A 72,089-nucleotide genomic window follows, 5' to 3' on the forward strand; every position below is an offset into this window, starting at 1 on the left:
TTGCCTTTGTAGGGGAGAATTTTTCCTGAAGATGTGTATGTGTTGTTTTTTGTGTAAGATAATGTGTCTTTAATTTTAGGTGCCTATAGTAGTCTGATCTTTTTATGACTTCTTTGGCAGCCCACCGAACCAGTGGTATCTGTGATTTGTTTGTGTGTGTGTGACATAGTGTACAGTTAGTTTGGGTTCTGGTGAAGTTTTGTTGGGGACTTGGATGCCAACTGAGCTTGTCTTTGGGCCATCTTGGTGGCAGAAGTGGGCTGAGTGGACCTGTTCTTAGGCCCCAGAGAAGCTTACACCGACTCTGGTGTTAGTGGGTCCTGAAAGGCCTATTTTGAGGTCCCCACATGGTTAGCCTAGAAGTGTCTTGTGGGAGCAGTGGGACAGGTGTGTGGGAGAGTTCTCAGGCTCTGGTATGGACGTTGACAGTAGCAATGGTGGAGCAACTCACTGGGACCCAAGCAGTCTTTCTTGCTATTGTTGGTAGCTGTTGATGGGTTGGGTGGGCTAATCCATCTAGGCATGGACTCCTACCCAGCATCCCCACAGAACCAGGGAATCTACTCACCATTCAGGCGGGCAGTACTTGGAACTTTTGCAGGAGCTTCAGAAAACCTTAGCTTAAGGTGTCATCTAGTGCTGAAAAAGATATAGTGATCTAGGGCTAAGGGAATGAAGAGGCAAACTGTATAGGAAGTCTAAGCACACTTGTGCTCGGAAGACCAACCCAACCTAGACAGCAAAGGCTGGAATAAATAATATTTCAATGTGAAGACATAGAAGTACATCTGTAAGAAACAACAGCAATCGAGAAACCATGAACTCTCTGAATGCACAAAGCAAGAAGCCAGTGACTGACTTAAATGAAATGGAGCTATGTGAGCTCTAAGATCAAGAGTTCAAAATTGTATTTCTTTTTACAAAACCCATTGAACTGCAAGATAACACAAAAAAGCAATTCAGAAAATTGACAGAGGAATTTAACAAAGAGATGGTGATTTTTAAAAAATCCAGCGGATATCCTGGAACTGAGAAATACATTAGCTGAACTAAAAAAAAATGCATCAGAGGTTCTCAATAATAGAATTGATCAAGCAGAAAAAAAATAGTGAGCTTGAAGACAGGCTATTTGAAAATACATAGCCAGAGAAGAAAAAAGTTAAAAGAATTAAAAGGAAATAAGAGTTCTATGAGATCTAGAAAATAACCTCAAAAGAGGAAATATAAGAGTCATTGGCCTGTAAGAAAGAGTTGAGAAAAAGCAAGACATAGAAAGCTTACTCAAAGTATTAATAACAAAAAACATTTGAAACCTAGAGAAAGATATGAATATCCAGGTACAGAAAGGTCAAAGTTCACCAAACAGATTTGACCCAAATAAAACTATCCCAAGGCAGAGAATGATTGAAGTCTCAAAATTCAAGGACAAAGAGATGACTCTAAAAGCAGCAAGAGGAAAGAAGCACATCACATGTGAAGAAGGATTGATTAACCCAGCAAACATCTCTGAGGAAACTGTACAGACCAGGAGAAAGTGCAATAACATATTTAAAGTACTGAATAAAAAGGGAAACCCTGTTAACTGAGAATACTGTACCCAGCAAAACTTTCCCTCAAACATAAAGGAGAGAGAAAGATTTTTCCAGACACAGAAAATCTGAGGGGATTATTCATCACCAGAACTGTCTTACAAGAAATGCTAAAGGATTTTGTCAATCTGAAAGAAAGACATTAAAGTGTAACAAGAAAATAACCTGAAGGTATAAAATTTACTGGTAAAAGTAAATTCACAGATAAATTCAGAATACTCAAAAACCGTAATTGTGCTGTGTAAGCCACTCATATCTCTCATATGAAGATAATAGACAAATCTATTAGTCTGTTCTCATGTGACTATAAAGAACTACCTGGGACTGGGTAATTTATGAAGAAAATGAGTTTACTTCACTCACAGTCCTGCATGTCTGGGGAGGCCTCAGTAAACTTGCAATAATGGTGGAAGGTGAAAGGGAAGCAGGCACATCTTCACATGGACAGCAGGAGAGAGAGTGTGAAAAGGGGGAAGTGCTACACACTTTCAAATAATAAGATCTTGTGAGAACTCTATTACAAGAACAGCAAGGGGGAAGTGTGCCCCCATGATTTGATCACTTCCCACCAAGTCCCTCCTCCAACATTGGAGATTGCAGTTCAACATGAGATTTGTTTGGGGACAAAACATATTATTCCTCCCCTGACCTTTCTCAAATCTCATGTCCTTCTCACTTTACAAAACACAATAATGCCTTCCCAACAGTCCCTCAAAGTCTTAACTCATTCCAGCATGAACTCAAAAGTCCAAGTCCAAAGCCTCATCAGAGACAAGGTAAGTTGCCTCCTATGATCCTGTAAAATAAAAAACAAGTTGGTTACTTCCAAGATACAATGGGGTCAGGCACTGGGTAAATGTTCCCATTCAAAAAGGGAGAAATTGGGCAAAACAAAGGGGCTACAGGCCCCATGCAAGTCCAGAATTCAGTAGTGCAGTCATTAAATCTCAAAGCTCCAGAATAATCTTTTTTGACTGCACATCTCACATCTAGGTCACACTGATGCAAGTGGTGGGCTCTCATGGCCTTGGGCAGCATCATCATGTGGCTTTGCAGGGTACAGTCCACACAGCTGCCTCCATGAGCTGGCATTGAGTACCTGCAGGTTTTACAGGTGCACGGTGCAAGCTGTCAGTGGATCTACTGTTCTGGGATCTGGAGGATGGTGGCCCTCTTCTCACAGCTCCACTAGGCAGTGCCACAGTGGAGACTCTCTGTGGGGGCTCCAACCTCACATTTCCCTTTCACACTGTTCTAGTATAGGTTCTCTACAACAGCTCTCCCCCTGCAGTAGACTTGTGTCTGGACATCCAGGCATTTTCATACATCCTCTGAAACCTAGGTGGACTCTTCTAGGCCCCAACTCTTGCCCTCTGCACACCCACAGGCTTAACACCACATGGAAGCCATCAAGGCTTGGGACTTGCACTCTCTGAAGCAGTGGCCTGAGATGTATATGGGGCCCTTTTACTTGTGGTTGGAGCTGGAACAGCTATGACAAAGGGCACCATGTCCTAAAGGCTGCACAGAGCAGCAGGTCCCTGGGCTTGGACCATGAAACCATTTTTTCCTCCTATGCTCCCAGGGCTGTGATGGGAAGGGCTACTACAAAGGTCTCTGAAATGCCTAGGAGGCATTTTCCCCATTGTCTTGACTACTAACATTAGGCTCCTCTTTACTTATGCAAACGTCTGCAGCAGGCTGGAATTCCTCCCCAGAAAATGAGTTTTTATTTCCTACCACATGGCCAGGCTGTGAATTTTATGAATTTCTATGCACTGCTTTCCTTTTAAATATAAGTTCCAGTTTCAGATAACTCTTTTTTCATGCCTATGAGTATAGGCAGGTAGAAACAGCCAGGCCACCTCTTGAATGCTTTGCTGCTTAGAAACTTCTTCTGCCAGGTACCCTAAATTATCTTTCTCAAGTTCAAAGTTCTATAGATCTCTAGCCCATGGGCACAATGCCACCAGTCTGTTTGCTAAAGCATAGCAATAGTGACCTTTAGTTCAGGTCCCAATAAGTTTTTCATCTCCATCTGAGACCACCTCAGCCTGCACTTCATTTTCCATATCACTATTAGCATTTTGGTCACAACCATTTAACAAGTCTCTAGAAATTTTCAAACTTTTCCTCATCTTCCTTTCTTCTTCTGAGCCCTCCAAACTCTTCTGCCTATTACCCAGTTCCAATGCTGCTTCCACATTTTCATGTGTCTTTATAGCAATGCCCCAACTCCTGGTGCTAATTTTCTGTATTAGCCTATTTTCACACTGCTATAAAGATATAAATCAGACTGGGTAATTTATGAAGAAAAGAGATTTAATTGACTCACCGTTCCACAGGCTGTACAGGTAACATGGCTGGGGAGGTCTTAGGAAACTTACAGTCATGTCAGAAGGTGAAGGGGAAGCAGGCACATCTTCACATGCCTGGAAGGAGAGAGAGAGAGAGAGAGAAAATGGGGAAGTGCTACACACTTTCAAACAACCAGATCTCATGAAAACTCACTCATTATCATGAGAACACAGCAAGGGGGAAATTTGTCCCCATGACTCGATTACCTACCACCAGGCCTCTTCCCCAGCATTGAGGATTACAATTCAACATGAGATTAGGGTGGGGACATGGAGCCAAACCATATAAACAAATATACCACAACAATAACCACAACAATTTGTTATGAAATACACAATATTAGAAGAGGTAAATTGAGACAAGAAAGAGTGAAAATGTAAGGGCATGTAGTTAAAGTGTAAATATTTTTAGGTTTTTCTTTCTTCTTTTTTTGTATTCATTTTTTGTGATCAAAGTTAAGTTGTCTTTCATTCCAAGTAACTCGTTATACCTGTAAGACTTTTTTAAGCCTCATTGCAACCACAGAGCAAAAACTTGTAATAGATACATTAAAATAAAAAGCAAGGGATAAAAATATACTACCAGAGAAAATCACATAGTTGCATAATGGAGTAGGTAAATGGATAAGAAAAAACAAGACCCAACTATATGTGGTCTACAAGAAACTCACTTCACCTGCAAAGACATGCATAGACTAAGTGAAAAAATGAAAAAGATGTTTCATGCAAATGGAAACCAAAAAAGAGCAGGATTAGCTATATTTACATCAGATAAAACAGATTTCAAGTCCAAAACTGTAAAAAGAGACAAAGAATGTCATTATATAATGATAAAGGATAAATTCAGCAAGAGGATATAACAATTATAAATAAATGTACCCCCATTACTGGTGCAAACAAAATATATAAAGAAAATATTAATAGACCTAAAGGAAGAGATTGACTCCAATACAATAATAATAGTAGATTTCAACATACCACTTTCAGTAATGGACAGGGCATCCATACAGAAAATTAACAAAGAAACATTAGAGTTAAACTATGTCGTAGACCAAATGGATCTAAATCACATTTAAACACATGTTATTCAACATCTCTACAATATACATTTTTCTCATCAGCACATGAAATGTGCTAGGACAGATCATATATTAGGTCACAAAACAAGTCTGAGCAATTTCAAAAAATTTAAAATTATATGTAAGTATCTTTCTTGACTACAATGGAATAAAACTAGAAATCAACCAGAGTTAGTTTGGAAACTGTACATGGAAATTAAGCCACATGCTCCTAATGATCATTGTGTCAATGAAAAAATTTTAAAATGTGTTAATATAAAAATGAAAACACAACATATGAAAACTTTTGGGATACAGAAGAAACAGTACTAAGAGGGAAGTTTATGGCCATAAACACCTACATTAAAAAAGTAGAAAGACTTCAAATAAACAACCTAACGATGCACCCCAAGGAGCTAGAAAAGCAAGAACAAATAAAACCCAAAATTAGTAGAAGGAAAGAAATAATAAAAATCAGAGCAGAAATAAATAACATTGAGACTACAAAGCAACACAATAGAACAAAAAAAATGAAAAGTTGATGTTTTGAAAAGATAAACAAAATTGACAAACCTGTAACTAGACTAAGGAAAAAGAGAAGACTCAAACAAAAGCAGGAACAAAAAGGAGACATTACAACTGACACTACAGAAATAGAAAGTATTACCAGAGATGATTATGAACAATTACATAGAAACAAATTGGAACACCTAGAAGAAATGTATAAGTTATTGGAAGCATATAACCTTCAAAGATTGAACTATGAAGAAATAGAAAGCCTGAACAGACTAACAACAAGTAAAAATATCAAAGTAGTGATAAAAAAAGGTCTCCCATCAATGGAAAGTCCAGAACCAAATGGCTTCACAGCTGAATTCTACCTTAGCCAAAAGGCTAAGAAGCAATTCCACTGCTGAATTTTATCAAACATTTAGAGAATTAATGCCAATCCTACTCAAACTATTTCAAAAAATTGAAGAGAAGAAAATAGTTCCAAAATTGTTCTATGACACCAGCATTACGCTGATACCAAAGCCAGGCAAGGACAAACACAAAAAAGAAAAAAGAAAACACAAAAAAGAAAACTACAGGCCAAAATCCTTGACAAACATAGATACAGAAATCCTCAACAAAATACTAGCAAACAGAATTCAACAACACATTAAAAATATCATTCATCATGACCAAGTGGGATTCATCCCAGGAATGCAATGATGGTGGAAAATATGCAAATTCAGTTAATGTGATACATCACATTAACATAATCAAGGACAAAACCATAAAACCAATTTAATAGATGCTGAAAAACATCCAATAAAATTCAATATTCTTTCATGATAAAAACTCTGAACAAATCAGGTATAGAAGGAACATACATCAACATGATAAAGACCATATATGACAAGCCCACAACTAATAATATACTGAATGAGGAAAAATTTAAAACCTTTTCTCTAAGATCAAGAATAAGACAAGGATGCCCACTTTCACCATTTGTATTCGACATAGTACTGGAAGTCCTAGTCAGAACAATTAAGCAACAGAAAGAAATAAAGAGCATCCAAATTGAAAAGGAAGGAGTCAAATTATTCTTGTTTGCAGACAACATAATTTTATATTTTAAAAAACCTAAAGCCTCCACTAAAAATTGTTATAACTGATAAACAAATTCAGTAAAGTTGAAGGATGCAAAATGAAAATACAAAAATCAGTGTGATTTGTATATGCCAACAGCTAACAATAGAAAAACTCAAAAAGGCAATCACATTTACAATAGCTACAAATATTTAAATACCTAGGAATTAATTTAACCACAGGAGTGAACAATCTCTACAAATAAAATTATAAAACACTCATGAAAAAAGTCAAGTAGGACATTAAAAAAGGTCCTATGCTCATGGACTAGAAGAATTAATATTATTAACATATCTATACTACCCAAGGCAATCTATAGATTCAGTGCAATCTCTGTGAAAGTACAAATGACATTCTTTACAGAAATAGAAAAAACAATCTTAAAAATTGTATGGAGCTACAAAAGCCCCAAATAGCCAAAGCAATCCTGAGCAAAAGGAATTAAACTGGAAGCACTGTACTACATGCCTTCAAAATATACCCTGAAGCCATAATGACCAATACTTCGTAGTGCTGGCTTAAAAACAGATATATAGACCAATGGAAAAGAATAGATAACTTAAAAATAAATCCACACATTTACCACCAACTCATTTTTGACAAAGGCACCAAGAAAATGCATTGGGGGAAAACAGTCTTTTCTTCAGTCATTTGAATAGCGTTAGAAAAGCTGGATAACCATATGCAGGAGAATGAAACTAGACCCCTAAACTAGATCTCTCACCATATTCAAAAGTCAAGTCAAATTAATGTGGGTTAAAGACTTAAATCTAAGATCTAAAACTATAAAACCACTAGAAAAAACATTGGGGAAATGCTTCAGGATGTTAGTCTGGACAAATATTTTTGGAGTAAGACCTCTAAAGCACTGGAACAAAAACAAAAATAGAGAAATGAGATTACATCAAGCAAAAAAGCTTCTGCACAGCAAAGGAAACAATCAATAGACTGAAGACAACTAACAGCATGGAAGAAAATATTTGCAAGCCATTCATCTGCCAAGGGATTAATAATCAGGATACACAGGTAACTCAAACAACTGAACACCAAAAATTAAATAACCCGATTAAAAGCTAGAAATAATCTGAATAGAAATTTCTCAAGAGAAAACATACAAATGGCCAATAAAGGCTGGCTGTGGTGACTCACACCTGTAATCCCAGCACTTTGGGAGGCTGAGGCAGAAGGATAGCATGAAGCCAGGAGTTTGAGAGTAGCCTGGGCAACATAGCAAGACCTCATCTCTACAAAAAAATTTAAAACATTAGCTGGATGTGGTGGCATGCACCTGTAGTCCTAGCTTCTCAGGAGGCTGAGACAGGAAGAGCCCCTGAACTTAGGAGATGGAGACTGCAGTGAGCTATGATTGTGCCACTGCACTTCAACCCGAAGAGCAAGACCCTGTCTCAAAACAAAACAAAACAAAAGAAACAAACAAAAACAAACCAAACAAAAAAATGACCCATAGGTATATGAAAGAATGGTCACTAATCAGGGAAATGCAAATCAAAATCAGCAAGGATATGGCGAAAGGGGAAATCTTATACACTGTTGGAGGGAATGTAAATTGGTACAACTATTGTTAGTTGAAGTATAGAGGTTCCTCAAAAAACTAAAAACAGAACTACCATATGATCCAGCAGTGTAACTGCTTGATATATATCCAAAAGAAAGGAAATCAGCATATTTGAAGCAATATCTACACTCTCATGTATATTGCAGCATTATTCACAATAGTCAAGACATAGAATCAACCTAAGTGTCCATCAGTGGATAAATGAATAAAGAAAATGTGGTGTATGTATGCAATGAAATGTTATTCAGTGATTAAAAAAAATGAAATTTCGCTATTTAAAGCAAGACTGATGGAACTGGAAGGTATTATGTTAAATGAAATTAGCCAGTCACAGAAAGACACATATTACATGTTTTTACTCATATGTGGGAGCTTTTTTAGCTTTTTTAGCTCCCACATAATAGTAAAAAAAGTTGAAAAGTTGAAAAAAAGTTGATCTCATGGAGGTAGAGAGTAGAATGATGGTTACCAGTGGCTGGGAAAGTTAGGAGGAGTGCAGGGGTGAAGAAAAGTTGGTTAATGGGTATAAAAACAGTCAGTTCGAAGTCATTTCTAGTGTTCAATAGCATAGTAGAGTGACTATAGTTAACAATAATTTATTGTATATTTCAAAGTAGCTAGAAGAGTTGGAATATTCCCAAGACAAAGTAATTTCAATGTTTGAGGTGATGGATACCCCAATTATTCTGATTTGATAATTATTTTATGCATGTATCAAAATGTCACATGAAATCCAGAAATAATATGTACAATCATTATGTATCAATAAAAACATATATTTATTGGATGAGTAAATGAGTTAACTAATACAATCTTTAATTCATTTATTTATTCACATTAAATTAATCTCCAAAACCCACGGTTAGATGCAGTAACCAATTTAATTCTTATTTCTTTATAAAGCGTGTACTACAGTGTGCCTATTTTACAGTTTTGAAAATTGAGATGTACAGAAGTTAAGTAACTTGTCCAAAGTCATCCCTCTAACAAACAGTGAGATCAGAATATAAGGAAAGCATTCTGCAGCTTGCAATCTGTGACCACAGCTTTATTGTGGGACTGTGGGGGTTGGGGGAGCCTGGACAGGAGAGTAGGAGGCACCAGGAGGATGGCTAGAAAGCAAAGTCCTAATTCTTTCCTTTACAGGGCCTCTGACCTTTCCCTACCTTATTGTCCTCACTTGTCCATGTGGACAACATTCTCCCTATTTGCTGGGTTATAGTGAGGATTGGATTTAAAAGTCAAATAGAAATCTCTAAAGTCCTATGCAAAACATATGTGAAATTAGTATTTAGAGGAAGGTGATTATAAATTGGCCAAGAAGAAAGTATTTTTGAAATGCTGGGTAAATGCAGATGCAGAGGTTTGGGATGGAGAGGTTACCTTCTCTCAGAGTAAATAGAACTGAGGAACCCAAGGGCTTCAGGGAGCTTCAGATTTCTCTGGAAATCTTGGTCAGAGTCAGGGGAACTGGAAGTAAGATGTGGGAGGAAGAGCAATTACAAAAAAAACAGATGGAATGGCATTTGCAAAATGTATATATGTACATAGAGATCATAAATGTTAATTCGCCTTAGGAGCATTTGATCAATGCTATTTTGTATTTTTCTAATAAGCTTTAAAGTACATATTAGTAATTTAAATACTTATTGGAGGATGTTTATAGTTACAGAACAATATTTTCTGTTTGCTATTCCTTTTGCCCTGTCTCTTGAATATATCTCAGTGTTCCTTTCAAATATAAGATAAAGTTAAAAGGTTTTTTTAATCATCTAATTAAGGATGAAAGATTAGCTAACTGAATTATAAAGGGGCTGATCTCTCTCCATTCCCCACCCCATCCTCCTGCTTCTTTTATAAGTGAATTAACATGCAATTTAAATTGAATGAATTATAGCCTATCAGAAGATATAATTTAATAGCTCCTGGAACAAAAACCAGTAGGGAAATAAGCTTAACTGAAGTTAAAGTTGCCTTAAAATGTAGTTTGAAATTGGATTTTGAATTACTTAATATATAAATTCCAGAGTTCTGAAGCATGATATATTTTGGTTCTGATTGTTTTTATGTTCTTTGTGTGAAAATTTGACACATTTCTAAACTATATAATTTGATTGTAACAATAACTGTATTGATTTTAATAGTTTATAATTAACCATCTATAGGTATAAAATGCTAGAGCTGAGGGAGCTTTCAGCATAGTATTTCTGAGAGTTCTTCAGAAGCCTAGTCTTGTAAGATGCACTGAAAATCAAAATTATTCTTCAGGTAATCAAGTTGAAAAATACTGCACACAGTGACCCACTCTCAGAAACTTGCAATGGGCATGAACTTATTAAAGACTCTGATAAGTTTTCAACAACAAAAACCTATCAGTTTTTGTTCAACTGTTGTTCCAATATACTTCACCACAGAGCCCTTCTGGACAAACAGCTATTAGTGACTTTGTAATATTTAGTCCCAGGTCAAGTGACTTGCCCAGGGATACAGAAATGCAAAAATCCTGATTCTACAGCTAGCTAATGTTCTCACCCCAAAGAAAAAATATATATCATTATTATAGCCTATTTTCAGAGAACACATGCTTACTACTAGTGATTGTCTTAAAAATGTTCATAATCATCTGTTTAATAACCTGTTCTAAATGTTGCTGGTTATTAATATCAAGTTCTTCAATCTGTAGTTACTACTTTTTTTTTCTCTTCTAAATCAGATTTTATTAATATTTCTGATCCACTATGACATCTATGTAGTTACTACTTTTTGAAACCAAAGACATTTGCCAATCTTTAATTCAAAAAAATTTGTCTTGGTTTCCCAAATATATTGATAATCGTTTTATAAACATGTATTCAAGTTTCATATGATATAATTGTTCTGATTTGGTTATTTGAAATTCTTGAAAGCAACAAGTTATTCTCTTACAATTACCTTATATATCTTAAGTTTACTTTTCCCTTTAACCATTATTTTGACTTTTCAATTCTTCTCCTTCTTAAAGTAAAATAAATGGAATATTACTTTAATTTTTGCTTATGGCCAGCTCTATACAACAACATTAGTGGTATGTAATTTAATCCAATATGTAATACTTATATATTGGCTTTTGGAGCTTTAGATTTAAAACATTAAATCTAGGAAAACTTTAGGAAATTTTGCTCATCATATGCCCATAATTTAAATTTAATCCTGGAGTATTTCTAGAATTTCTCTGAAAATTAACTCATGTATTTGGATTAATTTCTGATTAATTCAAACATTACTGCCTGTACCCACCGACAAAGAGGAAAACTGATATAATACTGAATGTCATCACCTGGTTTAAAAACGGGAACTATCTTTTATATAAGCAGTAGTTGGTCCATATCCATGATACTCATGAAATTCTTAAGATAAAACTTCCCTAAAGGCACACCAGAGTGTAGTCTACAGGCCTGGCAATATAAAATAAGAGAGTTTGAAGGAAACAGCCTCAAATGACATTTATTAGGGTGAATTTATGAACGGAGGGAAATTCAATGGAGGGAAATACAATGTAAAATTCTGCAGCTTTGAGGGGGCACAGTATGTATAACAGATTCAGAATGTTCCCCCTGTGTTGGGAATAGCATAGGAACAGTTAGTATACTATTTATTGATTGATGGTTAATCAATGGGCAAACTTTTCCTACAGAAAAGTTAAGAGCTTGACATCATGGAGGGCTCCATTCTGTGTGAAGTGATGAGGCAAGAAAGTGAGGGAGACTGGTAAACCCACAAAAGAAGCTGGTGGAAGAGTGGGGAAGACAATGGGTGTAGGATGTAGACTCAGCTTTCAACTAGCAATTGCTTGAGATCTATGGACTCTGAGGTGTGATGGAAGGCACGACACTAACTCCAGGTAGCATAACTACACTGATAAATAACATTTCCTGAGATTCTGCTATGTCCGGGTATTTTCAATTAGAATTTAGTTTGATCATCAGTACAGCCACAATCAATATTATAATTACTGTCTTGTATAAATGTGAAAACTAAGGCTTAAGGAGTTAAGAAATTTGTTGAAGTTCCTGGAAAGTGTCAGGGCCAGACTTTACGTCTGAGTCTGTTGAGTTATGAGTTCAGGACCTTGGCCAGGTCCTGGCTATACTGTCTACCAATAGAAGTGTCCAGGCAAGCAGTTGATGCTGATGTCCAGGATATCTGAATAGAAAATTAGTACATCAGAATAAACATTTGGGAGAACACTTACTCAGCCCCACGTTCTGACCTTTAAGGTTTGGTGTGAAGAGCCATGGCTGTAATGAATTAAATATAATCCTTGTTTTAGGGAGGTCTCAGTCTAGTGTGTTTAAGACAAGTCCTTCCAAAGCATTTTGACAGCTGCAGAGAGGACATGAAGCACTGGAATTTGAATGCTTGCTGCCAGGTGTGTACTTCTCAGATCCCCACATCCTTCACTGCTTCCTACTGTTATTTGATTCACCCATTTTCAATATGTGCTGGACCCCTAAGACATTTCAGTTGATAACTTTAGTTCAGAATTTGTTGCACAGGGGAGAGAGGGGGCAGTGTTCAAGTAGTTGCACTTTTAGTGAGGCGATGAGTACATAAGTAAAAAAAAAAGTAACATCATTTATAAATTTGGTATTTAGAAATATTTTCTTTCTACCTAATTAAGTATAATCTTCCTCCCTGTTTTAGTAAAACTCAGGCATTCTTTCATTTATTTAAATTATGACCATGTGATAGTATAGTGTCTTATTTATATATTTGCTTTTGGCTAAAAAGTTTGTAATTGTATCTTTATTGAAAAAGTGTTTCATACTTACAAAATAAGAAAAGGAAAAAAATTACCCTTAACCCTATTGTTACGGGGAAACACTGTTCCTGTTAACTTCTGGGGTTTTATGTACAAGTATACACATTTCTACATTTTTTTCCCAAAGTGAGACATTCTATATATGCTATTTGTAACTTATTTTTTTCCACTTAGCAGTATGTCATAAATGTTTTTTGTATCATTAAGCATATTAATTTTTGACTTACATAGACTTTGTTGAAAGGATATGTCATATTTATTTAATTAAATTTCCATTGAAGAACATTTATTGACCTTATATTAATAATTTTTATTTACTTTTAAATTGAAATTTACAAGGAAATACCCAATGTTCATTTTCTGATTGTTAAGAATGAGTTAAGTTTCTCCATGTTTCTTAATGTTGTCAGTGCTGATGACTTGAACAGAGCCACTTACAACTTCCTGTTAATGTTTCTGAGATGAGAGACACTGAAGAAGATCCATTTTAACTAACCCTTGACAGAGGATGCAAAGTAAATGAAGAAATGATTCATGTGACTCTAAACCTGAGACCTGACTTGCTTCTCTTGCTTGGCACTAGGTGGCACTTTAGCTGTTGAAAAGAAATGTCAGATAATCTTTAGAAATGGAAGTTATTTAGGCTTGATTTCTGCCTAACCTTTCCAGTGATAATTACTTAGGTTCTTTCTGCTTTTTAAAATGTTTCTCCTGTATGATTACCCTTTTGCAGTACCATTTGGCAGGTTTCATCAGACAGAAACAGTTCTGCCTTATTTTGTCCACTTTTAAACCTTCAAAATATTAGTTTTCCTCTCCCTCCTACTGGTTAGTCTCAAGTAAAATGCAAAACCAAAACCCAAAATAAACAAATGGAAGCTAACCAACTAACTAACCAAACAAACAATCTGGATTAAAAGTGCGATAGAATCTTAACTTTGAGGAGTCTCAATTCAGATATAGCACCCAGCATAAATAAATAAAATTTTTAGTTTTTCATGAAATAATGGCACATTAACTTTCAAAAACCATGCTTATAACTTACTCAAGTGTTGATGATGTGTGGGAAAGTGTTGAATCCTGGCTGAATTTTTTTCTGCCATCTTGTTAAGTGCCATACTCCCAGAATATGTTTGCATATACAAAGAAGAAAGCTTATTTTAGGAACACAATAAAAAGGCACATCCTACATTAAATTCATTTGATTGCCACAAGCGATTAATTTCTTGAATTATTAGATGATTAGAATTATGATGTTGAGTTTTCTTTTCAAAAGAGCAGATTATTGGAAGTTCACCCATGCATTAATAGGTTAATTTTGACTTTGATAGACACAACAATTCCCCAAACAGCCTGCTTGCTTCTCTTGTTAACACAACTAAATTCATTCTATTTTTTTAGGAAAATGAGTGTCTTTGTACTTAGTTTTATCATTTTTTCAAATTCAGCATATTTTCCAAGGATAAAGCCCCATAAATGAAATTACCAGCTCAAAAGGCATGCACATTTTAAAAGATATTAGTACATATCACCAAATTGATTTTGAAACAGGTCAACAGGCTGTTAATATGGAAGGGCCACAAATTTGTTCTCCCATGATAAATTCTTACTTTAATTATGTTTTAGTTACTCACAACATCACCATTTTAGAGATGCCTGAAGAGTTTTCTCTTTTAATACTGATTTATGAGATAGACTCCTTTCTTTCAAAGAAAATTAAACCTCTTTACTTTGTGCAACTTGTAACTTTTAATGTGACTGTTGGAAATAAATTACAAGGATTTGCTAGCCCCAGTTGCTAGTTTTCTTGCTCTCTTGGGATATATGCCACATGGACCCACTGATTTTAAAGTTGTATGATATTTTGCAAACATCCATGAAGACTTTTTTTGCAAGTATTTTCTTAATGTTGCCTCCTATGAGTTAAATAGCAGACTTGGAATAATATTGAGATCAGTTCTTTAAGTTGATTTAGTCTGTTTTTATTTCTTATTTAATTTGAGAACTTGAGAGTCAGACATTATTCTTGGTTTTCCAATAATCTTTCTGGATGAGCTCTGAAGTTGGCATCTATGATACCTAATAAAAAATCTGGGTTATTCTTTTGATGCTTTTGAAGCATTTCTAAAGAATATCCTAACAGGATGCTACATACTGAAAATAAGAAAAGATGCAGCAGGCTAGTTAGAATATTTATTTATTTATTTAGTGAGACGAAGTTTCACTCACATCACCCAGGGTAGAGTGCAATGGTGTAATCTTGGCTCACTACAACCTTCACAATTCTCCTGTCTCAGCCTCCCGAGTAGCTGGGATGACAGAGACCTGCCATCACGTCCGTCTAATTTTCGTATTTTTAGTAGAGATGGGGTTTCACCATGTTGGCCAGGCTAGCTTTGAACTCCTGACCTCAGGTGATCTGCCTGCCTCAGCCTCCCAGAGTGCTGGAATTACAGTCATGAGCCACCGTGCCCAGCCTAGAAAACTTTAATAGTGCTACTCTAACCAGAACTTAGATCTGCCTATATAATTATTTTAAGAATAGCTATTCTTATTCAATTACTGAAACAATATATATTTATAATAAAATGTTGGAAAATGAAAAAAGTACAAAAAGGTGTTTTAGTCAGGAATCTTTTGTTATTAGGTGATTAAAACCCATCCCAACTAACATGAACCAAGGAATAATTTGTTTGCTTACCTAAATAGAAAGTCAAGAGATTAATGAAGTTCTAGGCAAATCTGGATCTAATGGTTTTAGGGTTAGAGAGGGAAACCCTTCTCCTCTGTCCTCTGAAGGTTTGATGAAAATGAATTGACAAAATCAGATTAGTAGGAAAAAATGGCATACAAAATTCAAGAGAATTGTAGAAGAATGATTACCTAATAACCAGTGAGGTTCAGATGTTTATATATCCTTCTTCAAAGGAGAAGAAAAGATGGGGTTGTGGGAGTAAATAATTCAGGGGAAAAGACTGAGCCCAAAGAACAATGGCCTGGGACAAAATTCCTGTAAGCTCTGGGGAAGGTGGTAGGAAGGTGAGGGGAGGAACTTCACTGTGAACAAAAGTTGTCTTGTTATGCAGATAAAGCCTCTTAGGTAATCTGTCAGAGCGGCCCTCAGAAGAATAAATGAAAACTGTGTCTGGGTGTGGTGATGACTTCCAGTCTCTTCTCTTCTCTGGTGGTTCATCTTTTGTGGTTAATTGATGAGATTCTTAGGGAGGAGGTCTTAAGAAAATTACATTTCTCTTGGAAAGTTTTCTTAGAGAAGGGGATTCCAAAGACAGTTCATCAGATGCTTTGGGTGCTGGGGGGAAGGGGGGCAGGAAAGAGGATTAGAGAGACAGAGGGATAGGGGAAGGTCAGAGAAATAACTTCGTTCTGAGGTTGATTTCTGAGACTTTTCAACTTTCTTTAATTCAAAGCACTCAGCATGCCAAATTGTCATTTTTAAGAGTATCATTTTCTTTGCCCCAACATGGCAATGCTATATCTAATGATAATCTTATCTCTAGAGAGAATATTGATGAGAAAATCTCTCCTTCCACCTCCATTTAATTTCTGCTTTCTTGTCTCTTGGCTTTGTGTCAAAGGGCTGTCTCAATGAGGTGGCAAAACAACAATAATGAGTCACACTGGAAGCCCCAAGTTAAGAATGGCTTATCAGCTGATATGATCCATGCAGGGGAGTGAAAAAACTTTTTTCCCTGTATCTTTCTAGGTTCTCTAGCTGGGGCCCTAATTTATAGACTGACAAAGTTATTAGTGCAAGAAACACAAACAGAATTCTATTAACATATAAATAATACATACAGATGTAAGTGCTCAGTGATAAGTAATTCAAAGTAGTGCCTTTGGCCTTTATAGTGTCTAAGCAAAAGAACAATACATTTTGAGAGAAGTGACAAGACAAAGGAAAAAGACTTTGAGTTTCTAGGACAGCAAGTTGTGGAAATATATGGAGGAACAAATGGAAGATAAGGGTTAGTTAGTAAGGTTTGTTATACAGATGCCTCTGGTGCCATCTCCAGGCTGGTAAATGTTTACAGTTGTCTCTGATGATTAACTGAGCTACTTTCTGTTGGGGTCAGGGGACATCTTTCCAAATTTATTTCCTGCTTTTAGGCAAATAGGGGGAGAGCAGAAAGCTTTTACTGTATCTGTTTCTTCTCAATTGGCTTCAGCTCAAAATAATCAATACGTCAAAGTGGCATATTTTGGAGTGGCATATTCTGCTATCCTTAATCCTTAGACCTTATTTTTGCTGTTTCCAGGGCATATGCTAATGGGCCAAACTCCAGTCCTGAACGAATTACTGTGGCCAGAAGTTTACCAGAGCCTTCTGGCTGGGCCTAGGTCACATGCCCTTCTCATCACTCAGTGTTCAGAGGCGTCCAACTATCCAAAGCTCAGAGTGGGTTACCCATAAAGAAAAGGTGCTGTGTTACACAGAAAAGTAGAAAAAGGATTGTGCTCTGAGTAGAGAGAACAATAGTTACTTCATTTATCTACAGAAAAAAAGAAAATCTCCTAGAATGATACTGCTCAGAGATAATCACCAGTCACATTTTTAGGTGTAACCTTCCAATCCTAAAATAAATACCTTAAAAAAATTAAGCTCATCCTGTATTGTATGTGATGGTTTCCTATGTTTTCTTTTTAACAACTTATTATCAACTTTGTTAGCATCATGTACTTGTACCTTTCAAATGCTGTTGACACCAGCTAATTCATCCAAGAATACATTTTACATCTTAAAGTGAAGATGTCGTTTTATCCCGTCCAAATTTTAATACTCAATATAGCTATCTGTTCTGGGCTTCAAAACTTATCTTTCTCATACTTGTTTAAATCAGAGTTCTCCAACATCGTCTCCTGTTTTCTCTGCACCACATTATAATCATCTGCCTCGTGTGTTCATTGGTGGAGTCATTTCTCAGAACTCTCTGGTTTCTTGACCAGTCCCAGACACCTCCCTCTCCCTCCCAGATGAGGTCCAGGGCAGGACTGGGGTGAGGTTAGAGAGGGTCTTGTCTTGGCCACCAAATCTAAAAGGGATGCCAAAAAACCTCAGTAGTAAAAAGGTATAATATTTTAATGAAATAGTTTAAAAATCCAAACTAATGGCCAGGTGTGGTGACTCATACCTGTAATCCCAGCACTTTGGGAGGCCGAGGTGGGTGGATCACAAGGTCAGGAGATCGAGACCATCCTGGCCAACATGGTGAAACCCTGTCTCTACCAATAATACAAAAATTAGCTGGGCGTGGTGGCATACACCTGTAGTCCCAGCTACTTGGGAGGCTGAGGCAGGAGAATCACTTGAAGCAGGGAGACGGAGGTTGCAGTGAACTGAGATCGTGCCACTGCACTCCAGCCTGGTACAGAGTGAGACTCTGCCTCAAAAAAAAAAAAAAAATCCAAATGAATGCAAAATAAAAATTCATGATGAATTTTCAAGACTCTCTCCTTTGACCAAAACTTAAGTCAGGCTCCTCCGAGTCCTTTTTGACTATGTTCAACCTTCGGCTTCCATTTCTATCCTTGTAGAATCCAGTTTGAGCAAGAGTCTTGCTAAGCCAGTTTTGTGAAAAGCCCCCACCCTTGGTAATGACCACCTTAGATGGCTTTTCTGACTAGCATACCTTCAGTAATAATGCTGCCAAGCCAGTTTAGCCAGAAACTCTGTGATTCTTGATGTTTCCTCTTAGTAATTTTTTATCTCCCCACCCTGCTCCTTTGTTATAAATCCCCACTTATCTTTGTTGGAGTTGAAAGGAGCCCAGTCTCTGTCCCCGACTGCAAGACCTCACTGCAATGGTTCCTATACCTATCACCATGACCCCCTTGGATAAAGTCTGCCTTACATTCTTTAGCAAGTGATCATTAAATAATTTTTTCTTTAACATAAATAAAATAGCAAAATTTTATTTTATTTAAGGACAGGGTCTCACTGTGTTCCGGATCAGTATTACTGATTTGCCTTTTGCATCCAATATGGCTCAGCACAAAGCTGATCTTGACCATCATTGCTGCCAAGGCACCACCCAATCCATCCTCCCCACACCTAAGTATTGCAGTGTGGAGGTTCCTCTCCTTTGTTGACTAAACTGAGGGAAGACGGTCTCCTATGACACCCATGATTAATTTTTGTGCACATAATCAATGTTTATGATATAATAATTAGAAAATACAAAGAAAAAATGTAAAAGAAACTCACATTTGATTCTGAGACAGGAATAATACAGGGTGGTCCCAGAAGAATACAAATTCCAGGCAGTAGTTTCATATGACTAGAGTCTATCGGCTGGTAAGACCCTGAAAACCAGGATATGGGCCAAGCTGGCTAAGACTGACTGGACCCAACATGGCACTGGATTTGATCTAGGTTTCACCTAGGGCCTCATTATATGCTCATTAACACACTGAATCACACACCCACCAGAGCTGTGGCAGTTCTGTGACCACCCATATTTGGTATAGAAATAGGTGACACCACAGTTCTGAGAAATCTCCACATTTTTTCAGGACTTTTTTATGAATATTCCACCCCCTGATTAAAGAAACCCATAAAGGTAGAAACCCCAAGCTCCACCAAGTGACTCTCTCCAGTATGCCTTACTCCCCTTCCTTGAGTGTGTGCTTTTCCCTTTGCAATAAATCTCTGTACTTTCACTATTTTCTGACTCATCCTTGAATTGTCTCTCACAATGATGTCATGGTCCCACCAGCATTTGGGGACCTGGAGTCAAGGTCCCACAGGCATTTGAGGACCTCCTCCAACCCACCAGTATCAATTCTACTATCAGAAATCACCATGTCTAATAAGTCAGAAGGAGTGCAGGAAATTTTATTCCTGAAGGAGCACAGGAAATTTCACCCCAAAATATGGCTCCCTGGTATAATGGATATTTTGAACTAAAGACCCTTAGAGATCAACAGTCCCTGGAAGAGACTTTCTCCCATCTACGTAAGGATAGGAAGTACCTACCAAGGAGGACAATTGTTCCATTCCCTTCCCATGTCATTATTCATTGCAGAAAAGAAGACAAAGAATGTAATCATACATGAACAGATCCTTTCACAAGATTATGTTTGTCTACAAGGATCATTCAACTTGCAAATAGAACTATTTACAAGCTAATCTCTGTTCCTCCATCCAACCATTTTCCATTTATTGCCCTTCAACAGAATTCCTCTTCTCCCCCTCCCTTAATCTGTTTTGCCAGAATCCAAGCCCCCAGTCTTTCTGTAACCTCAAGATGGTATATAAGCTTCTGAACCCCATTGGGATATTAGGCAGTCACTCTGTGATTCCCCTCATGTGCAGGGTAGGAATAAATTTGTAAACCCTTTTCTCGTATTAATCTGTCTTTTTGTGAGTTGATTTTTCAGTGAACCTTCCTAGGGTGAAGGAAAAGCTCCTTCACCCATGCAGTTCACATGTTGGAATACTCTTTCAGACTTTTCCCTATTTACATAGAATATGTATATATGTATACATATACATAAACACACACACAGGATTATACTATACATATGCCGTATGTACCAATACACAATTTTCTCCCTTATGAATGTGTAGTAAACACCTTTTCATGTTAATAAATATATATTAATACCTATGTCCTCATTTTTAATTCTCCCTGATTCTTATAACCCTGCCTTTATGACCGCCTTCTGCCGACGTGGTTGTTTTCTGTGATAGGGATGTGTTAGTCCGTTGTCACATTTCTATAAAGAACTACATGAGACTGGGTAACTTATAAAGAAAAGAAGTTCAATTGGCTCATGGTTCCACAGGCTCTACAGGATGCATGGCTGGGGAGGCCTCAGAACACTTACAATCATGGCAGAAGGTGGAGAAGAAGGAGGCACATCTTACATGGCTGAAGCAGGAGGAAGAAAGATAAGGGGGAGGTGCTGCACACTTTTAATCAGCCATATCTCATGAGAACTCACTCACTATCACAAGAACAGCAAGAGGGAAATCTGCCCCCATGATCCAGTCACCTCCCACCAGGCCCCTCCTCCAACACTGGGGATTGCAATCTGACATGAGATTTGGGCGGGGACACAAATCCAAACTATATTAATAGTTTATCTTAATCTCAATTGTAGAAAAGATCAGTTGTTTCTGGGTGGAGTGGAAAGCGTCTGAGATGAGGTAGTAACATTTTTGCAAAGGCAGAGAGTGCCTTGACTTCAAAGGCCTAGGACCTGTCTTGATCACAGGTCATAAAACAGGAAATAGGGAGGAAATGATTCTTTAGATTTGAGCCATCCCCCCTATCCTGCCCATCCTCACCCATTTTATAGGTCCTTGAATGAAGTCTCTATTTTCATTCTTGGACATATTGTAGATTCCACCTTTCAGCCAATTTGTGGTTAGGTGAAGCCATAGGACATGTTTTGGCCATGGAAATATGGTTGGATGTTGTGGCTGTCACTTCTGGGATAAGGCAGTGTAAGTTCCTGCACAATCCTCCAATCTCTTCCCGAATAGGGAAAAAAAGTTCTGTTGAAAGAACAAAGTCACAAAAGTGGTGTAGTCTGGAGGACAGCTTCAGATTTTACATGTGTGAGAAATACACCTTTAACAGGTTAAATCACTAAGATTTGGAGAGTTATTTTCATCACAGCAGTCTATTCTATCCTGAACGAACTCACTCCCCTTGATGGTATCACCTTGAATTATATCAGTTCTTGATCCTGACAAAGATAAGCAAAGCTGGACACTAGTTAAAGTGGTAAGGACAGATTTTAATCAGTGATAACTATTTCAATAGGGAAAAGAGTCCAGTGTGAACAAAATTCAACTTTGATTTGTACAGAAGTGACTGGGCATTTTAAGGATAAAAGAAGGAATTAGGGAGAGGGGAAAGTAGGGGCTCAGTTAGGAAAGTGAAAAATTCCCAAAAGTGGTAAAGTGGAGTTGGTCCATGGGAAACCATGTGGGTTTTTTGACTGGCGCTTATCCAAGCTAGGTTCCCGCCTTCCCACAGAGACTAGGAGACAGGGACCTTATCTTCAGGTGATGGCTGGAAAAAACAGCAGATTCATTTGGCAGTCTTGAGTTTTCTCAGGCCAGCACTTTAAGGCTAGTGAAGAACACCTTTGGGATGTGGGGTTGAGCTGTTGGAAACTATGTTAGTGTTAAGTCTTTATAGACCACAGTTGAGATCTAGTTGAGAAGAGGGCTCAGAGGAGCCTGGATAGAGTCTAGTGAAGGGTAAAATCTTCATCAGACCCAACGGGAAATCATCTTGAAAGCTGACTTTTTGGAAATTTACTAGTCCGGGAGCTTAGAGAGGCTTCAAGTAGATCTGTAAGTTTTTCCAGGTATAAGCCGGCCTGAAAACCTTCTTGAGAATATTTTACAATTCTGAAGCTAATGGGAAAGAAAAAGGAGGAGTCTAGAAATACTGGTTTCGTGGGCAAGTTCTGTAGGTGGTGAAGAAAGGAGCTTGCTGAAGAAGAGACATCTGAACATGAGAACACAGTATTTTACATGTGCACCTGGAACACGTGAATAGGGAAGCTGGTGCAAGTGGTTGCCTTTGACCCTTAGGTCTCAGACACACTTATTGGAAACAGGGATGGGGTCACCAACAAATGTGTGCTCTTCTTTCTACCTCCAAACCATTAATCTTCCTTACCTCTAAAAGACCAATACTCTGATTTTAGGGAAGAAAAACTAAAAGTTCTGGATTTTGAAAAACCTTAAGCCTAAATTGCAGAGTATAACTGGGTCTAGACAAAAGATATCGAAGTATCATTAACTGAGGAAAAAAAATCTCAATCAATCAAGTTTTATTAAGCCAGCTTTAGGGCTTGTCTGGGCAAAACACATTCCACAGATGCGTCTATGGCCATTTTTCTGAAGAAGTTTTAGGGAGGTTTAGTATTTATACATTTCCTTAAAGAAGGGAAAGGCATGTAGGAAGAGGGGCAGGTAGATTGCAAGGCAAATTGTTACATTCCTGTGAGACTTTAGTTCCTGACCAGTACCTCTACATTTTACATAACATAAGGTGTGTGTTTGAAGAGAAAAAGAGAGTAAAGGAAGAGTCAATTATGCAGACTTCTCTGGTAGATGGAGGAATGACTGATCACCTCTTGTCTTTATTCTGCACTTGAGAAGATAAGCTTGTAATTGACATTATCAGTGTGGAACCCAACAGACTTTAGTTTTAGGGGCTAGACTTACATTTGCAGAGCTACAGTTACAACTGCTATGAATGAGTCATGGGACAGCCCTTCCTACATGCCTGATGCCTTTCAACATTTCCCGGGAATCTGGCTAATGCATAATGCTCCTAACAGCCGTGCATTTGGAAGAAGATGTTGCCTGACAGCTTCCAGGCTTAACCTTCCCTTTTGCATGAGGATTTCGGGGGTCCTGAGATTTTTTATTTTCCTTTATTGACATGAACAAGTGAAGGAAAATACTAGATTGTGCCAATCAACATTATAGATATTTGAGAGTAGGCCCTTTTCTCATGGTCAGGCTGTAAGTTTCTTCAGGACCGGGATCTCTATGTCTTGTTCATCAATGTCTTTACGTAGAACTTGACAATGCCTGGCATGTTGTAGGTGCAGTTTAAAAAATTGAATGAATTTAAATAATTCTTGCTGGATACCTACTGCTGGAGGATACGAAATGTCAACCATTTCTCAAAGATTAATGACCCATAAACATTCATGCTGTTTCAGCAAGGAAACAACTTCCTACCTTGTGAGATCTTGGCCTTTCCTGTACAGAGAGCACTAGGGGCAAGGATGCTACAGAAACAGAAAGCCAAGTGTCATTTTCTCCCCCTCCCAGCTGCTGGAGTTTAACCTCTGTGAGTGGGTTGATAATCTGGGAACTTCTGCTCTGGACTTAGTAATGGATCCTCTGCTAGTGCATCTTTTTTTTTTCTTTTTTTTTTGGTGGTGTTTGTGAGCAGGAGAAGATTTAAGAGTTAAGGTGAGAGAGGCTATTGGTTGGGGTACAGGAGATGAAGGGAGGGAAGACTGAAAGAAAAAATCAGGGGAACAAGGAAGGAAAAGAGAAATCTTGTGCATTATAGATGTAGGTATTAGCTTATTTGTATGTCAGTAGAAATGTGGTCAAATGGTATGTTCAACTATTCCTATAATTTTCATCTGGTCATTATTTCAATGACCCACTTTTGGTGGGGATGGGAGAATACTTAAAATAATAGTGACTACAAAATTCACTCTATATTGAAATTCTTATTGTTGTGACAGGAGCAATTGTTTGCAAAAAATGGTCCCTCTCCAGCCCAGACTTAAAAGCATAAGTGTGTTCTGCTTGGTGAAATTTGTGCTTAATTAGTCACAAAAGTCAGGCTGAGTCACCATTTAAAAAAAAAAGGCTCTTCTTTTGGAGCCCTGTGTGGTTGTTTGTGTTTAAGCTTGTGATGATTTTAAAATTGTTTAAACTTTAAGGCAAGGAACTAATTCTCAAGAGTTGAATTTCTGCTTGCACAAAAAGATAATTTTTACTTGGGTACTCTTGTATTAATATTATTATTTTGCAAGACTGAAAATCTCATTATAGGCTGATCTGTGAGCTACTAGGCTGGGTATAGCTGCTGTGGATATTAATGTTTTGAATAGTGATAAGCACATGGGAATTATATGATATATACAACAGTTCTTATGCTTACAATCTACTGTAGCAGCTACTTACCTCCAAGTGACTTTGGTTTATGAACACTACATTATTGGTTTGTAAAACACCATAGGCAAGCTCATGTGGGACTCTATATCACTTCAGGGATTTCTGAGAGTCCCCAGATGATGTCCATATCCTCACCAACAAGACAGGTGAATCACCCCAGGAGACTCCTGCTAGCAACCTGCTATGTGCACCAGGCATCGCTGCTTCTGTTGGGCATTGTAGCTGCCATTGAGTCTATTTCAGTAGCTCTTTAGTAGCATCCAGCCAAATTCTGAATCTAGATTGATAAGAATTAAAATGTAGGATCTGTTTTTGTAGATACCAGGTTTTAAAAGAACTACCCAGTGCTGAATTCTAGACCTTGGACTTCCTCATTTCTTCCTCATTTTGGGCAGCAACACATCTCTGTTCCATTGCAAAATATACCCTTAGAGCTTGGCCACAAGAGGAGTGAATGAGGCCTTACATTCTGTAAAGAAAACCCCCTGTTGATGCTCCTAATTCTGCCCTGCCCAGGTTAATTCTGTGAAGGCTTTTTTTCTTAATCTTTTAGTTTTATGAAATTATGCCATTTTAAAGCCCTTCTAGTCATTTTTCTTTTTATTGAATTAATCTCTTTATCAATCAAGTTTGTCCAGAGGAAACACAGGACCAACATGACAGAAAGAGAGATTTGTTTTAAGCAATTTGCTAATGTGATTCTCCAAAGTCTGTAGAGCAGGCTAGAAAGTCAGGCAGGATTTATTTAATTTATTTAGTTTTAGATGGAAACTTCCTATGTTGCCCAGGCTGATCTCGAGTTTCTGGCACCAAGCGATCCAAACACCTTGGCCTTCCAAGTGCTGAGATTGCAGCCATGAGCCACCACACCTGGCCCTCAGGCAGAATTCCATGTTACAGTCTTGAGGTAGAATTCTTTCTTCTTCAGGAAACCTTGGTCTCTGCTCTTAAGGCCTTTAGCTGATTAGATGAGGCCCAACCACATTATTAAGGATAAACTCCTTTACTTAAATTTGATTGATTATAGATGTTAGTCATATCTACAAGATGCCTCCACAGCAACATCTAGACTGCTATTTGACCCAACAACTGAGCACCATGCCCTAGCCAAGTTGACAGATAAATTGGTCAACACGTAAATTGGTCAACACAATGTCCTGCTGGTATCTCTTTCCTCAGCAGGTTGCCTGCCATAAAGTTCTCTCAAGTATAAGTTTATTTATTTCACTCAGATATTATCCTTATTGTTTTGCCAAGCAATACCCAGGCTGTCATAAAATTAGCAGTCTCAAGTGCACATTTTAATTAACTCATTTCATATAAATTGTGGTCTTCCATGGAAAGAAGAAATGCTAGAACATATTAGTGAAGAAGTAATTTTTTCTTCAGAAGTATAAATAAAAAGGATGGACTTAAATTTGGAGGCAATCTATAGACATCTCAACTGGTTCATCTTACACAATGCTGAGTAAAAAATTAAAGTTGGCAAAGTTTCCTCTTGATGGGTGCCAAAACTGTTTAGCCCAGATCAGCTGGGAAACAAGGGCAGAGGTTTCAATGGAAATTTTAAACAAATGAATCAAGATCCTGAAGGATTTATTTGAAAAGTTGTAATAGATGATGGAACACAGCTTTACTAGTACAATCCTGAAGACAAAACACAATAAAAATAATGGCTACCAAGAGGTGAAAGTGGTCTTAGTCAAAACGAAAGTGGACCAGTCAAAAGCAAAGGTCATGGTAACATTATTTGGGGATGCTGAAGGCATTTTGCTTGTTCACTTTCTGGAGGACCAAAGAGTGATAACATCTTATTACGAGAGTGTTTTGAGAAAGTCAGCCAAAGCTTTAGCTGAAAAACCCCCAGGAAAGTTTCACCAGACAGTCTTTCTCCACCACCACAATGTTCCTGCTCATTCCTCCCATCAAACAAGGGCACTTTTGTGAGAGTTTCAATGAAAAAATCATTAGGCATCCACTTCACAATCCTAATTTGCTTCCTTATGAATTCTTTTTGTTTTCTAATCTTAAAAAAAATTTAAAGGGCATCCATTTTTCTTAGGTTAATAATGTAAAAAAACAAAACACTGCATTGACAAGGTTAAATTCCCAGGGCCATCAGTTCTTTCATGGATGGACTACATGGTTGTTATCATTGCTTACAAAAATGTCTTGGCATTGATGAAACTTACATTGAAAAAGTTTATGTATTGTATTTCTATCTTTTAATTTTATTTTTCTGTGAATTTTTTGAAGTCCTTTTTTTTATCCCACACCTCCCGTCCTCAGTATATTCCTGAAAATGAGATTATGGATTTACAGGATATTAGGAAAGAAACGTTCACCCAACAAGATGTCATTAGTGGTGGCACCCAAAATGTGGACAGGTGCTATGACAGATGGGCCCAGGCAGCAGGGATGGAACCTCTAGGGTCCACAGTGAAGCACTGAGGGACTGCACCTCTTGCCAACATCTCATTTTCAAAATCGTCTTCTCTCCTTGAATAAGCACACAGCTCTTTTAAGAAAATAAAATATAATGAACAAAGAGAGGTAAAGTACTTTTACCTAAGCCATTCTTATACCTCCAGGTTTTCATTTAGACTATGACCCAAGGAGATACAGATTTCAGTAAAATATTTTTAAATAAAATTAACTATACCCCTAGGATAGGATTTAAAATAAATTCTTCTTTGATAGCACACCAAAGTTCATTCAGTTTGGAACCTGGAATCTGGGAAGTCCACATTCATTCTACATTTTACTTTTTCTTGCCCCCTTAACTTTTTGTTCATTCTCTTGTCCTGTTTCCTATACATGCTTCTCGTTTCATTCCAGATACAAGTCCTTTTGAGGATAGGATTGAAATGTATTTGTTTCATTCAAAACAGTTTATAGGTTGTTGTTGTTTTTCTGTTTCCTTTTTTTTTTTTTCAGTTTTTTGAGATGGAGTCCTGCTCCGTTGCCCAGGCTGGAGTGCAATGGCACAACCTGGGCTCACTGAAACCTCCACCTCCCGGGTTCAAGCAATTCTCCTACAGCTGCCTCCTGAGTAGCTTGGATTACAGGTATATGTCACCATGCCTGGCTAATTTTTGTATTTTTAGTAGAGATGGGGTTTCACCATGTTGACCAGGCTGGTCTCAAACTCATGACCTCAGGTAATCCATCTGCCTTGGCCTCCCAAAGCAGTGGGATTACAGGCATGAGCCACCGTGCCCAGCCTGTTGTTTTCTTAATAAATATTAAATACATATTTTGAAATAGACCTTCAAGTAGAAGGAAAATATCTATAAATGACAAGTTGAACTTGTTAACTGTCTTTTCAACAATCATCCCTCTCATTTTCCTTTCTGACAACACAACAGTTATTTTAAGAGTAGGACAGTAATAGGCTCAGGAAAGATAGGTTCATCTCTGGGGATACATTATGATTGGTTTAAACCAGTATTGGTGATCTCTTTCTTCTTTACCAGTGACTGGTTTAAGAGTGGCATGTGGCCCAGTCCTAAGCCAATGAAACATGATGGAAACACAGCTGGAATTTCTGGAAGGCTCTTTCTTTTTTTCAAAAAGTGAAGCAAGCCAGATATGGTGGTACATGTCTAGAATCCTAGCTACTCAGGAAGTTGAGGTGGGAGAATTGCTTGAGCCCAGGAGTTTAAGACCTGCCTGTGAAATATAGCAGGACCTTTTCTCAAAAGAAAAAAAAAAAGTCAAGCAGATGAGGAGAAATCCTTTTTCCTCCTTGCCTTTAGACCTCCTTCTGTGAGGATGTGATGCTTGAAGCTACAGGATTTATTTTGTGACCATGAGGAGAAAGTAATTTCAGAGAAGCATATTCAGAACCCTGACATCACGAGCTGCTGAACTAACCAACAGTGGAAATTCCCACTACTGAATTTCTTTGTATGTAAGATAAATGTCACCATTGTTTAGGTCACTTTCAGTCTGGATTCCATAACTTGCATCCAAAATAATTCCAACTGATATAGAAAAACATTCAAGTACATTTTGTGATATAAACATAAATATCTTCTAGAAAGATGTTCCTGTGGGGAGCATTCCAAATCCCCCATGGGGAGTTCCAAGAAAATTTTGCCTAGAAACATCGTATCATTACCACTTGTTTACTTGGTAATATTGCCTCACTATATTGTAACCTTCAGGAGAAAGCTTCCTATCTTGATAAGACGCGAAGAACTCACAAGTTAGAATAAGCAAAAATCTGAATAGCACCAGATACTTTTAGAGGCTGGGCGCAGTGGCTCTTGTTTTTCTGTAACCCCACACTTTGACAGGCTGAGGTTGGTGGATAACTTGGGCTCAGGAGTTCAAGACCAGCCTGGGTAACATGGTGAAACCCTGTCTCTACCAAAAATACAAAATTAGCCAGGCATGGTATCATGTGCCTGTGATCTCAGCTACTTGGGAGGCTGACGTGGGAGGACTGCTGGAGTTTGGGAGGTTGAGGGTGCAGTGAGCTTGATTGTGCTACTGCAAGCCAACCTGGGTGACAGAGCAAAACCTTGTCTCAATGAATAAATAAATAAATAAATAAAAATTAAAAAAAAAATAGAATCCAGATACTTTCAGAACCCCCTTGTGTCCAGAATTTATTCCTTCCGGTGGGTTCTTGGTCTCACTGACTTCAAGAATGAAGACACAGACCTTTGCAGTGTTACAGTTCTTAAAGATGATGTGTCTGGAGTTTGTTCTTTCAGATGTTCAGATGTGTCCGGAGTTTCTTCCTTCTGGTGGGTTCATGGTCTCGCTGACCTCAGGAATGAAGACTCAGACCTTCGCAGTGAGTCTTACAGCTCTTAAAGGTGGCACGTCCAGAGTTGTTTGTTCCTCCCAGTGGGTTTGTGGTCTCGCTGACTTCAGGAATGAAGCCACAGACCCTCGCAGTGAGTGTTACGCTCATAAAGGTAGTGTGGACCCAAGGAGTGAGCAGCAGCAAGATTTATTGTGAAGAACAAAAGAACAAAGCTTCCACAGCATGGAAGGGGAGCCAAGCGGGTTACAGCTACTGGCTGGAGTGGCCATCTTTTATTCCTTTTGGCCCCACCCACATCCTGCTGGTTGTTCCATTTTACAGAGAGCTGATTGGTCCATTTTACAGAGTGCTGATTGGTGCGTTTTTACAGAGTGCTGATTGGTGTGTTTACAATCCTTTAGCTAGACACAGAGTGCTGATTGGTGAGTTTTTACAGAGTGCAGATTGGTGCATTTACAATTCTTTAGCTAGACAGAAAAGTTCTCCAAGTTCCCACCCGACCCAGAAGCCCAGCTGGCTTCACCTCTCAATTTCCCCTCTAAACGGGACACCCCAACTGCTGTTGGGAATTGGGTGATGACTGTTCTAGCTACTTCCTGCTGCATAGGGGTGAAGAAGAGGCCCTGCAGTTGTAGTGTCCTCCAGAGGGGAACTCTTTAGGCCAGTGAAAGGGCCAGCTGGTCAGTCCAGGGGTCCTTGGTATAAGTTGTTAGTTGAACTCATTTTGGGTTCCATTTGTAAGACCATCTGTAGCTTGATGGCCTTGATGCTAGAGGAAACAAATTTGACAAGGAGGTTAAAAATACAGGGCCCAAAGGGGTGATAGCAAGATGGCTGTCACAGGACCTAGAAAGGGGAGAAGCCATGTCACCCAACTCCAGAGGTTGGTATAAGAGTTTGAAAGGTGTTGTCTGATTTCAGAAGCCTTTTCCTGTAAATGCCGGGTGGCACCTTGTACTATCCCTGACTGGTTAGTGTAAAAACAACATTCTTCCCCTAAGAAGGTGCAGAATCCTCCTTTCTCAGCAGTGAGGACGTCTAGGCCTCAGTGGTTTTGGAGAGTCACTGCTGCCAAAGAGTCTATTTGGGATTGTAGAGTAAGGATAGATTTTGTTATTTCTTGCAAACTGTCTGAGAAATCCTTTGAGAATGTGTGGTATTAGGATAATACATGTTACACTGTTAACTTTTAGCAAACTTTACTTTTGTTGAAAACTTTGTAAGTTTGGGATTTCAATTATTCATTGCTATTAATAAGACCTCATTCAGTCCATATTAACTTAGAATTCATATAGATGGCTTCTTTCTGATTCTGTAAGTACTTTAAGGTTTGGCTGAGTGCAAAGAGCTCGCACATTTGAGCAGACCAATTATTAGGCAATTTTCCTAACTCTGCTTCTACAAGAGTTTCCTTACCATTTACTGAATACTCACTGTGTTTTTTTCCCTTAATCTCCTTGGAGGAAACATCTGTCCTCCTGTCCTGAAGGGAGTTCCTCCTTGGTCTGGTCAGACCTTTGTATGGTAATTAATTAAGATTTAGATCCCCTGTTAGGAAACCTGCTGGGTTAAGGATTTTTGATAGGAAGGCTATGGGTTGTCAGTGGCCTCAGTGCTTTCAGGCTATGCCCTTGTTTACACTGACAACAAGGTGGTATTGGAGTGTTATGGGGTCATGGAGAAGACCTTCAATTATCAATTATAGGTTTTAATTACCCTGGCTTTTAAAGGAATAGGGTACACTGTTTTTTTTCTTTACTACTTCAATCTCTCTTTCTTTCTCTTTGACTTCTTCTTTGTCTCTCTCTTTCTGACTCCCTCTTTGTCTCTTCCTCTCTCTCTTCTTTGACTCCTTCTTTCTCTCTTTCTGTCTCTTTCTCTTTCCTTTCTGCTGGTCTTTCCCTGACTCTGCCAGCTGCTTATGTTGCTGTTCTCCCCTCTTCTTCCCCTTTTGATGGCTTCAGCAGCATAAGACTGCCACCTCCTTGGGTTTTCACACTGTGTGCAATAACTCCATGGTTTTCTTGTGATATTTAATGGGGGTTCTCTCAGAGGTTAGGAACTCCTTTTTTTCCATATTGCAGCATGGGCATATACTGCATATTAGATGGGCATATACTGCATATTAAGTATGCATATTAGATACGCATACTTACTATATGTAGCAAAGTCTCCCAATTACAACTGAGGAGGTGGGAGAAATACCTGCTTACAGGCTGTCCCAGGATTCTTTGGATGGTAACGGACCTTGAGGACAGCTGTCCAGGACAGGAGATTAACCCTGAGAAAGCCAGGCAAGTGTCCAGGAGGAAGTCAATTTCCTGGCCCTCAATGGTCAAAAGTACATGGGGCTCAGTGAGGGTGATGACATGTGCTGGCGCTTGCCCCGGACACCCTCAATACTGTTGTTGGATCATTTGGTTGGGGGCTTTTGGCCCAGAGAACCTTTGCCCTCTGGGGCAGTGTGCCTTCCAGTGATTGCTTTGGCATAGTGGACATGGACGAGGGGGCGGCTTGTTTCTCATTGGACAATCCTTTTTAAAGTGTCCTTGTAAACCACACTGATAACAAGCCCTACTGGTTGATTGGCCCGCTCCATTTTCTGTCCTCTCTGAACCACCAAGGTTTGTTTGTCTGAGTGCCATGACTAAGGCTGTGGCCTTTCTCTGATCTTGCTTTCCTTTTGGACCTGTTTGTGTTGGTCCCTATTATAGAACACTGAGGTTGCCAGGTTTTAATAATGTCTCCAGATTTTGTTCAGGGCCCAGAGCTCACTTTTGGAGCTTTCTCCTGATAGCTGTGGCTGACTGGGTAATAAACTTATCTTTTAGAATCAATTAACCCTCGTGTGAGTCGGGTGACAGGGGAGTATATTTTCTCAAGGCATCTCATAGCTGATCAAGGAAGGCAGAAGGATTTTCTTCCTTTCCCTGAGTTATGGTGGACATCATTGAATAATTCATGGGCTTTTTCCTAATTCTCCTTAGTCCTTCTAGAACACAGGTCAACAGATGTTTGCAACGCCAGTCCCCATGATCTGAGTCAAGGTACCAGTGGGGATCCATACTGGGGACAGCTTGCTGACCAGAAAGGAATTTGTCCCTTTCTTCAGTAGTCATTCTATCACTTACTTAACTAAGATACCAGGTATCTTCAAACTCTCGGGCTGCAGCTAAAGCCACATTCTTTTCATTAAAGGCCAGGATTTGATCTAACAATAGCATGGCATCTCTCCAAGTGAGATTGAAGGTTTGCCCTAGACCCTGTAGGACATCTATGTACCTATCAGGATCATCTGAAAACTTCCCCAGGTCTGCCTTGATCTGCTTTAAATCAGAGAGGGAGAAAGGGACATTTACCTGGGTTGGGCCAAATTCCCCTCCCCCTACAGCTTGAAGGGGACATAACTGATAGCCCGGGGGTTTTTGTGATCCTTTGGAGATTTCTTTGCTTGTTTCCTTCTGGGTGGGGGAGATTAGGGGAGGCTTATCATTAATAGGAAGGGGAGCTATGGGGAGTCTAGGATATGGAGGTAAGCAGAGAGGTCCTCTTGTGGGAAGTAAATTGCAAGCTTTGCATAGTTGTGGATTCTCCTTGAATGAAAAGAAAGCTTAGACATAAGGTACTTCGCTCCATTTGCCTTCCCCCTTACAGAAAAGGTCAAGCTGCAGGATAGTATTGTAATTTATACTTCCCTCAGGTGGCCATTTTTCCCCATCAGAGAGAGAATATTGGGGCCAAGCCACAGTGCAGAAAAAAATGAGCCATCTCTTTTTCAGGGTTTGTGGGCCAAATTGGTCCCAACGGCTTAGGATGCATTTCAAGGGTGAGCCTGTTGGTGCCTGAGTGTTTCCCATCTGAAAGACAAAACTGCCCATGGTTTTGATTTGTTTCTACCCCTGCCCAAGAACCTGCAAATGGTCCCTGGACCCTGCTGATTGGAATAGTTGTGCTCACTGATGCAGCAGTAGAAACACTTCTTGCCCAAGAACCTGCAACAGTCCCTGGACCCTGTTGATCGGAATAGTTGCGCTCACCGACGCAGCAGCAGAAACACTAGTTTTCCTCCTAGACCACAAGGAGGACTGAGGAAGGTCAGATTTAGTGGCCGCTTACTGATGCATTCTCGAAAACCTGCACCCTTGCCTGTCCTCCTAGACCACAAAGAGGACCAAGAAAAATTGGATTTAGTGGCCCTTACCGACACATTATAAAAATCCTGTTAGAGTCCTAAGCATTCTCCTGTTAGTATTGGGACTTTACCCCACCCTATAAAGATGTTATGCCCCAAAAATGAAGTGGATGGCCATACCCTGAGCGGGGGAAGGGATCTCTAGGGTTGGAGGAGTGATGACTTTTGTCCTCACTTGAATAGGAAGGATATCATTTCTGAAGCTCCCCATATCCTAGCTTCAGGAATAGCTTTTGTTAGGTCTGCTAGTCTGAGGAGGGATCCTAAAAGGATAGTTGGTCTTCCCCTTTGATGGGGCTTTGGGCAAAAATTATGTCTTTCTGATTCGTGAGCCTGGGTGCCTAAAGAAGGGAATAGAGTCCTGGAGTTTATACTAGAAATCATTCTTACAGGAGAAACTAGAAAAGCACCAGAGACAGGGAGTAGTTTTTAGAAGCGGAACTAGCCTCAGAGAAGAGAGGCGAGAGGAAGTTTGTCTGACAGGCATTAGGACCCAGGGGGCATGGGTCAGGATAGATAGGATAGATGAGCGAGTCTTGCTTGGGCAACGTGACTTTGAGAGTTCTGCTTATGGCCTCAGGTCAACCAACTTGTTGTCAGGGACCCCGGAGCTGAATGGCTTTCCTCTCTGTTGACCCTCGGCTCAGCCCAGAAGTATAGGAAAAGCGGAAGCTGGTCCCAGGAAAACCAACGCTCCCAACTCCGAAGAATCGGGGGCTGTTAGAGAGCCCTTTCCGAGAAAGTCTGACACCAGTGTCTTTAGTCCCATGGCTGCACTAGTCACTTTTAACTGGCCGACAGGTGCCCAGTATTTAGCCCCCAAATTCTAAGGAAAAATAGGACAGAATAGTAATGAAAGGGGTCCAATGGTACTCACTGCTTGGCGATAGGCAATAGTCCCATCTGGGTCACCAAAATGTGTCCCATTTGGGTCACCAAAATGTGTCTGGAATGTATTCCTTCTGGCAGGTTCTTGGTCTCACTGACTTCAAGAATGAAGCTGCAGACCTTCGCGGTGAGTGCTACAGTTCTTAAAGATGGTGTGTCTGGAGTTTGTTCCTTCAGATGTTCAGATGTGTCCAGAGTTCCTTCCTTCTGGTGGGTTCATGGTCTCGCTGACTTCAGGAGTGAAGCCACAGACCCTTGCAGTGAGTGTTACAGCTCTTAAAGGTGGAGTGTCCGGAGTTGTTTATTCCTCCCAGTGGGTTCATGGTCTGGCGGACTTCAGGAATGAAGCCACAGACCCTCATGGTGAGTGTTACAGCTCATAAAGGTAGTGCAGACCCAAAGAGTGAGCAGCAGCAAGACTTATTGTGAAGAGTGAAAGAACAAAGCTTCCACAGTGTGGAAGGGGACCCAAGTGGGTTGCCGCTGTTGGCTGGAGTGGCCAGCTTTTATTCCTTATTTGGCCCAGCCCACATCCTGCTGATTGGTTCATTTTACAGAGAGCCAATTGGTCCATTTTACAGAGTGCTGTTTGGTGCGTTTTTACACAGTGCTGATTGGTGCATTTATAATCCTTTAGCTAGACAGAAAAGTTCTCCAAGTCCCCACCCAACCCAGAAGCCCAGCTGGCTTCCCCCTCTCACCTTAACATTTTCTCAGGTGCAAAGATAATTTCCGATGTCTTCCTGTTAATATATATTCTAGTTATTCCTTAATAGGTGGCTAGGAAGAGGATGTCTAGTAAAAACATCTCTTTACAAACAGTATCATTTTACTCTACAACAATATTCAGTGTTTAATTTGGAAAACTCATCCTCCAGATTTGGCTTCTTCATGTTTTGTTGGTTTTTTTGTTGTTGTTGTTTGTTTTTTGAGGAACCTGGTGATTTGAAGAGTTACATGTCAAATGGGTTTGGGAAATAGAAAAATTGAATAGCTGAAAACAGGGTCTACACTTGTATCTCTTTAGTCTGCTTTTAACTTTGACACTTCCCTACCACTTAAGTGAAGCAACTCCAACTGATTCGTTCAATGATTTCTTACCCCTTTTCTGTTCAATGTAATGAATCTTTTGCTCCATTAGGCTTTGTGCTTTCCATTATGCACTTGCTGAAGCCCCCAGTTCTTTGATATTCTGAATTTCTGCATGTCTTAGGCACACTGTTCTCCCCAATTGTCACACTGATTTCTACCTGCAGTTCTAATCCAACCCCAAGTCGGTTCCAGAATAGATGATATGCACATAAGGCATTTCAGGGCACATTTTCTGCACCAGATTATCTTTCTTTAAAGCAACCTTGAAAGTGTCTTTTTTTCTTTCCTTTCTTTTTTGAGACAAGATCTTGCTCCATTACCTAGCATGGAGTGCAGTGACATAATCACAACCCACTGCAGCCTCAGCCTCATACACTCAAGCAATCCTCCTGTTCAGCTTCCCAAGTAGCTGGAACCACAGGTAGGTGCCACCATGTCTGGCTATTTTTTTTTAATTTATTGTAGAAATGGGGGTCTTGCTATGTTGCCCAGGCTGTTCTCAAATCCCTGGGCTCAAGTGGTCCTCCCACCTCAGCTTCCCAGAGTACTGGGATTACAGGTGTGAGCCACCATGCCCAGGCTTTTCCTTTTCTGTTGGTAAAAGCTAATGAACTGAATGCCTTGGACCACTACAAATGATTTTCAAGCTTTCTTTCATAGCTAGAAAGAAGCAAATCATGGATTACCAATCATGAGAACTCTAATGCTAGGTTTTCTAACTGTATGTTTATTGATAAATCATGGAATCTTGTGCCTCAGTTTCTTGATCTATGGTCATAGGGAGAAGTTTTTTCTATGGTTTCATTCTCTGCATCGATAGGCTTAATTTCTTGTCAATGATGCTATTGACACTGACAAGAAATTAAGGTTATTATTTGCCCTGACCATGAGTAAAGACAGCTCAGATATTAGTCTATTGCCTCCAAAATTCCTGAGGTTTGAGGCCCAGCTTAAGTTTTGTGGTACGCCCATATTACTAATGTTTCCCCCTTGTAATATTGTGCCATGTCAATGGCATAACCATCTCCCAAGCTCCTTCTTAGAACTTTCCCCAGAGTGGAGCTAGAATGCACATTGTGTTGCTTTGCCTTTACACATCTCTACTTCATTTATATTAGCCCTTCCTCCTTATAATGCTATCTTCATACAATAGGGCTTATTCTAGAGTGATGAGAGTAGTGTGTCCTTGTAAAGACCTCATCTCCATTGCTCAGAGTTCGATTATAATCTTGACTTGCCTCAATTTTATTATCTCACGAATGCAGACTCTCCTGGGTTCTGCCCTCTCCCTCTCTTCATTGTGTTTCTTCATGAGTTCTCCTTGATCTATGTAATTTTTAAAATAAATTGACCAACTAATTCATTATATTTCTACTAACTTCCCTTTCCTATTTTCAGTGTAATAGATTGTTTCCGATAAAAATTACCCCTCTACAGGAGCAATGATATTTTCTCTGTATGCTTAAGGGTATTAATAGAGATGAAAAGGATTAATATATGTAATAGCACTCTGTCCATAGCTTTATACTTTTTAATAGATAAAAACATTATTATATACAATATTAGTGTAATATTTGTTGTAACCTAATCATTTTTTTTGGTCCTGTATTTGTACTGGAGCCTGGACTTTTGGAGTCAGAATGTTACAGGAAAGGGGTCCCGATCCAGACCCTAAGAGAGGGTTCTTGGATCTCACACAAGAAAGAATTTAGGGCCTGTCCCCAGTGCAAAGTGAAAGCAAGTTTATTAATAAAGTAAAGAAATAAAAGAATGGCTACTCCATAGACAGAGCAGCCCTGAGGGCTGCTGGTTGCCCATTCTTATGGTTATTTCTTGATGATGCTTTGCTGTTACAGTTATTTCTTGTTAAACAAGGAGTGGATTATTTTTAGACCATATAGGGTAACTTCCTGACATTGCCATAGCATTTATTAACTGTTATGGTGCTGGTGAGAGTGTAGCACTGAGGATCACCAGAGGTCACTCTTGCCATTTTGGTTTTTGTGGGTTTTGGCTGGCTCCTTTACTGCAACCTGTTTTATTAGCAAGGTCTTTATGACCTGTATTTTTTTTTATTATACTTTAAGTTCTAGGGTACATGAGCACAACGTGCAGGTTTGATACATATGTATACATGTGCCAAGTTGGTGATGACCTCTATTTTGTGTTGACTTCTTGTCTCATCCTGTGACTTCAAATGCCTTAACCGTCTGGGAATGCAGCCCAGTAGGTTTCAGCCTCATTTTACCCAGCTCCTATTTAAAATGGAGTTGCTCTGAGTCACATGGCTCTGACAAGACGAGCCCTGGATTTCACTTCTTGCCATGCCATTTTCCAGCTGCGTAACTTTGGACAAGTTGCTTAATCATTTAGAGGCTTTCTCAAAAATGAGAATATTTTGATTTTGCTGGGATTAAAAATGATAAACCAAAAATGGAATGCAAAGTGTTTGGTGTAATCCCTATCTAGTTTCATGACCTGTTATTAAGTCTTACAAGTGTTTTGTGAGTTGTCTTTTTTAAGCCAATATTTTACTTTTCTTTTGTGTTGGTAGATGTTTAAATAGATTTGGGAAAATTATCCACACAGTTGATGCTCCTCCATTTCCTCACTATAAAATCTTTCTATACCATATACTTAAAGTATTGCACCTGCTCTCCTTCTCTATAGCTGGTCTCCCTTTTAATCCATTTCTCACACTTATGAAAGCATTCTTTATTTTGCCACTTCCCTTCTCAAAAATTCAGTGCCTTGTCATGCCTTATGGGATGAAGTCTAAATTCCTTCACCTATTTCTCTGAGAAGCTGGACAACCTAGCTGCATTATACGTCACCTACCTTCTTTCTCACCACCTTTCTGCATGAATCCTCTGCTACCACCACACTAGTCTACTCCCTCTCCTCTTCCCCAAATCTAAATCTGTTTATCAAATCCTGACCCCACTGGGAAGTGTTTCTTGAAGACCCTAACCCATAATTATCTTCCCTTCTCTAAACACAAGTGGTTATTGCTGCATGTTGCTGAGTTGGCTGGTGAACATTTTGATTTTCCTGCACTTGCCTTACTTACTAGGCATTGAATCGCTTCCATGTCTGTTTCTCCATGTCTCTATCATCTTCCCACCTATGATCCCCTTTTCATTCCTCAGCCTGGAACTACACTTTATCATCTAAACAACACTCTCAACAGTATTCCAAATTTCTTGCATACTTTTCTTTCCATCTTCCTAGCAAAATTTAAACTCTGAATCTACTTTCTTTTTTACACCCAGCCCCAGACAGCTGAGCACTGTTGGAGAGAAATCTGCAACCATGGAGACTGGTTCAGCTACATATGTATGTCTTCAAATGTGGCAGGAAACAGCACCATCTGATAAACCTTTTGTTGCTTTTGGTCACCTTCCTCCCCCGCATATATCAGATCCATTTCCAAATTTGCATTATTCTCTTGTATCCTTCTCTGCTTCAAGCCCTGACTCTAGAAAGATGAGCTTGCTTCTGACTCCATAGAAAACACAGAGTCCATCAAGCATGACCTTCTTTTATTCTCTCTACCCAGTCCAATACAAATACACAAATATACTCTCATCAATCTTTACCTGCTTTCCTCCAGCCTCTGATGATCAGGTATCTCCATTCTGGCTAAGGACAACTGCTTCACCAGGATTCTAGAACTGATTCTGACCTATTCATTCCAGAATGTTGCTTTATCAATTATTCCTCCTGTGTCCTTTTTCCACTCCTCTCCTGATTTCTTCCTCATAGCCTATAAGAATGCTCAAGATTTTTCCCTATCTAAAACACTTCAGTTTTCCCGATCCTGCATCCTCCTCTCCCTTTGCAATTAACATTTCAAAATTCCTTGTTTCCATGTCCTTCATTCTCATTCATTTCTAATTTTCTGCATTTGTTTTCAAGAAACAATACTTGACTAAAGCCACTCTCACTACGGTATCTAAAGACTTTTTTTATTTCCAAATTCAAATTGCACAATTTAAAGTCTTATTAGATTTTGATGTTGCGTTTTATACTTTTACCATTTCAATTTATACATTTCTTCTATATTACACTTTATATTGCTAAACTCTTTCAATAATAAAAACTACCATTTATTAATTACTTAAGGTATGAACGAATTGCACAATATATATTCGTTACAATAATTCTGAAAAGTGGATATTATTCGCCTTATTTTACATAGAAAACTAAGGCTTAGAAAGGTTAAATCATGGCTTAGGGTATGTGGGAGTGATGGAGCCAGGTTGGCACCATATTCTGTTCACTTCCAAAGCCACCTTTCTCCTATGTTTATGGAAGGTATAGCTCAGGGGCCACTTCTTCCAAAATACCACCCATAGCTACTCGTTGGGTCGGATGCCCCACTTTATGCTCTCATTATGTCATAAGCCTCTGTCATTTCATGGAGCAAATGATGTCCTCACTTAGCTGTTTGTGTCTTCCTCTGCTTTCAGTGCTTTCCCCACTAAAGACAGATACGTGCCTTAGTTATTGTCAGGTTAAATGCTGGCATATACATTTTTAAATGCTACGTGATGATAGACAACATCTCTACACTTTGCATTCCCCAAGAAATGACATAGGGTCCTATCCATGCTCACATTGTTCATTCTGTTATTTGAATGGATAAAATATTTGTTATCAAATACTCACAGGCCTCATAATGACAAGTACCTCTCTGAGACTCTCTAATTACTGAAGACTGTTCTTCCCAGATCTCCCTTCCTTGATCTGTCTGACTGAGTGGATTTTTTTTATTTTTTTAGATGCAGTTTCACTCTTGTTGCCCAGGCTGGAGTGCAATGGCATGATCTCAGCTTACTGCAACCTCTGCCTCTTGGGTTTAAGCAATTCTCCTGTCTCAGCCTCCTGAATAGCTGGCATTACAGGCACCCACCACCACGTGGCTAATTTTTGTGTGTGTGTGTGTTTTTAGTAGAGACAGGGTTTCACCATGTTGGCCAGGCTGGTCTCGAACTCCTAACCTCAGGTGATCCACCTGCCTCGGCCTCCCAAAGTGCTGGGATTACAAGAGTGAGCCACCATGTCTGGCCAATTGAGTGGAATTTTATCTGGCTGATATAAAGGAGATATCAGATATAAAACCCAACAGATTGAATCTTGTATCTGGCCAATGATGGTGTACAGGGAGAAAAAGTGTCTGGGTGGACTGCCACCAGGAAAGATGGTTTTTTGAAGAAGTGACACTGTTTGCCATGCTTTTCTTATTTCTCCTCTAAAGCATTCCTGTATCTGTGTCTCTTAGAGATTAATTGTGGACTTCTGACATATCAAGGATTCTTTCACCCCCTGAAATATTCTACTTTCCTTCCCCATCCCCATTATGGAGGAGGTAGAGGGGCAGCCACCGAGGATCCGGGGATCTACTGGGTGTCCTGGGCATCTGCCAAGCTCTGAATCCCTAACAGCCCATGAGCTCCCTTGTCTTGAACCCTAATCCTCTGCAGTGCTATGGAAACTGGTAGAAAGCAGCACCTCACAGCAGGCAAAATCAAATGGACTACACAAATGGTTAGCTGACTTTTCTTCTGTAGACACAGATTTTTATGCTTGTGGACCTTTGCTGCTGGAACCCGTAGGCTGTGACCTGAACAGAGTGTGGCTAAACAGTCATATCCATTAATTTCTGCTCTTTAGGAGCCAGTAAGTCTTTTTCGAGTTGGGATTGAAAATTTCAACATTGTCTTTACACTGGCAGCACATTTTTCCTCTTACTCTCTCCAAACTTCTAGAAATGTGATGCTGAATGTCCTATTTATTTGGGACAAGGGCCAAAATGAATTGTTTCTCCATCAGTTATGCTAAGCAGGGAGTAATACAGCAGTGTGTATTGGGATAAATTGACAAAACAGCCATAGCTGGTGATGTGATTCCAGCTTCAGAGCATGATATGCTCCTTTGACCAAAGGATTGTCTCCTTTAGAAGCCTGACATGCAAACGCATCCCTGCTAACTGGCAGCTTGACCTCTTCTATGTCACACACACCCTGTGGCATGGGTCATGCTGGTAGATGCACTGAGGCATTGACCAGCAGAGGGCTTGCCCTTGAGCTGACAGAGTCCTCATGCTCTTGAGCAACCCCTGCTTACCTGCTGTGTGAACCCACTCGGAACAGTTAGGGCTGCTTGTCTTAGTCTGGCTGGGAGCACATTTACACACAGTGCAAGTGAAACAGACTGCTGTCCTCACAAATCCACCCACTGCTCATCAGGAGAGAGACACAGGGCAAGACTGGGAAATGCAGGCTAAGTTCCTCTAAGTAGAACACACAGAGTCATCACAGTGATGTTCAGGGAAATGGAGCAGAAGATGATTCAGATACGGCCTCCAGCCAGAAAGCCAACCACGCAGCAGCACAGAGCAATCCAAACTGTCCGAGGGACCAGGGCCTGGAGAGAAACAACTTTGAAAGGAATATTTAAAAAAAAACTTTATTGTTTTAGAGTAGTTTTAGGGTCACAGGAAAATGGGCAGAAGGTACAGAGATTTCTCATATGCCTCCTGCCCTTCCCCCAGCCTCTGTCATCATCAACATCCCCTAGCAGAGTGGTGCACTTGTTATCACTGAAGAGCTTACATGAACACATCATAATCACCCTAATTCTTTTTTAAAAATGGGCACTTTTAACAATTCTTTTACTATTTTCAGAGACAGAGCCTCACCCTTTGCCCAGGCTGGAGTGAAGTGGCATAAACACGGCTCACTGCAGCCTTCACCTCCTGGGCTCAAGGGATCTTCCCACTTCAGCTTACTCAGTAGCTGGGGCTACAAGTACGTGCCACGATGCCCGGCTATTTTGTTTTTTATTTTTATTATTTATTTTTTTTTATATTTTTTTGTAGAGATGCTGTCATGCTATTTTCCCCAGGCTGGTCTCGAACTCTTGGGCTCAAGTGATCCTACTGTCTTAGCCTCCCAAAGTGCTGGAATTACAAGCATGAGCCACTGCCCCCAGCCTATTTTAACAATTCTTTAGTGGCTTGGATTTCTTTACATTTGGGGAGAGAGTACTAGAACTAGTTTTTTTTCCACTTATTTTAGTCTTGACGGATTTTTCTGCCCTTTTTATTCACAACTAGCCCTTATCAAAGTACCTGTGACAGGATCCCAGTGTGTTTCCCTGAAAGCCTATGTAACTTAAAGGGCCTGCTGCTTCATTTAGCAGAGTCAGAATGTTTACTGCTGTTTTATATGCATTAGTCTTGGCTTTCCAGACATATCATTAGCTCTTCAGGACAGGAACCATTTCTCAGTGCCGAGTTCACGTAGGTTCTCAATAAAGTAGGTGCTGGTATACAGTAGATATTTGTTTATTTCAGAGTACAAATACCCGAGGCATCCAAACACTTGGGATAGTTCTGAAAGAATTTCGCTACCATGTTCATCCATTTTGTAATCATGTTGCCACAATAACAAAATGACAGTCTCCTTTAGGGCATGACAATAATGTAATAAGCCAGGCTGGGGAAACGGGGGATGTGTCCTAGTGGCCCAAGCTACATGATCCAGATAGCGTGGTGGGGTTTGAAATAGACATATGAAAAATGACTCTGTCAGAAGCTGTTTGATGTTATGAAAATCTGATAAACTACATGGAACAAAGGTCATTTACTCCAGAGCAAGAGATATTTCAGAAGTATAGACAAGCACAATTTGTAAAGGAAGATGTAGCTAGAGACAGCAGAGGATGTTGATGGATCTTTCCAAAGATCCTTTCTGATGGTGAGTGGGTTTTGTCGTACTCCTATCCACAGGTCAATAAAGATTTCCAGGAAAACAAATTTCCATACATACTTTACAGTTCTCTTTACCATTTTAAAAGGAAATGGATATGTAATGCATTTTTTTTTTGAGACAGAGTCTCTCTCTGTTGCCCTGGCTGGGGTGCAGTGGCATGATCTCAGCTCACTGCAACCTCTGCCTCCTAGGTTCAACCGATTCTCCTGCCTCAGCCTCCCAAGTAGCGGGGATTACAGACGCGTGCCACCACCTTCGCCATGTTGGCCAGGCTGGTCTTGAACTCTGGACCTCAGTTTATCTGCCCACCTCGGCCTCTCAAAATGTTGGGATTACAGGCGTGAGCACTGTGCCTGGCCAGCAATTTTTGATTTTTATGCCAAATTATGTTAAAGGTATTCATTGTGTTTATGGTATCAAATATCTGGAATATTATATGATTTGTTTTCATTTTCAAATAAAACTAAGTAGTTTTAACTGATATGAATTGATTACAGATAATATATCTCCCAATTGATTTGTGCTAATCAAAAGACTCTAAATTTTATTTCATCCTTACTATATTTTATATCTCTTTTTTTTTTTGTAGCGTTGCACTATGGACTACATTTTTTAAAAATTTTGTGTTATTTTGAAATTAAGACTTCTAAACTTCAGAAATATTATTTACCTGGATGCAATCAGTACTCTGAAGTTATGGGTAAATTATCTACAATAATTCTATGGTTATCAGTAGATTTAAAAACCACTTTGTCACCATCTCTAAAATGGTATCAATTTAATTAGGTAAACTTAAACTGAAACTCAGAACTTGTCCTTGACACATTGTTTAAATTAACTCCAATTGCCACATCCTGTCAATTCAAATTCCTAAATACTCATCTTTCCACCTCTCTTCTTTTCTGTGGAGCCAGGCTCAGACAGCACCCTGTAGGTTTCCTTCATAGACTTGCAGTAGCCTCTACCCTCCCTGAGAGTGGACACTGGATCTTCTTTTCTCCCTACTTTTTCTTAATCCCCAGCAGAGTGCCAGGCAAGTAATGGATACTGAATAAAAATCTGATGAATGAATGAATGAAAACTTTACCTAGTTTGAATGATCCAGAGTTCTGAATTAGTAAACCCTAGTATATCAGGTGGAATTAAACATTACCAACAATTTATACTAGGCAATGCCTGTCGAGGTTGCAGGCAATTCTCTAGGAATTGTTTTATGTGCCTGAATCACCTACTTTATAGATGCAGTGTACTCTTCGGTTAAGGTTGTCAGAGTTCAAGTTTTCTGAAACAAATGGTGTTGACTTGAAATGACTGTTCTGTCAAGGTGGTGGGTATGTAATATTTTCTCACAAAGAAGAGGAGAGCAACAATTGGTATTTATTTTGAAAACTAGACAATGAGGTAATAACATAACAGCTGGGTAATCTTTAAACCAGGAAAAGAGGTAACAATAAATTAAGCATGGGTATGCTAGAATCATCAAAATACATCCTGCAGGTGCAGTCAAGTTGAAGACACAATCAAGGGGGTCTGTGGAGGTCATGGAGATTTGAGATTTCATTTGTCTTCCACCTTTCTCAATCCTGTGAAGAGGAGCTTGGAGAAAATTTTGAAATGCAAAAGTCAGGTGTCCTTCATTCCTCGTGGCAAATAAATACATGAATTTTTCTAGTGTGAGTGTGCATATTTGGGATCCAAAAGGGGACCTCAGGGATGTTAGGAGTAAGTTGCCACTGTCATTTTTGTTTTTATGACCATTTCTTTTTTAAATAGCTTCCCTATACATTTTATTTTATTTTATTTTATTTTAATTTTATTTTATTTTATTTTAAGACTAAGTATCACTCTTTCACCCAGGCTGGAGTGCAGTGGCACAATCTCAGCTCACTGCAATCTCTGCCTCCCAGGTTCAAGCTATTCTCCTGCCTCAGCCTCCCCAGTAGCTGGGACTGCAGGCACCCACCACCACGCCAGGCTAATTTTTTGTATTTTTAGTAGAGACGGGGTTTCACCGTGTTGGCCAGGATGGTCTCGATCTCCTGACCTCGTGGTCCGCCCGCCTCAGCCTCCCAAAGTGCCAGGATTACAGGCCTGAGTCTCTGTGCCCGGCCACATTTTTTCCATTTTTTTTTTTTTTGGATGTATTATATTCCTTTTCCTCAGGGCTTCCAGAGTTTTCATGGCTTTTTATAGATAGAGTAAAAATTTCTGTGTTTAATAACACTCCTTGTGTTATTAGAGGTGTGTTCTTTGTCTTTGGTGCATTGTCAATTAACATTTTACAGTGAGAGAAAATGCCTCTGAGGTTTTATTTCCCTTCTAATTACAGAAATCTTGCAGCTGAGGGCAGACATTCACAGTGGGACTTTTTATGCAGCATTAATCTTGCGTCCAATTTCTCCTGGGTCACTGTGCATGGTAGCACCTGTTAACCTTAGCGGGAATCAGGTGGGCGCTGCAGAAACTCAGCGAATCTTGGGGTTCGGTGCTACTGGCTGCGGGTTAATGACAAACCCAAGTGACAGGGTCCCTGAAATCCTTGTTTCTGATGTGGTAATTGCCCAGATCTAGGGGTGTTAGGTTCTAGACTTATTGAAAACAGAAGAATAAGTCTGGTGTTTGAATAAATAATTGATCACTTCTCTGTGTTCAGAAAAGTTTCCTAGTGGGTAGAAAGTGTAGGCTCTTTCTAGTCAGAGTAAAAGTTGCTTTCACCATTGTGTCTGTATCAAGCTGAGAACACTCCCAACTGGAGGTAATAAGCCAACAATTTTTATTAGAAAAGTGGTATGTTTCTAAAATGACTAATCATGAAGATCAGAAAAGATGCAAATGCACACGTTTATCAATCCTTTGATTGACCTCAGCAGCAAAGCCGGACTGGGGCCTCTGGAGTAGAAAAGCAGTCAATGCATTTCTACACCCAACTCCAAGGCATGCAATTTAGGATGATTATTAAATGATAAAATAAGTGTGGGCCAGTCAAAGAGGTTCTGACTTTTTTCCCCAGAATGGCCATTTTCAACATATATATTTTTAATTTGAATAATCAAATTATTTTAAAATAATTGGGAGAAGAGTGCAAGGATGTATGGCTTTGTCCCAAGATATGTAAGATCTGTGTTTTGGGTAATTGAGTGCTAAGCTAAAAGCCTCTAGGAGAAAGAAACTTATTTTTGTAACAAGCACATGGGCGGAGTTACAGCATGGCAAAATCGGTCCTTGGAAACAATATCAAAATGAAGTGCAATGCTGTCACCTGGTGACCGTGTTCTGAAATGACACAATATCATCCTTGAAGTCCGCTACCCTCCCTTTCCCACTCGCTCCTCCCCAACTTTAGATGATATCATGGAATTTTAGAGATAGAGAAATATGAGAACAAATTTCATTCAGCTTCTCCAGTTTACAGATGAGAAATGGAGACCTTAAGTGATTAAAGCGAAACCGCCCTGGCCTATGCCTAGTTAATGGTGGCATTAGTGGTGAAAGAAGGTACTTGGAGCCAGTCAAGTCAGATTTAAATGGCAGCTCTGCAATTTACTAGCTGTGAGATTATGGGCAAACTATGGAACCTTGCTGAACCTCAGCTTCCTCACACGTAAAATGAGAATTCCATTAGAATAATGGGTTATTCGGAAGACTGGATGACATAATCTGTGAAATTTGTCTGATAAGTTATTGGTTGTTATTATTGTTGCTATAATTGTTGTTGTTGCTGCTATCATTAGTTTTGTTTACTGGCACCTCTTGGCTTCCAGAGCATCATTTCTATAAATCCAATTGCTTTCAGGGGACACATGTGAGTGGTCATTGCATAGAGGCAGAGAGCCAAACCAGTGGAAGCTTAGCTGGAACACAGAATCTGGCCCAGGCTGAGGGGAGATGACACTTAGGATTTCAGTTAAGACTGTTTTCTCCAGAGGGTCCTGATTAAGCCTCTGGCACACGAGGATGCGGAGAATACACATGAGCTTAAGGTATCTCTGGGTGCTGCTGTTCCCTGAGTCTCCTTCAAAGGTACCCCCAAACTAGGGGGCCATTGCTTCCTGCATGGAGTGAAGAATCCACTAGGCCACAGGGGCCCAGGAATCATAGTTTTTCTGATTTTCACTCCATTAGGCTGGGGCAGGCACTCCATGGCCTTCAGGGGTTACCCTCATGACAGTGTTATGTTTTCCTCAGAGTCCTTGGCCCTGTAGCAGGGCTGGCTGTGGGGATAGGGGAGGAGGAGGAGGTGGAGGAGGAAGAGAGAGACAGAGAGAGTCAGGTGAAAGGCAGGAGAAAGTGGTCATTGGTTAAAAGTGCAGGTTCTTGAAATAAATCCTCTATCACATATGGATTGGCTGTGTGGTGATCTGGGCAAGTTACTAACTTCTTTAAGATTTGGTTTCCTCATTTGTAAAATAGGATAAAATTATAATATTGCTTACCTTCTTGGAACGTAAGGAGGAGAAAATGCGATGAGTCCATGTATAGTACATAGAACAGTGCCTTACACACAATACATACTGAAAAAATGTTGGCTCTCAATATATACATGTATGTGTGTGTATGTGTGTGTGTATAATTATATATAAAATAATCATGTATACATATATAAAAAACTGAGTGCTGAATCTAGCATTTGTATCAGTCTCTGGGCAGTGCTCAGTATGGCTCTAATCAAGTAATTATTCGTGATACTCATGAAGCTCACATTGCCCATGACATATTATCACCTGTGGGTGTTCTTGGATGGCTTTATACTCTGCCTGTATTTTCTGAACCAAAAACATTGACACATATATGGGTTCTTTTAGGATAGGATATCTGAAAATGGAACAGCTCTTTAACCCCAGAGATATATGTTACAACTTCATTCTACACTCTTGCACTCAAGTTACTAAAGTGATAAATAAGAACAAAAAGTAAACTAGAAAAATCTCTGTATAACCCTGCAAATCTAAGACTTTCAAAGTCAGGGTAGCAGAGTAATGTTTCTAGAGCACCTCCTCTTTATGGCTTCCCATTCCCAGGCTGTTATGAACTTATTTTCCTCAAACAGCCTTTCATAGAAACAGAAATTCAGAATCTTGTGGAGTTCTCAAACCACCAGAGAAAGATTTAGACCTAAGTTAGAGCAATAAAATATAGTGAAACTTGTTGTGTCCCTTGGGTTCTTGGTTGAATGCAAGATAAGCCAAATATGGTCAATTTAAGCAGGTGAAAAATGTCTTCTTTACATCAACAAAAGGGATGGTGAAGCAGTTCTGAATGGGCAGGCACAAGGGGTCTGGATGGCAGGGGCCTGGAGTCGGGCCAGGGAATCTTTTACTGCCATCTCCAAAGCTGTGTGCGCTCCCAGCCCCACCCCAGTAGACTTTCAGAGATGCCGTGAATTCACACTTTTTATCACCCTCTCCAGAAGCAAGGCCTGGACGAAACCTGTGATTGGACTAGCCTAGCTCACATGCCACCCAATGGCAGGGAAGGAGAAAGTGGTCCTTCTTCGGCAGAGGAAGGCTCTTACCAAGACTCACACAAAGGGGGCTTTCCCTGAAATGTCCAGCAAATCCTGATAAAATCCCCTCCCCTTGTTAAAATAGATTCTAAGAAGTCACGATGTTTGACAAGTGGTGAGTGAAAATCCACCACTATACCAGAGGAGGGATTGATAACATAGCAAGTGGAGTCTGTTGCTAAGTTACACAGTTGTCACTAATGAACACCAATTTTTTTTTTGTTTTATTTTTATTTTAGAGACAGAGTCTTGCTCTGTCACCCAGACTGTAGTGCGTGGTGTGATCCTAGTTCACTGCAGCTTTGACCTCCTGAGGTCAAGTGATCCTCTTGCCTCAGCCTCTTGAGTAGCTGGGTCTGCCAATTTGCCCCACTACGCTGGGCTTATTTTTATTTTTGTAGAGGCAGAGTCTCGCTATGTTGCCCAGACTTGAACCCTAATTTTTATGTTCATGAAAATGAAGACTCTTAGCAGCTTATTTAGAATCAAAATTATTCTAATTGCACTCAACTCACTGTATTTGTCTGAATATATAAAACTTCAATATTTAAAAGTATTTACACACGAGATCTCTCTTTTGCTACTAATTTGTTGAATGATCATTGTGTGAAGGCTCTGTGCTGAGCACTTTACACGTATCATCTCATTTAGTCTTCATCACCTCTTCAGGAGCTAGCTTCTACCCTCATTCTCATCTTTAGAGGTGAAGAAATTGAAGCCTAGAGAACTATAGCTAGTAAGATTGAAGTTAGGGCCTGAACTCAGACTTGTCTGGTCCTAAATAAAGCCCATGTTATTAACTGAGCTATGGTATTTAATTCAGCCCCAATATTTTAATTATTTATGACAGCTCTTAAAAGCAAAGGTATAATTATCTATGGAAAAAATAGAGAGAGTGTTGATAAAAACGTTAGAGAACAAAAAAGCAGAATACTACTACTGCAAAGGAGCTGTGGGTGTTTTGAGTAGACAGAACTCACTCAAGTGCTTCCTTTGCTGGCATTTGGGCACAAGACAGTCTATCCCCCTGAATTTAATTTTTCTTATTTTAAGGTGGTGTTAATCACTACCCACTCACCAGAATGGTTAAATAGAAAATACCAAGTGGTAAGTGTAGAACAACTTGAACCATCACACACAGCTGATGGTAGTGTAAGTTGGTATAGCCACTTTGGAAAACTGACAATATCCACTAAAGCCAGGTACATGCATAACGTATGACCCAACAGTCATGCTTTCAGGGTTTCTCTGTTTCTTGTTTATTTGTCTATTTGTTTTGTTTTGCTTTTATGTGACTGCGGAATATGTTGTGTTTAATCTGTGAAATTTTGCCAAGCTTTACCACTAGAATATAATATACACACTTTTCTGTCAATAAAAAGTTTCAACAGATAGTAATACAAAAATGAACTTATAGTGTCATTGCAAAAGTGAAACATATTAAAGTTCCTGGGGTAGAGCAGCCATTCAGTCAACACATTTCCTTTTGGTGAGCATTCTATGGCAGTAGTACGTGGGGAGAACCTGGAAGCTGGAGTCCACTGGAGTCATCCAGGTGAGAAATAAGATCCCAAGTGGCAGCAAGAGTGGAGTGGGAGAAACAGTGTCCCCAGAGCAGGAATGGCTGATAGAAGAGATCTAGGCTGGGGACTGATACAAGCAAGGGCCTGGGGGTGGGACCAGGCAATCGAGGCCACCTTGGTCATGTCAAAGAGGCTGATCAGGGAGGTCAAAAGGTCATAACGTGGCTCCTGGGAGTGAGAGTGGTGAAGGAGATTGGAGCATCAAGAGCCAGATCAGGCCGGTAGAGGCTGGGAACAGAGGATGGAGGAGGAAGCTACTAGCTCATGCCGAGCATGCTTGGTATGGAGCAGAAGCTGAAGTCTATACTGTTAAGAAACTACACCATCTTCTTGCCACTATCCTTCCTTTCCCTCTCATCTAAAATTTGGATAAAAAGCCTTCTTTCTACTAAATGTGCCTTAACATCACCTTTTTAATCCACATACAAAAGGCAAATGAAAACACAAGTTGGGGTGGAGAATTGGGCTTACTATTTATGCTCCATGTGAATGAAGGAGTCATTCAACTGCACAGAGGCTGAGTGTTCTCAGCCCGCAAATGCATGATTCAGATGTGACCGGCAGAGAACAGACGTCAGAATAAATGTGATAGTGGACTCAAGAGTGCCTTTGAAAGTCTACAGAACTGCATAAATATGGGATGAAATGATTCATGGTCAGTTGAAATCCAATGATGTAGAATTTAAAAAATGCTATTTCCCCATTGTCTTTTCCTCTTTCAAAAAGACACCAGATTGCTCTTGATTCATTGTGTTGCTTTATTCTGTCTCTCTTAAGTTCTGAATCCGTGTTTTGCAGAATTTCTTAAGGAGACTCAACCGTTCAGACTAGCTAAGGTGTCTGTTAGTTAACTGTTCACTGTTCTCTAAACTGAAATCTCTGTGAATTATTTTATTTGGATCTTGAAGTGCTGAGAGAGAGTTACCGCCCCTGATGCTGAAGTTAGTAGCTCCTTCAGCCTTGTTAGCATGAACAAGTCCAACCAGGCATGGCATGACAACCCTGCTTTAAGCCTCCCCTGCATTTTGTGAGCTTATGCAAATGTAGCCCAGACAGGTACGATATAGAAAATCTAATCTAATCACCCAAGCTTGACATGTAATGAGTTTCCTTTTTCGTCTCATTGTTTCAAAGACTGGTCAGGCAGGTGATCTAATGTGTTTGATCACTTTTCTACTTGTCAAGGCACCACGGAACATTCCAGGACTTATTTAATTTGAGTTTTAAAAATAACCTGTGTTCCTTTTTGTGGTTACTTCTAATGGCTGAAAATGAAAACTGTTTCACTCTTTAAGAATTGCCTATGTAATTCAATTTTGCAGAGGAATGCAGTGTGCATGCCAATTCAGATCCAACTACATTTATTGAGCACCTGCTACATGTTAGACATGGGCTAGGTGCATCACATCCATTACCTGGGGATTGGATAGGGCAGATGCTACAGCTGGTAACAGCTATTTTGAGTCTGCTTGACATAGAAAGAGTGTCTTAGTTTGTGTTTCCCCAGAAGGAGCCCATGACATAAGGATTTGATTGCATGTTTTTTTATTTGGGAGGTGATTTCAGTAAACAACAGTAGGGCAGTGGAGAATGTAGACAGGGAAGAGAAGAAAGCTGATAAAAGCTTCAATTAAACAGTTCCAACTGTGAGCAAATGGAGCTTAATTCTGCTGGGACCTCTGGGAAACAGATTGTGTGCCTCAGAAAGAGCTCATCATCTATCAGACTATTCCATGGTGGCTGCTCCCAGGGATGAAGAGTCCCTCAATTTTGCCCTCAGGCAGAGATTGCATTTCAAAGGCAACTGAGCACACGTGGAAATGTAAGCGCTTGGGCAAGGTGGTTAGGGCTGCAACAGTCCATGCCCACACAGGAGGAAGACCAGAGCCACATCCTTTCGGGTTTCCTTAACCCTTTCAATCTGGAAATCTAAATTTGATGGAAGCAGGTGGTGGGGGAAGATTCAAGATCAATGTTTCTATTTGGTGTCTTTACCTTAGTCCAGTAAGCAAGTCTAATATGTCACCTAGACGACATCCTTGTGTCAGTCGTGTCATGTCAGAGGACAAGAGATAATGGGCTGGAACCTGGAAGCTCAGGAGCCTGGACCACAGGTCCCTGAGGGAAAGGAGCAGAGGGAATTTCCAGGCAATATTTGTTTTTATTATACAAAGCTGTTGTCCCATACCCCATGCCATCTCCTGAAGACCCAAGAGGGACCATGTGGAAAGGGAAGACATCCAGATGAAAGGTTGACACAAGGTTCTCACTAAAAATAAACCATGGGCCTCCAGGACCTACTCCCTAACGCTGAGTGTTCTGCAGTGAGCAGGTCTATGCAAACCTGCTCCCAAAGGCCAAGGAAACTTATAGGCCAAAGAAAGAACTTGGTACATTCAGTTTCTCAGACAGAAACATTTCATAGGGTCTTACTAACATAAATCATGTCTCACAGAAGTAAGACAAGATGGCAGATCCCTGTGCTATCATTCCTCAGATCTAGAGTGTGTACACCAGAGGGAAGAAACGTGTAGGACAATTAAGTCGACCCCTCCGGGAAAGGCAAGAATGCTATGTGACTCTGCCTAAGGCAAGATTTATGGTCAAGGTTGTTTTGACCCAAGGGCAGGATTTATGGTAACTGTAGATAAAGTGGATATCTTACAGACATTCCCAGAACAGGAATTAATTAGAAGGCAACATGGTGGGTTAGCATCCAAGATGGAGTTGCTTTAGCCTCCACACTGAACCATAGATTTTATACCTCTGTTAGTGAGGAAAGGTGGCCAAGGCAAGTAAGTGAGGAAAGAGCCCCATACCCAATGGGGAAAGCGAGGCAACACAGAGCCATTGGTTAGGGCTCGGGAGCTAGGCTGGTTCTGATCCTGGCTCAGTAACTAAGTGGCTTTAAAGTGTTTAACTGCCTGTGACTTGGTTTTCTCATCACTAACTACCTCAGGACTGATGTGAAGATTGCAGGAGGTAAGTACTTAACAGGTGTCTGTAATGGGAGCCATTCTTGTGCAAGCTGCCTGTCACCAACAGGGGGCAGCCCCAGGGCCATCTTACTGTACCTCATTAAGGAAGACAAGAAAGAAGCAATTTAAAGAGGGAAATCTAGAGTTAGTACAAGTCTCTAGCTCCAGGATCAGTAAGTCTTGATTTGAACCTATTTTTTGGAACAGTGAGAGAAGAAAAGGAGGCAGAGGAATAGAAAATGGAAGGAAAGTGGAGGAAGAGGAGAGGAGAAGAGAGGTGCTTAAACACTCGTAGACTGGAATGTGCTAAGAAAAGTCTATTCTGATTTTCTTTTAGGGAGGGGCAATTTTAACTCCACATTTATGAGGTGTTCTAAAGAAGTTTACATTTTTTAAGTGTTTTTTTTCCCCAGCCTAGAAGCATATTCATGGAGAATTCTTGCTTTCAATCAGTTCGCATCCTCCACTTCTCACTCCCAGAGGTGACCACTTTTATGAGTCTCTTATTTATGTCTCTAGAGTTTCTTTATGCAAATGCAAGCCAATATGAATGTATATTTTAAATTTTATCCCCCAAGAGATGTTTAAAATTGGTAAAAGTAGTAGTAAAAGCAAGTGACATTTTATTGTTAACTATATACCAAGCACTCATTTTACATATATTAGATTGATTTTATAGGTAAAGAAATTAAACACAAGAGAGTTACATAATTTTCCCAAGGTCATAGAGCAAGTAAATTAGGAAGACAAAATTTGAGCCCTCCTGGTGTCCAGAGTCTGAGCTCTTAGCCATGATGCAATACCACCACTTAGAAAGTAACTGATGTCCACAGAGATAATATTCCTAGTATCTCTAAAGGGATAGTCTTTCTCTCTCTGCCCAGAAGCTATTCCTTTACAGTCACAACTTTTAGTGCCCCATAAATCATAGCATCTCAATAAAGAAGTAAATGCATTCCCTGGACTTAAGGATCAGCTGTAGACTGAGCAGTCCTTGTTCCCAGAATCCTCTGAGGGATTCATTTAGACCAGAGAGATGTGCCTATCTCTGGGTCAGACCAGAATTAGCTATGAGTTGTGACCAATATGCAAAGTAAGAACTTTACACTGTGGTTCTATTATCTACCACAGAATGTGTGTTAGTCTGTTCTTGAGTTGCTATAAAGGAATACCTGATACTCGGTGATTTATAAAGAAAATAAGTTTACTTGGCTCCTGGTTCTGCAGGCTGTACAGGATGCATGGTGCCGGCATCTGCTCGGCTTCTGAGGAGGCCTGAGGAAGCTTTTACTTATGGCAAAAGATGAAGAGGGAACAGGCATCTCACACAGTGAAAGCAGGAGCAAGAGAGAGAGCGCAAAGGGAAGTGCCACATACTTTAAACATCCAGTTGTCATGAGAACTCACTCACTATTACAAGGACAGCCCCAGTTGGATGGTGCCAAACCATTCCTGAGAAATCCACCCCCATGATCCAATCACCTCCCACCAGGCCCCACCTCCAACACTGGGGATTACATTTCAACATGAGATTTGGGGGTGGGGACAAATATCCAAACTATATAAAGATGAAAGCTAAATTCCTCAACTAAATCTAATCCTCTTTAACCACCAGCACATTGCGAAACATCATATTTTTATTCTCACAGCCTGCATAGCAATGTTCTTATGGCACCACCTGAATATTCCTTCCTATTTAAGGCTTCAGAAGCACCCAGGAATTATGGTGTCTTGCAAGAGAGTTTTTTTTCCCAATCTGGTTGAGCAGAATCCTAGACTTTATGATCTATCTTTTTTTTTTTTTTTTTTTTTTTTTGAGACGGAGTCTTGCTCTGTCGCCCAGGCTGGAGTGCAGTGGCATGATCTCGGCTCACTGCAAGCTCTGTCTCCCAGGTTCATGCCATTCTCCTGCCTCAGCCTCGGGAGTAGCTGGGACTACAGGCGCCCACCACCACGCCCGGCTAATTTTTTATATTTTTAGTAGAGACGGGGTTTCACCATGTTAGTCAGGATGGTCTCGATCTCCTGACCTTGTGATCTGCCCACCTCGGCCTCCCAAAGTGCTGGGACTTTATGATCTTGAAGCCAGCAACAGTAGACACTGTCATCTGAGAATGCAGAAACAAGTCTGTCAGCCTCGCTTGGAACAGATTAATCCCCAGAGTACAGCAGTATTAGACTTGCTTTTGCCCTGTTCAGACATACAGAGGTGTGGCTTGCTGGCCTCTGTGAACTGTAGAATTTAGTAGCATCAGCTGGTTCTGGGGAAGTTTGCACTTAGAAGACTTCTCACAACTGTCTTGGTCCTCAGCTTTTCAATAGGTTAGTTGTGCAAGCATCTAGAGTCATCTGGATTCACAGTTGCCATTTCATCCTTTCCCGTATCACCCCCAAACCCAATTTTGTCAGCCATGACACTACTGCCAACTAAAGAAAAAAATCAAGCTTTTAAATAATTAAAGTTAGTTTTATTCAGAAGTCTTACTGAGGACTATATCCTGGGAGCAGCCATTTAGAGAGCTTGTATCAGACTAGTCCAAAAAGTGTTTCAGCTTACTGTTTATACACAGGTTGTGAGGTTTAGTATGTGCAAAATCCTATCAACCCTTTTCAGAAGTTACATTGATGAGGAATCACAGCAAAGTTTGAGTGTGAGAGTACAGTTTGTTATAGATTACAGAGGTATAATCACCAATCCTGCCAGACATTATCGTATGTGTAGGAAAAGGAAAGAATTAGAGTCATTTATCTTTTAAGGAATTTAGTGATTCAGGCAAGACACATAGTGGGGGCCATGGGCTCCATCCTGTTTTGTCCTCAAATCATTTTAGAGCTGCACATCGTCACAGAGTCAGGGGCTTTGTGAAACTATGCTGGCAAGCAGAAATGAGCAAACATGGCTTCTTACATATGCTGGCTACTTTGTCTCACAACAGCCTGCTCAGACCTCCTTTCAAGATAGAACCTTCTGTGAGGAATGTAGTGAGTTGATAACCTCCTGTGGATGCACCCATAAGACCTGCCTCACTGAGGCCACACCTGGGCTCATACCACAGTCCAGGGCTGGGCCACATGGAACACTAAACTCTGGCCATTTCTGCCTGGTGTGGGACTCCTGCGGTGGGCACTCTTATTCCAAGGATTCCCAATGGCCTCACTCAGACTTTCTTAGAGCTGCAGGGCAGACTGAAGCACTTCCTGACCAGTCCTCCTTCCCACTCCCTCTCCCTTCACAAGTGACCCACCCATGTCACAGGCAGAGGCTTTCCCCCAAGTCAGGTTCATCCTTCACCCCGTTATCCCATCCTTCATCCCACCCCAAATTTCTTGCTCTTCTAATTCCTTCTCGGGATATGCTTTTTCCAGGATTAGGATGGACACAAACCTCCATTGAAAGTGCTGGGGTAGAGACTACAGGGACCTCGTGGCCAAATCCAAAAGCCTTTTGCAGATCTTACTTCCCTCCACTTCTCCAGGTCATTTCTTCCCTGTGCCTTCAGTGCCCCTGCTGTCTCTTGAGTCTTTTGCCCACCCCAACTGTCCTCTTCAGACTCTGTGGGTGCTTCTCCCATGGCTCACTCCTTAAGTCCTTGGGCTTTTTGCTCAGTGGTCACACAATATCTTTGGTTCATTCATTCAATCCCTGATAAACTTATAATTTTCAAATTATCATCTCTTGCATAAATCTCTTTCTTTAACTTGAAATTCCCTTATACAAACATCTACTCTTCTATTGGACTTTCCATAGCAATCTCAAACTCGAAATGTTTAATACATATGTCTTAGTCAACTCAGGCTGTAACACAGCACCACAGTCTGCATGGCTGAAACAGACACTTGTTTCCCACAGTTCTATAGGCTGGGAAGTCCAAGATCAAGGTTCTGTCAGGATTCAGGCTCTGGTGAGGGCTTTCTTCTTGGCTTGCAGATAGCCACCTTCTCATAGTGTCCTCACATGGCCTTCCCTTGGTGTGTGCTCATGAAGAGAGAGAGTGTGAGAGAGATATCTTTCTTCCTTTTCTTATAAAGTTACTAATCCTATCATGAAGGCCTCACCCTAATGAGCTAATCTTACCCTAATTACCTTCCAAAGGCCTTAACTCCAGGTACCATCATATGTGAATTTGGGGTAAACACACACATTCATTTTGCTCAGATTCATAACTGAATCTCATAATCTCTACCTCTTAATTCCCCGGACTTTACTGCATTTCTTACCCTTTAATGCCATAACCATCACTCCTGTCATTCAACCTTCCTTTGCCCTTACAGCTTCTACCATCATAAGACCCACGGATTATATTTTTCAAGTAATTTTTAAACCTCTTTCTTTCTCTCCTCATGTTGTGGGTTGAATTATGTCCCCCCACAAATTCATATGTTGAAATCCTAACCTCTAATACCTCAGAATATGCCCTTATTTGGAAATAGGTTCTTTACAGAGGTAATCCAGTTAAAATCAGGTTGTTATGGTGGGTTTCAATCCAGTATGACCATGTTTTTAAAAAAGGGGGAAACTTGGACACAGAGACAGACACACATAGAGGGAAGAAGATGTAAGGAGATCCAGGGAGAAGACAGCCATCTATAAGCCAGGAAGAGAGGCCTGGAACAGATCCTGCCCTAACAGCCCGTGGAAGAAACCAATTCTGCTGACACATTATTTTAGACTTCTAGCTCCAGAACTGTCAGACAATAAATTTCTGTTGTTTAAGCCACTTGGTCTGTGGCTCTTTGGCATGGAAACCTTATCCAACAGAGACACCATCCTTGTTTCTACTGTAATTGGTCAGTCTCTGTTGTTAACGGAGTTACTACAACAACCTCTGTAGTAGGCAGAGTAATGGGCCCCCAAAGATGCAAGTTCTAATCCCCAGAATCTGTGACTATGATACCTTACACGACTGTGTAGTTGTGATGAAGTATCTTAATATGTGGGGATTCTTCTAGATCAACTAGGTGGGCTGAATGTAATCACATGGGTCCATATAAGAGGGAGACAGGAGGGAGGTTCAGAGGCAGAGAAAGAAATACAATGGTAGAAGTAGAAGTGTGTGTGTGTGTGTGTGTGTGTGTGTTTGTATGAATGAGAGAGAGATCTGAAGATGCTTTGCCACTGGCTTTGAAAATGGAAGAAGAGGCCACAAGCCAAACAATGTAGGGGGGGCTCTAGCAGCTGGGAAAGATGAGGGACAAATTCTCCTGCAGAGGCCCCAGAAGAAACACAGCCCTGTCGACACCTTGACTTGAGAACCTCTGACCCCTAGATCTGAATGACAATAAATTTGCGTCACTTTAAGTCACTAAGTTGGTGGCAATTCATGACAGCAGCCATAGCAAACTAATGTAGTCACTAAAGTGCTCTCCTAAGCCTTTCTTTAATTTTTTCATCCTTTACCTTTATCATCCCCATGATTAGTTTTTTTCAACCATTCATAAGACCATATGACTGTAGCTATATAGATTTACTCACCACTCACCTTCTGACACACACTTCCAGAGACAGCCCAGGCAATTGTGTGATCTCTATTTGATTGTTTTTTTGTTTGTTTTTTGAGACAAACTCTTGCTCTGTCACCCAGGCTGGAGTGCAATGGTGCTATCTCAGCTCACTGCAATCTCTGCCTCCTGGGTTCAAGTGATTCTCCTGCCTCAGCCTCCTGAGTAGCTGGGATTACAGGCACCCACCACCACGCCTGGCTAATTTTTGTATTTTTAGTAGAGATGGGGTTTCACCTGTTGGCTGGGCTGGTCTCGAACTCCTGACCTCGTGATCCACCCACCTTGGCCTCCCAAAGTGCTGGGATTACAGGCTTGAGCCACAGTGCCCGGCCCTTGATAGTAAATTTTTTTACACCAAAAACCTTAGACTTTTTTTTTGTCACAAAAAAAGCTTAGCTTAGCAAATTTCCTTTCACATAGAGGAAATTGGAAGTTCTATATGGCACCTGTAAAGTGTGTTATATGACATATGTAAAGCCTGTTACATGGCATATGTAAAGTGTGCTATATGGTACATGTAAAACGTGTTTTGATGGCACATATAAAGCCTGTTACATGGCACGTGTAAAGCATGTTATATGGCACATATAAGGTGTTTAGATAATACACGTAAAGTGTGTTACATGGCACATGTAAAGTATGTTCTATGGCACATTAAAGCTCTTCATTTCCCTCTTTTACTTGCTTTGAATGGAATCACATTACATCTATTAGATTCCATAAGTCACACACACACATATATCCGTATATCAAATTAACCATATGCAAGCGACATATGCGTATTTGCAGAACTAGGTAGAAAATGTATATTCTTTTCACTCAAGAGGAAGATATGTTTTCTGATAATATCACATATTGGGTTTACTATTCAGGGAGCTATTTTAGAAATAAATTTTATGAAAGTCAACACCCCTTTTAAGCCCTTTATACAAACAGCAAATCATGCAAAAGATAAAAACTGTTGTGCTTATGTAATCAATTGAAAATAGCAAGAAATGAAAAGAGGTGATTGGCAAAACAAAATGCTTTTGCAATCTTGGCTTGATTAAGCCAGAGTATCATTACTAATGTTGAATGGTAATTTACCCAGTGTTAGCACAAAACGAGGTTAGGAGTTTATTTCTGAATTTTAAGCATACAGAAAGAACATTTGATTTCATTTTCGCTGCAAACTAGCAAAACTGAGATGGTTTTGCTGGTTTAAAGCACCTTCTACTTCTATTGTGCATCACAGTGAGTGGTCAGTGGGTGTATCAGCCAGGGTCCTTGAATCCAATCCAGCAGGCCACCTGCTTTTGTAAATAAAGTTTTATTGGAACATGGCCACACTCATTCATTTACGTATTGTCTGTGGCTGGTTTTTTTGTTTTTTTTGTTTTTTTTTGTTTTTTTTTTTTTTGGTACAACGGCAGTTGAGTAATTGTAGCAGAGACCATATGGCAGGCAAAACCTAAAATAGTTACTCCCTGGCCCTCTACAGAAAACATTCACTGACCCTGTTCCAGAAGGAAACAGAAGGCACACTCCAGAGGGTTCAATAAAAATTATTCAGTGACGGAACTATTTACAGAGGTGTGGACGGGTTTACGGGAATCGTGAAAGACTGGGGTACACTGGGACTAAAGATAGCAGGGAGCAATTTCCTCTTCCAGGCCTTCCAGGCTGGGAGGAAGCTGTGTACCGGAACTGGGCAGAGCTGCAGGCATGAAAGAAGGGCCTGGGAGGGAAGAGAAGAATATACAACCCAGCCTCTTGTCTTAGGCGGCTCGGGCTGCTGCAATAAAAAACCCCAGACTGGGTGACTTCAACAACAGAAATTTATTTGTTCACATTTCCGGAGGCTGGAAGTCCAAAATCAAGGTCCAGCAGGGCTCAGCCTCTGGGGAGCGTTCTCTTCCGGGCTTGCAGATAGTTGCTTTGTCCTTACATGACCTCTCCTCTGAGCTGTGTGTGGTGAGGCAGGGAAGGAGGGAGAGAGAGAGAGAGAGTGAGGGAGAAAGAGAAAGAGGGAGAAGGAGAGAGACAGATCTCTTCCTCTTCTCCTAAAGCCACCAATCTCGTAGCATTAGGAACCCGCCCTTATAACCTCATTTAACCTAAGTTACTTCCTGACTCCAAATACAGCCATACAAGGGGTGAGAGCTTCAAGATAGGAGTTTTGAGGGGACACATATTTAGTCCATATCACCTCTTTACCCCTCATCTCCTGACGGTGTCTCCCCCTCTCATGGCCCAACCCGACAGGAAGCCAGAGGGTGGGGAGCCGAGATGATGCTGTCTACGTAGAGCAGCCTCTGGCCACAGAGTGGGGAAGAGAAAGCTGTACTATAGATGGGAGGTGGGGAAGGGCAGGGAGGCAAACAGAGAGCTATCAAGACAAGGGATAAGTGTAGAAAATGTAGCTGAAGAGAAAAAAAGTTGCTTATAGAACTGTCCATGAGGAAAATGAGAATATGTCTTGTTTTAAAACCTCAAAGGACTGATTCACACTCTTATTTAGTGGAAATACATCAAGAGACTGCAAGCTTAACTTTCTCACAAACACATACATCTAAAAATAGCCTTTTGGAATCTAATTTATTGGTAAGCAAAGGATTGCAGCATTTGACTTACAATTAAGGTGTCACCTCCAAGTTAATCATAGGTCCATGGTTTGAATAGCTTAGATTCTCAACTTTCCAGAACATTTAGTAAGCGCTTGTGAAAAAGCTAAGAGCTCTGAAGGATAGAGGGGTTTATAGAAGATGTGAGACTGGTACCCTAATGCCTTCGTCAGGATCAGTATGGAGCAGACCCTCAGGACTGCAGAAGCAAGATCAATTCCTTTTGACAGGAATGACCAGTCAAAGGCATGATGCAAAAGGCAGCATTTAAGGTACTTTAAAAAAATTTTTATTATTATTATACTTTAAGTTTTAGGGTACATGTGCACAACGTGCAGGTTTGTTACATATGTATACATGTGCCATGCTGGTGTGCTGCACCCATTAACTCGTCATTTAGCATTAGGTATTTCTCCTAATGCTATCCCTCCCCCCCCCCCCCCACAACAGTCCCCGGTGTGTGATGTTCCCCTTCCTGTGTCCATGTGTTCTCAGTGTTCAATTACCACCTAAGAGTGAGAACATGGACTTTTGTTTTTAACGAAGGGAACAAAGTCCTTTGATCCTTAAGGGGGTTTTGAGCCCAGCCTCGGTGTAGTTACCATTTATATCCACAAGATGGCAGGCACGACCCGGGAAGAGCCTGCAGTAGCCACCTCTGGATTTCAAGGTCTCCAGGCTCAGCCAGCTGGTGAGGTCTCTTGAGTCTCAAGAGAGGTTAGTGGGCAATGGCTTAGAAGCTGGGATTCAGTTAGTAGCTTTTCCTATGTGGGAAAAAGCATCAGATCAGAGGACAATAAAGTAGCTAGGAGAAGTCATGAGGACCTGAGAAAGGAGGTAAGCAAATTAAAGCAAAATCAAGCAAAATCTGGATAGAGGAAGTAGGGTCATTTTAATAAAGAGTTGTTGCATGGCGAAAAAATCACAGGGACAGGCGGAAGGTCGGAGGAGCCAGAACGCCGGGTTGGAAAGTGAAAGGCTAAGAGATAAACCAGGCAGCAGAATGGAGGAAGTAGGGAAGAGGAGAGGGGCGTGTCAGGACAGCCAGAAGAGGTCTGAGCTTACAGTGCTATTCCTGCCCTCCTGTCCACATCCCTTGGTATGTCAAGGAGGGTTGACTGCTAGGATGGATTCTGACTTATTGGATCTTGGAGGAGGAGCAGGAAATAGAAGGCACAGAATAAGCCAAATCCACAGCCAATTCAGAGAATAGCAAACACTTCATTTTTAAAAAATTTAGATTCAAGAGCCACATGCACAGGTTTGTAATATACTGCATAATGCTGGGGTTTGGACTTCTACAGAACCCATCACGCAAACAGTGAACATAGTGCCCAGTAAGTAGTTTTTCATTGCTTTCCCCTCTCTCTCTGTCCCCATTTTTGGAGTCCCCAGTGTCTATTTTTTCCATGTTTATGTTCATGTGTATCCATTGTTTAGCTCCCACTTATAAGTGAGAACATGTGATATTTGATTTTCTGTTTCTGTGTTAATTCACTTAGGATAATGCCTCAAGCTGCATCCATGTTTCTACAAAGGACATGATTTTCTTCTTTTTATGGCCGTATAGTATTCCATGGTGTATATGGAATTTTCTTTATCCAACGCACCATTGATGGGCACTTAGGTTGATTCCATGACTTTTTTTGTGAATAGTGCTGTCATAAACGTAAGAGTGCAGATGTCTTTTTGACAGAACTGTTTATTTTCCTTAAGTAGATACCCAGTAGTGAGATTCCTGGGTTGAACGGTAGTTCTAGTTTTGGTTCTTTGAGAAATCTCCATACTGTTTTGCCTAGAGGTTGTACTAATTTACATTCCCAGCAACAGTGTGTAAGAGTTCCCTCTACCACTGTTTTTCTCTGACGCACAGATATAACTATCTCACTCCAAATGTTTTACTTTTTTTTATTTTTAAGATCCAAGGTCTTGCTCTGTCATTCAGGGTGGAATGCAGTGTGAAATTATAGCTCACTACACTGCAACATCGATCTCCTGGGCTTAAGTGATCTTCTTGCCTCAGCCTCTTGAGTCGCTGGGACTATAGGCATACACTACCGTGACCAGCTATTTTAAAAATAATTTTAAAAAATAATTTAAAAAATAATTTTAAACTATGTTGCCCAGGTCGGTCTTCAACTCCTGGCCTCAAGTGATTTTCCTGCTTTAGCTTCTGAAAGTGCTGGGATTTCAGGTGTGAGCCATCATGCCCAGCCCCAAACATTTTATTTTGTAATCAACCTCCAGTTATGTATACATGGCCTTGGCTTACTTCAGGATTTCAATGTAGTTTAGAGGTGTTTGCATTCATTAGACTCCCCCAGACATCTTAGATACCTACTTACCCCCAGTACAAATGGAGCCCTGCTTCAACCCAGAGTGTGAACCACCCTGCCAGTCCTCTTCTGACCACTTTAAAGAATGTGCTAAAACAAATGCACTGGGCAGTGTCAAAGAAACACAATTGGACATTAGTTAAATTGATGAAAAAAGATTGTATTCAGTAACTACTGACAGCATTAGTTTGTTTCCTAATCAGAAGTACACTCATGTTTCTCTATTAAATGATTACCAGGGTTGATAAGGGGTGAGTTAGGCTAGTCACAGTCATTTCTAAAGTTATAAAAAGCCATAGGGATATAGTTTTAGAAGTACATATAGAATCTGTATGACATTAAATCTCTAAGGAATCTTTAAAGTACTCTAGTATAGTCTAGTTCTGTCTGAATAGCGTTGGCTTCCCCAAGAGCACTTATCTATTAGGGGTGAGTGGGATTGGTGGAAGTCTGGTTTTGATAGCCATCTTGACACAATACACATGGTCCATAAAGAGCAGTGTTCTTTGGAAATGAACATACGGAAAAACACAGGTGTTCTGACATGTTGGCCAGGGTGATTTGCCACTTCATCATACTGTGGGTAGGAGTTTGAAATATCCACTGCTGAACATTTTGAGGTTTTAAAATTAGGATGGAAACCAAGTTTTCTATCAGTGGAATATCTGTATTCTTCCAGAAATTGAGCTTCATATTCTTGCTTCCAAGTCTCTGCTCCATCCTTTTTATCACCACTGCTTCTCTTTGAGGTTTTCTTTTTGGCTCTTAAGACATCTCTCACACTCTTGCCACACTGTTAGCCTCTGACTGCTCCCTTCAGTCCACTTTCCACTGGGCCGTGGCCTGCAATTCACTCCTACCTTCCTCTTCTCTGAGGCTTTTCATATCTCACTTGATATTCAATGCCATGGATTATATTTGCATTTTTTCTCCTTTTAACATAAGGGATCCTTTCCTTCAGATCCAATTACTGGAAGAGTATAGATATATCATAAGAAGTCTGTTATAAAATCAAGAAAATAGAAATAACTAGAAACACTTAGATGGAAACCCAGTTTTGGATTAGCTCAAGGGAGCTACATTTTACCAAAGCAGTTTCTGCTTTTAATCTTTGTAGTGGTTGCAAAATTCCTACTTTCTTCTGCTTTGACCTTCTTGATGCTAAACTTTCCTTTTCGGATACATGTAGTAGAGAGGGAAATTAGGGCAGAAATGATCATCTTGCATAATGTCACAAAGGAAGAGTATGAATAGCAACAACGCTCAGTATTATAAAACTGTCATTGGTCATTTATTTTTATAACCCTAATTAATTTCCATGGGGAATTTTTTATGTTATCTAGAAAGAAAAGCAAAGGTTAAACCTTGGGAAAGTATGCTAATAATTTAGCTACAGGAAAGCTGAGAAGGAAGCACACCTAAGACCGTAAAACTCTAGGCTCAGGATCTACTGATTTTAATTTTGTGATAATTCCCGTAGGATTTGATTGAATTGTTTTTACATCAACAATTTGCTTAAGCAAACCCATTCATAGTTGACAAAGGCTCAGGGTTGTTTACTAGCAAGGTCCTTTATATACATAATTGACAAACACTAATCATAAAGGACTATGTGTCTGTTTGTTGTAGGAGATTTTCTAAAGATCTTTGCCAGCAGACTTTTGCTAGTTCAGATCCAGTTGCTGTGTGTATTTGAGAATAGCAGCTGCTTTTCCTTCAAGATATTTTATTTATTATTTCATCAAATAAACATTTGACTACTTACAAGTAAATTTATTAATTTAGAGTTTTCTAATTAGCAAAATATTATAAAATTTACCAAGTTTAGGCGAATGTAAGTCACTAGGTAAATTCGCTGTAGGGTATTAAAAATAACGTTACCTGGGTTTTTGTACTGAATGCACAACTTATTAGTTGGGTGACAGTGGGCAAGTCACCTAAGTAGCCTCTTCCTTAGTTTGCTTAGTTGTAAAATGAGGATGTTATCTACCTGCTTGCCATCTTAGGATTTTGGCAAGGATAAAAAGAAATAATTTGGCCTTGCATGATAGCTCATGCCTATAATCCCAGCACTTTTGGAGACTGAGGTGGGAGGACTGCCTGAGCCCAGGAGTTTGAGGCCAGCCTGCACAACATAGCAAGATCCCATCTCTACAAAAATAAATAAAGAAAGAAAGAACTAAAAAATTATCCAGGCATGGTGGCATGTGCCTGTAGTCACAGTTACTTGGGAGGCTGAGGTGGGAGGATTACTTGAGCCCAGGAGTTTGAGGTTGTGGTGATCCATGACGGTCCCACTGCACTCCAGCCTGGGGGACAGAGCAAAACCCTGTCTCAAAAAGAAATAATTTTTGTAAAAATTTTTTTCCTGAATTGTAAAATGTTACATAATTGTGAATACATTGGCATTGGCCTTTGGCAGCTAAATTGGATGATATAATGGTGTATTTCTCATCTAACTTCTACTATTTTCAGCTTGTTTGTAGGACATTAGAAATTGAAACTGTCAGCAAAATTATCCATTTGCATTTCCAAAATAGCACCTGGAAAAATCTCTTATGCCCAGGTTGACCATAGTGAGGCACTGAGGCTCCTGGAACTGTCTTGCTCGAGACATCACAGCTTGTGGGTGGTCAAGTGAAACAGTCTTCCTGGCCTGCTCTGAGTTCTACTAGACAGGGAAGTGTATATCTCGTGTCCTCGGTGTATCTAGTCTTCAGTAACTAGAAATTATTGCTACTTACTGACCTTTGTTATTGTTTTCAGATGAATAATTAAAAAAATACATAGTAATGTGTCCTTTAACAGAAAAGATGCATTCTGAGAAATGCATTGCTAGATGATTTTGTTGTGTGAACCTCATAGGATGCACTTCAGAAACCTAGATGGCAGAGCCTACTGCACATCTAGGCTAGATGGTGTAGCCTGTTGCCCCTGGGCTGCAACCCTGTACAGCATGGGACTGTATTGAATACTGCAGGCAATTGGAACACAATGGTAAGTATTTATGTGTTTAAACATATTTAAACAAAGAAAGGGAACAGTGAAAATATGATATTCTAATCTTATGGGACCACTGTTGTGTATGTGATCTCTCATTGACTAAAACATCATTATTTAGTGCATGACTGTATTTGTATTTGTTGTGTGCTATGAACAATGTGACCAAAATGATTTTAAAAGTAGCATAGACATCCATTATGCCCCGTTGAGAGATAAGATTGATGTCTTGAATGTAGACTTTTCCTGCTTTTCTGAAAGAAATAGATACCTGTGGCTACATTCACATAAGCCATGAATATATTTACAGAATGATCAAATTCACAGCATTTGTAAATATGTTTTAGCAAGCAGAGTGGGTAGACCAAGAAAGGCTATCTTTCTCACCTCACCCTTGTTCAAATGTCCCAGGAACTACAGGATTAATGCAGGTGAAATCACACTGAGTCCTGAGGGCACAGCTGTGCTGCCCCATGAGATAAGCACTTATGTGCTAGAGTATTGCATTAGTCATGGTTCTCCAGAGAAACAGAATCAGTAGGATGTGTGTGGGTGCCTGCACAGTGATCGTTATCTTAAGGCATTGACTCACATGATTATGGAGATGCATGTCCAAAATCAAAATCATCAGAGCAGTTCAGAAGGCTGGGGTCCCAGGAAAGAACTGACATTGCCACTGAAGCCTGAAGGCCGTGTGCAGGTGAATGATTTCCTTCTTGCTGTGAGAGGTCAGTCTTTGTTCTATTCAGGACTTCCACTGACCAGATGTGGCCCACCCATATCATGGAGGATGCTTTACTCAAAGCCCACTAATTTAAACTTTAATCTCATCCAAAAAACATCCTCACAGAAACATCCAGAATAATGTCTGACCATATATCCGGGACCCATGGCTTAGCCAAATTGACACAAAAATTAACCATCACAAGTCTGCTGTTGAAACATTTCTGTTGTGGTCCCTGTGACCTTTAATCTGCCTGATTGCATCAGGAGAAGTTTATAATCTCTGCCAGCCACTCTGAGGTAGGTGGTGGCAGAACAAGGTTAACATCAAGAAGGTAGTGGCTATTGTCCTGGATGGGACTTCAACTATTTGTCTTCTGACTATGCAGTTAGGATGAGATGCATTCATGATGTGCCATCAACAGCTTGCCCAGCAGATGCTGAGTCACGTGTGATGAAGACAGACAGGTCTGGGATAAAGAAATATTACTTGAACCTACTGAGATAAAATTTCAAATAATTGAGTAATGGGACTGATTTTCAAATAAGTGCATTTCTCCCTGAAATTTTACTCAAGGAAGTAAATAGAGTTTGTGTGGCTTGGTTAGTTTGGCATTTACGGCATTGCTTCTGCTTTAATAGTTACTTAGAGATAGTCATTTAGAAGTTATACTAAGTTTACATAAAATTGAATTGATCTCACTCAAACACATGTGAGTGTTCTGGGAGGGGTGCTGTGCTGTAATGGACTATTGATAACCAGCAACGCTAAATACAGCCATGCAGCTGAAAGCTAACACTTAATTCTGTTATTTGGCTGCCAGCTGTCCAAAGAAGTGCTTTCCGAGAATACTTTTCATTTGTCAAATTATTGATGAAATCACCACCATCGTTTCTACTTTTAGGGTGCTTGGTTTGGAAGGACTGAGTAAGGATGTGTACAAGCATTCATCAAATGAACTATTGAACATATTGCTTTTAAAGTTAAGTTTCATAAATGTCTATTAATTGCAGTCCCCTTGGTGCTATTTATGTTCTGATTTGACTTTGAATCCTCTGTTCACCACACACACACACGTATTGATGTATGTACAAACGGTCCCCCACATACACTGGTTTCACTTAGAATTTTTCACCTTTATAGTGGTGCTAAAGTGACCTGCGGTCAGTAGAAACAATATTTTGAGTATCCATACAATCATTATGTTTTTCACTTTTAGCATAGTATTCAATAAATTACATGAGATATTCAACACTTTATTTTAAAGCAAGCTTTGTATGAGATGATTTTGCCAACTGTAGGCTAATGTAAGTGTGCTGAGCACGTTTAAGGAAGGACAGGCTAAGCTATGATGTTCAGTAGATCAGGTGTATTAAATGCATTTTCACCTTACAGTGTTGTTTATCAGGACTCATTGCAAGTCAAGGAGCTCCTGTATATATGGTATTAATTTGCCCTATTATATGGTGGTGACATTGATGGCTAGTCCCAATGTAATGATTTGACAGAAGATACATATTACTCAACAAAATGTCTCATTTTAAATATTAGGTTGGTGCAAAAGTGATTGCGGTTCTAACCTAATAGCAAAACGTTTGTCAGAACACAGAATACTGACACTGTAGTTCAAATTAAACATCGGATCTACAGTGGTTTATTCGGAGTTGAGAGTCCTGGGTCTTCCGAAGGTTTCACATCCACTATTTGAATATTATTCTATTTGGTAGGTACCAATTACATTTGTTTTATAGGCAAGGTCATCTTTCAAGTGTTGGTTTCCTGAACATCACAAATAGATCAGTGATAAAGATTGGCCACAAAGACTACATCGAGTCATATTCAAACATGGGAGCTCAGCTATGGGCTATTGGAAAAGCCATAGCATATGTGACTCATATGCCACATAAAATGGTGGTAGGATGACTGTAATTTATTTCAAAATGCTTCAGCAGAGAGAGTATGACATAAATGAGTGTATTAGTTCATTTTAACTGACCATTCCAGTAATCCCATCATTTTATTAGGGCCACACTCCAGAGGTGATTATTAAAGATCTTGAGCGCTTTTATCTACATCAACACTGGAGGCTTTTCTCAATGGTACAATAATGCTAGAAATACATTTTCATTGCTAAATTATGTGATTTGTTAATTCACATAATGGGTTATGCAAATGTGTTAAAAATAGACACCCCTTACTATTCTAGATCATGTGGCTTAATCAAATTATATAAAGACTCTCCTTTCCTTTTGTACTGATTGGATTCATGAATCTAATGAGGACTCACTAACGTTTCTCTCCTTTTACAGACCTGGGTCCAGACGTTGGGAGCAATCCGGTGGCCTGATGCAGACTGAGCTTAATAGAATATTTTGTATAGAATGTGTGGCACTTGCCTTGGATGAATCTATGTGGTTGGATCACCTAAAGCGATACTCATTGAGCTTACAATACATGTCATAAACATGCTTCTTTATAAACGTTTGTTTCATAAATGTTGGGCTGTGTGTTCTGAGGCTTGCGTTCATTACGACTTAGTAGCAGAGTTGTAGAGGCGCTAACCCTCACCCACCTCTAATCCTCAGGAACAACCATTATCTACTAAACTTAACTAAGATATTTGTTCAAGGTGGGCATTATCTGTCATCACCCAAGAGGATAATACACTGTAAATGTCATAGCAAGTTGGTGATTTAAGTCACTCAAAATCCTGCTGGTAGCATAGACCCTAAGGATTTTGTTCTTAGACGAATCCAATGGGATCATAATCCTCAAGGGGAATAGTCTTAATGTAGGGACCAGAAGTGTCCTTGGAAGCACTTAAACATTTCAGAAATCAGATAGGCATATGTTTGAGAGAGTGATAAGACAGAATTGCATCTAATACTACTTAGTTCTATCCCTAATATTTGTGAGGCCCACATACCGTATGTCCGAATATTTAAAAGGTATAAGCTGAGCTAACAAACTTTTAAATAAAATATTTGTATATGCTCCTTCTGTCTTGCCAAATAGACCTTCAAAGTGGACTCTGTGATGTTCTGGAGGCAGATGACAGTGAGGGCTGTCCTGTCACCTGGCCCCTCCTCTTCTACCCCTGGTTCCATCTCTCAACTACAAAGTTCTTGCATAAGTATGGGCACCCAGCCCCCAGCCATAACCTGTCATGACCAGCTATCACGTGACCACCACGTAGCTGGGTAGTGCATCCTAGCCCCAGCAACTGCCGCCAGGGTTGGTAGGGCAGGTGTCAAGGTTGGGTTCTCCACAAGCAAACTCAGAAATTGTGATCACTGTGCATGAGATTTATTTTGGACTTCTTTTGGGATTAGCCCCTGTGGAAATGAAGGGCTAGGGGGAAGGAAGTTTGGGCACAGAGAGGAGGGTTGTGATGCAGTGTCAGTAGAAGCCTCTGCTGATCCCAAGGGAAGCTCTGGAGCTTGGATGGTCCTTCAGGGTTGTCCTAAGCTGGGAGTGGGCCTTAGTACTTCAGCCACTGGTTGTGGGCTGCTCCAGGAAGGAGTGTGACCTTGGGTGAGGTGATTTTCTTGGTGGAAGTAATTTTGAGGGCAATGAGCACTAATGGCAGTCTGCTGCAGCACACAGTTGTTGGGATAGCCAGTCCTTCGTCCTCAGGGCATCTGGGTGGGGCACACAGCATCCGCCCACAGGTGTTTCTAAAGTACCGAGCACCTGTCATGAGACCAGAAGGAGTAGTAGAGATTCTAGCTGGGCACTGAAGCTTCAGCCCAGACTTTTTGTCTCAGGAAACAGGACAGTTGGGGAAGAGCTGGAGCAGGCTTTCTCAAGAGTGGGCTGTCTTATTCTATTCCAGCTGCCATAACAAAATACCATAGACTTGAGAGATTAAAGAACAAACATGTGTTTCCTCATAGTTCTGGAGGCTGGATGTCTGAGATCAAGGTGTAGCATGGTAGGACTCTGGTGAGGGCCCTCTTACTGGCTTGTAAATGGCCATCTTTTTATTGTATTCTCACATGGTGGAAAGAGAGAGCTCTGGTCCCTTCTGCTTCTTATGAGGGCACTAATTCCATCATGAAGAGTGTACCCTCATGACCTCATCTAATGCTAACTACCTCCTGCAAACCCCACCTTCCAAATGCCATCACACTGGGGATTAGGCCTTCAACATTTGAATCTTGAGGGACACAAGCACATAGTCCCACAGCAGGGGCCCCTCGCCTGCTTATACCTAAAGGTGATACTGAACACAGTGGAAGGCTGTTCCTATGAGTGAATGTTTGTGTCACTCCAAAATTCACATAATGAAACCCTAACCCCCACTGTGATGGCATTTGGATATGGTGCCTTCAAGAGGTAATTAGGTCATGCGGGTGGAGTCCTTATGTGATCAGAATTGGTTCCTTCTGGTGGGTTCTTGGTCTCGCTGACTTCACG

General features: G+C 40.1%; 1 long non-coding RNA gene across 1 annotated transcript; it reads right to left on the minus strand.

The window, feature by feature from the left end:
* Positions 1–16,156: 16,156 nt before the first annotated feature.
* On the minus strand, positions 16,157–39,321 carry LOC129137840 (uncharacterized). The gene is made up of 4 exons (XR_008540661.2): positions 39,263–39,321; positions 35,273–35,508; positions 24,721–24,988; positions 16,157–21,537 (listed from the first exon to the last, which is right to left on the minus strand). It is a non-coding gene; the product is annotated as an uncharacterized LOC129137840 (long non-coding RNA).
* Between the last annotated feature and the right edge of the window lie 32,768 nt (positions 39,322–72,089).

Source organism: Pan troglodytes, chromosome 17 (genome assembly GCF_028858775.2).
Source record: "Pan troglodytes isolate AG18354 chromosome 17, NHGRI_mPanTro3-v2.0_pri, whole genome shotgun sequence".
NCBI lineage: Eukaryota > Metazoa > Chordata > Mammalia > Primates > Hominidae > Pan > Pan troglodytes.